This window comes from Oreochromis aureus, linkage group 3 (genome assembly GCF_013358895.1).
Source record: "Oreochromis aureus strain Israel breed Guangdong linkage group 3, ZZ_aureus, whole genome shotgun sequence".
Lineage (NCBI taxonomy): Eukaryota > Metazoa > Chordata > Actinopteri > Cichliformes > Cichlidae > Oreochromis > Oreochromis aureus.
In genome coordinates this window covers 12647166-12719254 of record NC_052944.1, presented here as the reverse complement: position 1 = coordinate 12719254, position 72089 = coordinate 12647166, and the positions used below count along the sequence as shown (strand labels likewise).

Sequence of the window (72089 nt, the reverse complement as noted above, 5' to 3'; positions counted from 1 at the left end):
CCGCAGATGCATGCATATTTAGACAAGTCAATACAGCCAATGCAAAGCTGCGAGATTCAATTACGATGGAGTGTCTTGACTGAAATCACATAGGTTTCTATATAAAGGCAGCATAGAGGCTGCCTTTATATAGCATATTCTTGCTGCAACCTATTTTTATTGTGATAGGTTTTATTTTTATCTGCTGAAAACTGACTTCCTAATTTAGAGTCCCCCTTCTCTTGCACTTCCCACAGATGGAAAAGTATTCTATTCTGCCATAAGGAAAAAAAATGACTGTTAATTAAATTAAATTAGCCTTTGGAATGAGTTGTTGAAGCTGGCTAATCAGACACACAAGTTCACTCCCTGAACATCTCATGGGTGATGTGATTGCTTCCATGCTTTCAGAGAATCCGATGGAAAAAAAACATAATCAAATTATATAAGCATAAACACAGCTGATTAAAGCACTGAAATAATAAAACAACAGGAGAAGAAAGGTTCTGCATATGTTCAACCCCGTCTGTGCAGGTCTAGCCTCGTGGACTAGACGTATGTGTTAAGCAGCTGCAGATGGAACCACGCTAAACTATTTCAAATCCCAAAGGAACCCAAATTATGATTTTCTAGATTATCGTGTCTGCAGCAGCCTGCACAAAACAGGGCCAAGGACAGCGAACACATATTAACACTGACTTCATATTCAAACACAAATCTTTTGTCTCCCAAATGAGGGTCAAACAACCTCACCACCCCCAACACACACACACAATAAGAAAAACACACTTCCAGTGAATTCATCTGAATGAAAATATGTTGTCTTGTACTTAGCTGAACGAGGAAAAGCCCAGCCAGCAGATCAGCTGATCTCAGTTCTGATGGCTCAGCTGATACCCTTCCACACATCCAATTATTTATTTCACACAGCTGCTTTAGCCTAACGCCAGCTGCTGTACAACTGCAAGCTGCTTTGCAACCCACCTCCACCTGACTTCCTGCTGTATCTAAAACCGGCTTTGTTTTGTGCCTTGGGGCCTCTCTGCTGCTTTGCTCCCAGAACAATCCTACCAACTACATATAACAGCAAATAGAAATGCCAGTCCTCTTTTGGCAAAAGTGTATTCAGTGTAAATTTCTTCTTTTTCTTGCTACTCTCTTTAGGGGTCACCACAGTGGATCATTTGCCATCTCACCCTAGCATCCTCCTCTGTCACACCAACCCTCTGCATGTCCTCCTTCATGCTGTCTCAGAGTAAAACTGCTATATAGAAAGAGTATTTTCAATATTTCAGCGCACTTAAAATATATGTTTTCTAAATAAGGTTGTAATAAATTAGATGAGTTGTTTGTAGCTGTAATGTCAGGATTGCATTTACTTGTAATGTTTAGTTTTTAACAGTTGAAAATAAAGTGTTACTATGCAGTGATTTGTAGGGTTTTATTTATCAAGACATAATAAAACTAATCTGGTGTTTAGCAGGTCTTAAAATCAGGTAAATACTTCCAGAGATGAACTGCAGAACATGACAGATTCCACTGTGTCATTATTTATTTAACAAAAACTGCACCAAAAAGCAGAAGCAGTGTGTGAAAAACTAAAGGCAGATTTAATAGCTTGTAAAAACCACCTTTAGCAGCAATAACTTGAAATAATCATTTTGTGACTTTCTCATGACAGCCGCTCATGACCCGGGACAATTTATGCACAGCTCTCACCTTGGCATCTCAGCCTGAGGTCTGGGTCACTGTAGCTCCTTGATCCTTGTGATAAATTTGCAGGGACGTCTACTTGTGGGAAGATTGAGAACTGAATGTTTTCTACTGTGAATAATCTTTCTCGCTTATGAACGATGGGCTTCAGATTGTTATGGCTCTATAACCCTCCCCAGGTTGATGGACAGCTACAATTGCGCCTCTAAGATCATTGCTGATACCTCTCCTCCTTGGCTTTGTGTTAACAAACACCTGAATGCTCCAGAACAACAAACTGCTAAAACCTCTGCTTTTTTTAGAGGCCCGCCCACTCGCTCATGATCAGTTAATCAAGTGCATTTGATTAGCAGCACCTGGCTGCTAGTTAGCATCTTAATTCCTTCAGAAGCGGTAAGATTTTCACACCATGCATCTAGATTTTGTTAAATAAACAATGCCACGGTGTAACACCTCATGCCTTCGTCTTGTATTAAACAAATACGGAGCGGATCATTTTTATTATGTCCTGATTTAAACTGGTTTGTCCTTATTACCACTTCAACAAGCGCTACAATTACTCCGTTAAAATGTATATAATTTAATTTATAGACTTTAAAAGTACTGCGAACGTGTCACATCCTGTGACCGTTGATTATTTCCTCACTTGCGGTAAACCTGTGAGGCGTGTGAGTAAATTTCCTTCCAGGAGTGGAATCGCTGGATGAAATTGCTGAGGTTTTGCTTGCTGGGGATCACATAGCCCTTAAAGATCTTGTCCAGGGAGATGCTTTGGAAGCACAGGCGAATGATCTCATTACTCATCTGCAACATAGCAGAAAACAAACACTGTCTCACACACTTGTCACAAATAATGAGCTTCGGGGGACCAAGTTACAGACACTGAGATTTACATTTATTACACGCTCAAGTGCTGAGCTATAATAACAAGTCACTGTTATACAAAACCCTGGATACGAAGTAGTCTTACAGTACAAAGTCATTAGCTGCAAAAAGGGGGACAAACAGCAAGCAAAACCAAGGTATTAGCTTATTCATTACTCGCTCCAAAGCACACACTTTGGTTTTTCTAAAGCTTTGCTGAGGAGACAGAACTATTACAGCGGTTAGACTGGACTAACTCAGTACGAATGTTAGGTCTAGCTCCATTTAGTCTCACTGTTAATTAGTAAGTGATCAGGGTTCCTACTGTTGGCAAAAATGAATAAAAGTTTCCCAAAAGTGACATCACAAAGCGACACGGCTCAAAAAAAGCTTGAAAAAGAGTTTTGAATTCTACTCGCTAATGCAACTAACAATTTGCCAAAAATAAAAAAAAATACTGATTCAAAGAAGTAAATCTAACAAATGAAAAAGCGAAATGACAAACAAACTTTGAAAATAAGTCAAAGAAATGTGCCCGGCTTTAATAGGATACATTCATTTCATTCCTCAGCCACCCTAATCATGTGTGTCTGAGAAGTGTAATAGGCTGAGAACAGCACAGTGAAAATACAAATGCAGAAATCTAAGCCGTAAGAAATAAAAGGGATCACGCTAGCTCGACAGCTCGGATCTGGTACCTCTTGACTTTCGCACTAAAGGTCACATATGGCATTGACTCAAAATGACAGACCTTAAACTTGCTTTACACTTGAGGCCTTGCCGTGTAACACTTAGCTTGAACTCAATATTTGATCGTATTCATGAGTCTCAAAGCCCAGATTGAAGCGGTTAGCTGCAAATATCCCCTGCAGGCTCGGTCGCACCGCCAGATGTGGGCTGCGCAGGGGTAGGCACATCTGTATCGATTCAATTCAGACGCTCGCAAATGCATGCTAATATCGGTGCACACACACACACTTTCAGGTGTGGCTTTAAACTACAGAGGGAAAAAGGGTAAGGCTTAAAGTGAGTATAATTCAAGCAGGCGCACATTTCATAAAAGCCCCTATTTGATGTGCCTGGTGTCAGTCAAGCGTGTTGCCTGTGTCACACACACACACACAGGTAGGAGGTTATGAGAGTGGAGGAAGCGAGGCGAAGGAAGGAGAGGGTGTAATTATTGAGGATGATGTGTATAGAGGCCTATGTGGAATGACAGCTTCCCTTTCATTTCTCTGATCACTGGTTTAATCCTGACAGAGCTGCAGCAGGCCACGGAGCTGCTCTGTCTGCCTACCTGCTCGGGCTCCAGCACGCTGCCTGTGTGTGTGTGTGTGTGTGTGTGTGCGTGCTGGTACACCTGTGAGCGTGCATGTGATAGGGTGACACAAAGCATATGTAGGCGTGCATAGCTTTGCCTTTTCTTGTGTCAAACCAAACACTGTTTTTCTGTTTATGTGTGTGTGTAGGTGTCCGGGATGCAACGGTGTGCGTGAGAGCGCTCGCCGCCCTGAAAAATGTGCTGCACAGGCTGATTGCAGCGGCAAGCAAATGCTGCTTTTAATGAGGGAGGGGCGGTGGGGGGGAGAAGAGGGAAACGCAGGAAATTAAATTGATATGTAAATGATAGAAATTCTCATTTGAGCTGAAGGTTGAGAGTGCTACAGCATTAACCAGCTTATGAGTTAATAATGATTTCTTTTCCTCCCCCCCTTCTCCTTTCCTTCTTGGTCTGACTCCCTCTATCTCTCTCTCTTTCTCAGGAAAAAAATAAAGTATGTGTAGGAAGAAGAGGAGGGACAAGATGAAGACAACATATGTCCCTGAGTCGTAACTCTCCAGGGATTTTCCCCCTAAGCTCTTGTATAATCTGTTTCCTCAGAATCTGCACCTCTTCAGAAAGACATTACAACAGCCGAGTCTTGAATTTCACAAAAAAAAAGTACATATCCACTGGACCTTTAGTTCATCCTCCTCTTCAAACCAGACATCACTCCTTTTTGGTTTTTCTCTGCAGAAACAGATGGTGTTGAATACATCTCAGACGGACATGAAGGAGATGAAGGATGTCAGGCAGCTTGTAAAAGTAGCGTCGCTCCGAGTAGATGGGCGTCGCAAAAGAAAGACAACATCAGCCGCAGCTACAGAGTGTACCAGAGGCAAATGAGTATAGAATGATCGCCGCTGCTATTATCAACCAGTAGGGTTATTATTTTCTCTCGCCTCTCTTTGGTATTAGCTGGAACGAAACAGTCCAGTCAAAAGTCCTTGCCCTGCAGCCTTTGGTGATTGGAAAATGATATTAAACCAGACATTGTGTTCCCCCAGTGCAAAGAGAGGAGAAGGGGAAAAAAGAGAAGAAACACAAAGCTGCAACAAATGAAGAAAATGGTTGAGGGCCTGAAGGGGAGAGAGGGGCAGTGGCAAGTCACACACACACACAAATCTTGGGATACAATGCCGACTCGCACAGTTACAGACCTGAAAAAGAAAGGAAAAAACCCACACACAGAACACACATAGTGAAAGCATTACACACTTAAAAAGAGGCAGACATAGACATGCTATCAGGGCAGAAATGACCAACCTTGATTAGAAAGAATTAGCCAAAATACATACATACATGTATATCAGACACAAATGAAAACCACATCAGCAATCTGGTTCTTCTTCAGAAAACATGAAGAGGGCCCGATGCCGTGGAATGGAAATAATCCATTTCAATCACACAATTGGAGGGAAGAGAAAGCCTCCCGTCCACGTGAGGAGATGGAAAACATAAAGTAAGCAATGCTGCAGGAGAGGCTGTCGCTATTTTAGCTGCGAGCCACACAGGTTTCCATTCCCAGCATTACAAATAATCGCATGCGTCAGTGCAGAGGGAGCCGCCTGGCAAAAATACACATGTGGTTGTACTTCAAGATCTGCGGGTTTTGTTTTTTTTAACCTGCATACTTCAATATGCAACATGCATAGTTTGGGGTCAGCGGTCGGGAGTAAATACTGCGACCCTGCAGGGCGACTTTATTGCATTTAAGCACAGTCTCTGCAAGGCATCTAAGTGGCTGTAAATTTCCTCCTCTTCAGATATCAACAACCGTACGTGAGTTTAAGGACTCGGAGGGCTCAGTAATGCCTTTTGTGGCATCACTGAAGAGCTATAGAAAATGTCAAAACATTATGTCAGATGATGAAAATCTAAACGGATGCAATGCTCTCAAGGCTGTGATTCTGATAGACTAGGTTAGAAAGCCATCACGCCAAATGTGCTTATTCTCGGCCTTCTCCTTTTGAGTAAAACAATCCAACTGCGAGCCATTTAACTCCTGTGGTTAGTCCAAGGTGGCAGAATCGGCAAAGTGCTCTGCCCTGATGTACTTTAAAGGTGCGTATCCCTTGGTTTGAAAGGTTTGAAGTCTGGCCCTGTCAGATCAATGAAGCCACATCCACACTTAGAAAATAATTACACCAAATGTTTTGTTTGAGCCGGCAAGTCCTGATGTATTATCAAAGGAATAAGAGAGAGAGAGGGGGGGGGGGGCAGAAAAGAAGATGATGAGGATGATGCCAAAATGAAGGCACACATAAAAGACTTCAAGAAAAAAAGGAAAAAAGTCATGCAACAGGCCAGCAAATGATTGTAACAATGAGGGTTCAGGACATAATTATTTGAGGTTAAACATTTTTCCCCTGGACTGCGGAGCTGTCAATTGAAATGAAAAGAGCTGGGGTAATGAAAGTTGTGATGGGGCCTTTTATTCGGTGCACTCAGTCGCAGGGTATTGTATCTCTGCTGTCTGAACACCCAGGATGAGCGGGAGGGAGCATCAGTGGTGGTGTTGCTTTATCAGAACAAGACAAAACCCTAATCCAAATGGAGAGCTGATCAGCTGGGGAAAGGACATTCTGACAGCGAAAGGTTATCTGCTAATATTGCACCGCCGACTTATCTGCCGAACACAGGGTTGCTCGAGTAAAGAACTTTGAAGTATCACATCTCCAAATTTTCTACAACAAAGATGTTTGAAATATTCATGGGGGGATTGTTGGACAAGCCTATGTATATGCAAAGAAGTCTTGCCGTAAGTGCACGTATGGTCCCAGTGCAATAGGATGGTTAAATGGACAAGGAAGCTTAAAAGCTGTGTTATTTTTCCATTTTATAAGATGTGCTGCTGTCACTGTTTTTTCCATGTTTATTCTTTTGGCTTTTATGTTGCAACCAAGTTTTGCAAATGGAAACTTAAAAAAGAACTTTAACTAGAGGTAAGACTTCCTGCTAACGTCATTATTTAGTAGATAATGAGGTGTTTCTATGTCATGTAAAGGCATATTGTGTTTATATGCATTTATATGATGAAATGTTTAACTGTTATATCATCAATAAACATTTATTATCACATAACAATGCATTTATTAACATTATTAACGCCTTTTTTTTTTTTAAATGTTTGCAGCTACTGGATGAAAAGCAGAAACAATGCGAGGAATCCTATTTAATACACATTCCAGATCATCTTAAGAAAACATTGTTCTCAGTTCAGATTTGGTGGCTGTAAAAAGCTTAATTAAATGTTACTTAATGCATTGTTAACTGGTAATAAGGAAGGCACATAGTGGTCAGGGCTGAGCTGGACATGCTTTACTGGAGGGCTGCAACAGTATAAACAAGGACGTGTTTGACTGAACCAGCATAAGACAGTCCTGGCCATCCCATTAACACACTCACACACACACACACACACACACACACACACACAAAATCCCTCAAAGGTGAGTACACAGAGTGTTGACCTACCCACTCGCTGCACTGGACGGTAAAGTCAACAGCAAAGAGTAAGATTTATTCATCCCCATCCGTCGCTCTTTTCTGTAAACTCGTTCCTATATAAAGTTCCTGTATATACAATAATCTACAGGTTTTCTGTCTGAGAAATGCCAAATGTCAAGTTCTGCGTTACACTTCACATAAAAGCGACCACACTGATAGAGTCTAGGGTGCTTCTGCTTCTTCTATGTACTCATCCTGAGACTTTACCTGGCATCTTTGTACTGATGCACACTAAACGTTCAAAAAGTAAGGAATACACTGGTATTCTGTAGACACCGAGCCATGTGTATGTGATTTGACCATGAGCCAGTGTCATCAGTCATGCAGTGCCTAAATTCAACATCCAAGCAGGTGCTGTTGGGCAGAGTTGGCCCTACAGTGTTAAATGGACTGTTTAGCTGGCTAAGCCAACCCAGAGCTGTAAAGCGCGGCGGATAAAGCCTCAATATTCTCAGTTTGCCCATAATTCATCATACTGTGCTTCTGTGGTGGCTTTACACCAGCCAATATGCTTTGCTGGCCGAAGCCATGTGTTGTGCCACACTGCCCCGAGCTGAAAGCCACACTCTGCATGCACTTTGGTAGCTGTCTAAAGCAGCCTATCACTGAAATGTGATAGCTTACCTACAAGTTAAAATGAAGGCAGCTTCAACTCAGCTAAAGCTGCATATCATTTGCAAAACTAAGGATGATGGGAGGTGTTTTCTGCAACTTACAAACTGACTTTCCTTTTGCATTTCCTGTCTAATATTGTGTTGTTCCTCCTTTTGCTGCTGAAACAGCCCTGACCCACTGAGGCATGGACTGTAGTAGACTCCTGAAGGTGTGCTGTGGTATCTGCACCAAGATGTTAGCAATAGACCCTTTAAGTGCTGTAAGTTGTGAGTTGCTCAATGGATTGGACCTGTTTGTTCATGAGGCTTGGTTGGATTGAGATCTGGGGAATTTGGAGGTTGTTGTTGTGCTCCTCATATCATTCCTGAACCATTTTAGCTTTGTGGCAGGGTTACATTTTTTGGCAATTTCAGCTACAGTAGCTACACACAGGAACACACGGGCTAGTCTTCATTTCCCACAATGAACCTTGCCTGCCCATGACCCTGTCACTGGTTCACCAGCGTTCCTTCCTTGGACAACCTTTGATAGATAATGACCACTGCAGAGTGGGAACACCCCTGCAGTTTTGGAGATGTTCTGACCCAGTCATCTTGCCATCACACTCTGGCCCTTGTCAGACTCGCACGAAGACTCACAATTGCCCATTTTTCCTGCTTCTAACGCTTCAACTTTAAGGACAAAATGTTCACTTTTTCCCTGATATATCCCATCCACTAACAGGTGCTATGATGAAGAGATAATCAGTGTTATTCACTTCACCTGCTAGTGGTCATAATGGTATGCCAGATCGGTGTGTACTAAATATGTTTTACACCCTTTGCTGCACCGTTCATGGAGCTCTTCGGAGAATTTTGATACGGCATCAAACTGGCAGTGTACTCGACCTCTGGCTACACTTTACCTCTTGCTCCCGCAGCTGCTCATCCAACAGACTGGCACAGCAGAAGGCCGCTTCTTGCACAAAAACAGATGTGTCCGTCATCCTCATCAATTTCTGGCCATTAAGCGTATTTCTTTGGAATGTGAAAATAGGGAAACGTAAGAAGTCGAGACAAAGGCAGTAAAGAAGAAGGCCGGAGTGACGTTGGAAATGGCACACAATGGAAGGTTAAAATAAAAGCACGGACTGAAAAAGATTGTTTAGAAACGGAATTGAAGAGATGATGGAGGCACATAGAGAGGGAGAGAAGAAAAAGAAAAGGAAGAATGTGGATAGTTGAAGGTGAGAGGTGGCGAGCCCAGTGCCTCATTAAATAAAAACTCTCAAGAGTCAGAGTCAGGAAGCAGATGCTAGAGCTTCAATGGTGTTTTGAACAGAGAATCACAGATCAAAAGATAAAGTCTGTGTGACCTTTCAGACAACGTCCCCAGGGAGGCGAACGGAAAGACAAAGGCACCCACACACACATTCTCTGAACTGGCTTCTTATCCTCTGTGGCGTCCTCAGGGCTGTGCTGTAGGCCTTCCATTGGGATATACATCGCTACGTTGCCCACCTACTTGCACACACAATATCTGTTCAAAAATAACATACAAGACATTCCACATCACAGAGCCGCATCGAGGCTTTCACTGGATTACGCTTAGGCGTGACATAACGCAGATCATGCAGAAAAAAGGATTTCCTTTCAAAACACAGCAGATGCTGTAAAATCATATATCTCATCTCGAGAGAGAACTGCTCTCTGATGTTTGTGTACCTACAAAGTGCAAGAATGGGAACGGCAAGAAAAAGTGAGAGAGTGGCACTCATAGGTTCTCTGTGTCTATAAAGCTCATGGAAAACAGCTGTTAAGTCACTTGGAATAAAATGTATAACCCGCTCTTTGCACTGAGATTAAATACATTTCAATCTGCATCCCTAAGCGGGACAAGTGTGTGTATGTTCGGTATGTGCCGCTTGGGATCTGAAAAAGAGGTGTGCAAGGTGAGAAATAACTTCATGTAGGAAAAGGTATAAAGCGACCGGTCATAAATCAAGAGCAAGTAGGTGGTTGAAAGCAGAGGGGAACGGTGTAGGAGCTCATAATGGATAATGAGGGACTTTAAAGGCCAGCGTACTGGTGAGACAACAGCTTCACGGTTCACTTCAAATTTATCAGTTCTAACAGCAGGAACAGTCAGGCTCAGCACAGAGCAGGTAGCTGGCCATCATCAAAACACTCTTTCATACCCAGTGGCAGCAACATGCAGCCCTCCATTAGCCTTTAAACAGAGAAGATAAACAAGACAAGGACAGAAAACGATGGAGGAAAACAGTAAAATAATGAGCCGTTTCAGAGCACTGAAGGTTAAGTGTGCGGCAAAGAAACCTGCGTGTTATTCTTCAAACCTTGTGGCGCTGTTTTCGTCTCAAACCTGATCGTGCTGTACGCGAAACGATTTTAGCGCGCGCTTCAATGCGCATGCTTTCGTGGGTCAGCTGACCTTTTTAGGAACCTCAAATGAGGGGATGTAAGCAGCGTTTGAGGCTCAGCCCTGCTCAGAGCAAAAGTGCTTTGCATGATTGTTACCACTCACTCTGGCATGGGAGTGAAATCTGTATGCCCAGGAGCTATAATATAACTTGTGTTCTCTACTTACATCCATATTTATGCTCTAACTCTCCTTTTCCACAGTCACAGAGAGTAAATTATTGTGACTTCATTGTTAGTCAATCTGGAAAGTTAAGAATACAGCTTTAAAAAAAAATGTTTACCCCCACAGGCCAGACTTGACAGTCTAGGAATTTTAAATCCTTGAAATGCATTTGATTGTTGGTGTATTGACTGAAAATGATATTGCAAAATGAGAATTTGCAGGGGGCTGAGGGAATGAAAAGGATTTCTGTCAGGATTATCCAATCTTTGTCTGATTATCCAGGAAACATGGAGCGGTGTCAGGTAGAGGAGGTTGTAATTGGGGGTGTGCAGTTTCTGTTTCTGTATGAACATGCATTTGTGCTTCGAGTGTGTGTTTTTTCTTTGAAAAGCAGTGGCATTTTTGCACACTGATTGAAATAATTAGCATGAGAATTGAACCATCACAAAGCAACAGTACGCTGTATGATTACTTCTGCGTGTGTTTCAATTCAAGTTGTCTGTTAGCGTTTACCTTTCGAGCTTTGCGAACAACACAGAGCGTTTCTTTGGCTGCGATGTAAAGAAAAAGTCTAAATAGGCATTTCGCATGAGGCAGATCAACTGTTGGCTGTCAATGTGACACTTTGTCAGAGAGGATTTCACCATATCCATTATTGTGATGTTCTGTCTTCTTCTAGAGGAAATGTTTTGCACGAATGAGCGGGTAATTTTTAGGTAGCTGTAGTGAAACTGATTAAAAGTGACGTTGTTAAAGTTACAGTATGTTCACCACTAGGTGTCAGCAGATTGCACATTGCAGTGAACTGAGTTCCTGTTTTCTTATCTTCCCAGTTCCAGTGCATACTTCCTAGCTATGGTGGCTGTAGGTCAAACAAGTTTTAGTCAGCCAAAAGAGATCAAAAACAATCCATTTAGACTGCATAACAGATCCACCTTGGCGAATTTGCATATCTGTGCATACTGTCCACTGTTTACCTCAGCTGTCAATGCAGAGTGCGAAGCATCAACCTTTTATTTACTCGGCAAGAGGCTGTAAAAGGAGTCTATGAGTCAGTGAATCTCACTTGTGTTTTCAGGGTGTCCTGAACTTTTCTGTTGGCTCTGCTGTTAGTGTCACTGTTAGTGTCGCTGTTAGTGTCACTGTTAGCCTCTGCTAGGGTGACCAACTGTCCTCTTTTCCCCGGACATGTCCACTTTTCACATTCTGTCAGGGGGGAATTTCGAGATTGATGAAAATCTCCGGGTTTTCCGACAGAGGACCCATGTGTGTGACGTCATCCCCGAACTGCTGCTTTGTGAGCACTTGTTCTGCGCTCACAGACGGGACCTAATGATGTTTAAAAGATCCTAAAGCACAGGTGCATCTTTTCAGACGAACTGCAAAAGAAGTTTCCCTCGTACCGACCCAGTACTGGTAATTTTTGTTATGCAGATGAGGCATTATTTTTGTACCATTATTTAATTCCAGAGGCTTTGAAGTTATTTTTTTTGCGCTTGCTGACTTGTAAAACCCTATATGACTTTTTTTTATTTCACAATTCATTAACCGCACAGAGAAGGCATCGTTTAAATATGTTAAATATGTTTCTTTAAGCAAGTTCTTCATGACCGAGCCAAGTGTCCTCTGTTTTGGAAATCAAAATATGGTCACCCTAGCCTCTGCTAGCTACTGTTAGCTACTGTTAGCTGGTATTAGTAAACCTTTCTTTGAAGTGGATCTACAGTTCAGCTCTGATGCTTAGTGAATAAACTCTCATGCAATATAAAAAATGTAATCTAACTGTTTATCAAAGGCAAAGTGTGATTTTAAGGACATTTGAGCCTGACATTAGCTGGCGTAAGCTTATAATCAGCTGTTGTTGTTTTTGTTTAGCCAGCTTTTGTCAGCTGTCTGGAAAATGGATGGCTGCAAGTCCAAACTGCTGACAATAAGCAACAATATATGAAATAAATAAGCATGTTTGCACTTTTTCATGTGCTACAGCCCTGATTTGAGTTCAGGATATTAACCTTTATTCCACCTTTATTTACTCTGGGAGTATTTGGGAGTTGTGTACTGTATTTATTCTTATTTTATTTTATTCTAATTTTTGCTTCATAACTTTTGCACTGTCCACTTCCTGCTGTGACAAAACAAATTTCCCACGTGTGGGACTAATAAAGGTTATCTTATCTTATCTTATTTTTTTTATCTGATGCTGCTAACTGGCTAGGTCTCACGTGTATGTCTTGCTTTTCCCTTTTTGTTAGTTATGACCAGGCTGCTATTTTGGTGATAGTTATTGCTAAATTAAACAGTCTGTTGGCAGGGTGTAGCCTTTACTTGGATGCAGATGGGAGAGGTGGAGCTGGATGTTTTAGGGGGCAGCATCATGTCAGATGGGTGGCACACCTGTTGTGCATTGGCTAATCACTCTTTTGCCCTATTTCAGTAGCTCGTCGGAGGAGAAATGCATTACAAGTCAGTCTGTAGAAACCAGGTAAGAAGGCTTGAAAGTGTACTCTGAGCCGAGCTGAACAGCAGGGCATCTTCGTTAACACGCTGCATGTGTGTGCATAAAGAAAAAAGTGTGAGAACTGCACAACCTGTGTTGGCATTCAGTGCTGGAGAGCCCACAAGTGACTAAGTATCATGTCACATACAACTCCTTATTTATTTCCTTTATCTCAGAGTCATTGCACTTTTGCACAATTAACAAAAGCAATGAACCACAGAACCAATATCTTCTCCTGCATGGTTGGCACAATGATAAAAGAGAAAGCTGATTATTTGGTTATAATAATTTCACCATGCATGTGTAAACACTAAAGTCAAATGGCAGTAATGTTTACGTAGTTACACCCCAATACAAGTATCTCCCGCCTATAACAATGCATATCATAATTGTAGAAGGCAATTAACTTACTAGTGGACAATTTCCCCACTCTTATTTTTAACATTCAGTTGCTTCCAACTAACTAGACCAGCTGTGAGTGACTGTCTTACTTTTCCCAGTGTTAGGCTGACCAGGCTGCTATTGTGGTGATCCCCAAAGAACCTCTAATTCAGCAGTTGGATGGACTCCAACTTCTCCATCATGGCCTGCAGCCAGCGACAGTAGTTCTTGTCCTGCTCTGAAAATGCGCTGCAAGCTTCAAGCACTCTTAAAAACAAACTACAGCAGGTAGAGAACTGGTTCAAGTGTCGCTACATCAAACTCACTGAGACTGTAGTGCGGAACAATAACTACCATCACAAAATAAGGGTAGAGTTAGAGTCTATTCACAGTGATGAATTTACTCGAGAGACAGCCGTTATGTATTGGAACAAACTGTATATTGTAATATTTTTTAGTCTATTTTGTCAAGAATAATCAGACCAAGAGGAGTTGACCCGAAGTGCATTAGAGTTGATTGCAGCGTATTAACATCTTACATTACAAAATTTGTTGTCTTTCACCCTTCTCAAAGCAATTTTCATTCACTACCTGAGGGTGTGTTGATTTCTTTTGTAGGCACAAAGTTTGGTTTCAGTTGTTGCTTATAAGCAGAATTCGTGAGCTCTTCTGGTCGAAACATCAAACGCAGCGGTAGAACAAAGCAGGGGGTCTTTTGGAAGTCTGTCTATGTCTACATGTATTTTCTCACTCTTGTCTCATCTTCTTATCACCAGCAAAGCTTTGAAGACTAATATCACTTCCCCTTTTTCATTTTAAGTCAAAATTACAATTACAGTGAAATTACAATGCAAAGTAGTGTGGTGTAGTTTTTCTGTATGCATTATGTATTCACTCCGGGCCATTAGAAGCAGCAAGTTACAATAGCTTTGGAATACAACAATGAAGTATGAGCTATATATAGTCCAAAAATGCTCCCTGTCAAATTTTGACAGCCGTCAGCTGCCAGTTTGTCCCATTTCAGCCCCAGCCCATCCAAGGAATCGGCCTCCGTGATTGAACCACTTCCTGTTGTAATACTTTTCATTCAGAGCATTGCTGCCAGCTCCTGCATCATCTCAAACTTGTCCTACATATACAGATGAGTAACTGAGGTGTGTCATGGTCATCACAGGTGTCGTCGAGAGCCAAGGAGAAAAAGCCAAAATTCTCCATTTTACTTTTTAACTGAAACTCCAGATTTACAACAATGTGCTCGGTCCATCTTGTTACTGAGGGATGCATTCTCAAATAATTCCACCAGACACTCTTTGATAAACTCCCCATCAGAGACTGTTCTTTGTGATTTTATGGGAAATCGCAAAGCTAGACTGCTCCGTCCCTGGATGTGCAAAGCTCGGTAAATAAAAAAGTCCTCGTTCCTTTTGGAGCTTTGCTAGCAAACGTTCAGATATCCATTCCTGCTCTGCTTCAGTCAAGTTCTTGTATTTCTCCGTGTGCTCAGTCTCTAGTGATTTAAATTGTAAAGACAGCAAACTAAGAACACAGCTTTACCTTGAACTTTAGTAAATAAATAGCAAGACGCCCGCGATCTAACGTTGGTGATAAACTTCAGATGCAAAACATTTACAGTGAACTTGATTTCACACAAAATCAGAAAGAACAGTAAGCCAGCAAGGAAGCTGAAAGAGGGCAAACTGCATGATGTCAGGGACAAAAGAAGGACCTGATGTGGCCTGTTGGCTGTACAAAGCCCGGGTCTGCCTTAAATAAAAACTAAAAATCTGCACTTTGAGAATGCAATTGTAGTTTGGTTTCAAATCCTCTGTGGTGGTGTATAAAGGAAAAATTACAAGCAGTATGCAGATCTCCAAATACTGGATCTATTCCGAGCTGTCTAGATTTTCTGAATCGTTAAACAACCATATGATTATTTCATATAAACCATATGACTAAATTCTCAGTACTTTGCTATTATAGACTGAAAAAGCAGATTCTGAAGTAACTGAACCATCTGCCCACACAGCCTTTCAGAGAAGCATCTTGAAAGATTCAGTCTGTCCAATACAAAAACTTTTTGTTGTATTTGTGCTGTTTCCAATTAATGCAGGGTTTAAGTGACCTACAAATTTTCTTCTTTCATTTTACACAGCTGCCAACCTTTTGTAGATCTGCCGCCTCGTGTCATTTGACAGCCAACCGTCTCCCCCTCTTCCACTGAGGAGCCCACCTGCGAGGCCGTTGAGGTGTGAGGTGAGCCGTCCTTGATGCTCTTTTCCCAGTCGGTGCTTGGGGCAACCGAGGGGCTATCCAAACAGGTCATCTTGCTCAGCTCTGGGTGGGGTCACCCTGCACTGTGCCAAATTGCACAGCGGCGTCAAACATCTCCTCTGTGATTACTGTCTCTGACACATGGCCATAGTAGGCCAGCTGCTCTGCCACCTGCCCATGTAAAAAAGTGAAGCAGAGGAGGAATGAATCAGAACGCTGGTGAAGAGAGGCGGCAATATAAAAGAGAACACAAGGGTACGAAAAAAGGAGGGGGGCAGGCAAGACAGAAAGGACAGTGGATGAGAGCTGAATGAGAAATTTGAAATAAGAAAAAAAAAGAGGAAAAGAAATGGAAATGAGCGCTGAGAGAAAGTAAAAGAAAAATGAAAGCGTGACGTAGAATAGGGTAGATGGGGAAAGACAAAGAGCGGGACCAGAATGGGGATGCAGAATTTCCAAAAAGGAGCAATACATCCAGAGACACCCTGAAATACATAATTAAATTGTGGCATTCAGTGATTTTCTTTTGTGATCTCTCAAAAGCAGGAAACCACTGCGGCCATGAAATTGGAGACATTTTTATTAATTCCTGTGGGTCTCTTTAGATGCAGCTCACTTGGTATTCAGGGACATCATTACTAAAATCTACAAAAGCTCTTATCAGTTATAATACCGCATAGCACTCTGACTGTGTGCGTGAGGGTGTGCGTGCGTCTTTGACGAGGCTTGGCAGCAATCTCGGCTTCACATCTTTTGGCTTCTGAGGAGAATGGGCAGTCCAGCTTTTCTACAGTGTTTTTGACATTTCCATTAGTCAGGATAAAAGCTAAACAGGTATCAGACAAGCTGGACAAGGCTGCATAAAGAGCCGGAACAAAAGTGTTGGAACACCTTTCTCTGATGGGGCCACGTAGATACATGCATACCAAACTAACTACACAATGCCAATTTTTTAAAGCATCATTTAGTCACTGTTTTCTCTATGAAAGTGTGTTTAGCTGCTTGAACCTACTCCCAGGAATTAAGCTGCTCCTCCTGGGATTTTCAATGTCAGAACATTCATTATAGGGCTCAATGGGGCACAACTCTTTCATTAAGAGCTCCATAACACATCTCACAGGGCTTGAGTCGTTATCTGTTGTTTCCATACTCCGCTGCAGCCACATTTAGATAGGAGGGGGATGGGAGGTCAGTGAAAGCTGTGAGGGCAAAGAGGTTCTTCCAGTTGCTGTTTTGTTATGGCGACCTCCTCTCTGAAGTTACAGAAACGGTTCGGCAAAGAACAAAAGCAGCTAAGTTATGCCATTTCTGCAAGAAATTGAGGGTTAGGGTTAGTTTGAGCTCTAGCTTGTTTCTAGCACAGCTAAAAAGTTGGAGGTAAAGATGTTGGGTAAGAAAGCTGAAGGGAGATGGCTCATAAACACTGGACAGCTACTTTAACAGGCCACAAGAGTGCTGTACCTGAGATAGAAGCTAATGTGCTACCACTCGGAATTGATCCAAGTGGTCGTAATCACTTCTGTCATACAAGTTTTTCCACAGTTCAGGGACATTTAACCTGTTATAGTAAAGCTGTTCCTCTGCAGTATGGAATAATTTGGTACACGGGAAAATGTTTACAGTACAAAAACTAAATCATGAAAGTACATGATATACTTGAACTCACGACAGTATGTAAGTGAGAAGTGAGCAAGTGGTAATACTGCCACTGGGCCACTACGGCTACGTTCACACTGCAGGTCTTAACGCTCAATTCAGATTGTTTGATCAAATCCGATTTTTTTTGTCTGGTTGTTCACACTACAGTTAAAATGTGACAGCAAACGCGCTCTAGTGTGAACGGTTCGCGGCCCTCAAAGCGGCCCGCATGCGCAAAAGAAGACGTCACACACAACGCGCTCTGTTTACGGAAGTAAAAATGGCGGCTACACAGCTAGTAGGTGTTGTTGCAGCAGTCTATCAATTTCTGCACAGTCGTAACCGACAGGATTTTGACAAATTAGTTAGAGAAAGAAGGACACTGAGAAAAAAGAGAGCCGGTGCTTTAACAATGGCCGCCATGCTTTCTCGTTTGTCTTCTCCGGCGCTGATAATTGGCGTCTGTGTTGTGTCAGTGACGTAAAAGACGGGTTTAATGCGACATGACCATTCAAACAACAGGCACTTTCTAAAACATCAGATATGTATCGGATTCAGTACCACATACGAAAGTGACCCAGGTCGGCTATGAAAATATCGGATTTGTGCTGTTCAGACTGTCATACCATGATCGGATATGGGTCGCATAGGGTCAAAAAAGTTGGATTTGATGCGCTTTCGCCTGCAGTGTGAACGTAGCCTAAGAGTGAGGTGAGAGACAACTGGCTCTCCAGTCAAAGTCAATGGGACTTTATGGGCAGAAAAAGTGGACTATTTCAGAAACTGTACAAATTTAGAAAATCTGAATGCACGATGGAGCCGAGTGAACGAGTGAGAGAGCTGCTTATTCAGTTTATGATGTCACCACATAAGGGCAAACACTGCAGTCAAATGGCAAAAAAGGATTTGCACAATTACACCCAAAGACACGCATCCCCAATTATAACGATGTATATCATAATTGGAGAAGGTTGCATTCTAGCTCCGTGAAGCCCCACACCCCTGTTCCCACCTGGCCTCCATTTTTCACCAGCAATTTCAGCACAGAAGCAGGTGGTGCCTAAGCTAGCTGCAATATTATCCAAATGATATCACTATGCAAATTACACAGGGAGCTGTCTTGTCGAATAATGCTAACAGGCAGGTACAGCAAAATGTGCGTGCGCCATTGTGTGACTGTAGGTATGTGTGTGTGTGATCACTGTCCATGCTTAGCAGCTGTTCTTTTCAAGGGTAAGGTGCATGAACACACACAAACGCATAAACACTGCAGAGAAGGGATTATGGGTCACCGCATGTAAATGCCAGCAGAGTGTTCCCAGGCAGAGAGTCATAATTAATTCTGTTAATTCAACTGATGAGAGAACAGTGACTGTGCAGGTTCACTGAGCACATGCCTGCAATCTCAACCTGGCCACCATATTCTCCGAATCTGGCATTTTTTTCTCTGCCTCTTTCTCTTCACTGAAATTGCTTGCATAATTTATGCTAGGTTAAAAAAATAAAGGACCAACGCTGTAAACGGACAAATATGAGTGAAATTAGGAAAATTAGAAGATGTCAGAGTGTTTTCTTAACTCTGTAAAGCCTAAACTATCAAATAATTGACAGAATTTTTTTTCTGGCAAAATTAGTTTTTTTTAACATTTTTTTTTTTACCTTCTGGCAAAATAATAATAATAATAATAAAAATAAATTTGCATACAGAACTTTAAATTTGCATCTTTTTGCTTCATCTGGCATTTCTGTGCAAGTTGTTGCTTAAAAAATAGATGTGCAATTTATTCTGGTTTTTCAGAAAAAGAAAATCACACGGAGGATGTGGAGTCAAACACTCACATAGTCTCATGTGTTAAGTATGATACAGTTACACTAGTCTTCTTGCATGGAGCACATTTAGAACAAAAACCCAATTATCTGACCATGTCTATTATTAACCTACACTTATATGTAGCCTAAATAGGAACAGAGCTATGCATATCAGCCTTGCTGGCATTAGCTTCGCTTAGCTCGGAAAAACAGTGACATCTTTACTTGTGGTGTCACAGAAAGGGTATTGGTTCCACCAAGGAAGTTTGGTAGTGTGTGTGTGTGTGTGTGTGTGTCATCATTCTACTATAATAGCTCAAAAATCTTTGAATTAATTCTGATAAAACTTTATAAGACTGTAGAGCGGGCTCATGATCGTGAGGCTTACATCCACCAAGGTCTTCAAGGTCAACTTAATGATTTATTGCTAGAAAACTAAAATCCTTTAGAAACTATGATTCTTACAAGTGTGCTGTGTATTGTCAGCATATAGAAAATTATCATGCCACATTTGACCTCTGATCTCACTTTTATGTTTTACATCTGCGTAAAATGTGTTACATTTTAAAGAAAGTATTGTGAAAAAAGAGAGAATGAATCCAAATAAAAAAGAATAATTATACTCAAAATTATATTTAAAAGTATAAAATGGATTTCAAACAGGGCAAATAAGAAAAGCCTGTACGATGCACATGTTTCCATTGCACTACAAACTTCTTAAAGTACATTTAAAAAGAGTGGAGAAAACAAAATGACCAGATAGAAAATACTATACTATTCCCTCCCTATTTGCATCCTTCTTGTGTTAAATGTTAGCGAGGGTTGTCAGAGCATAGGTCGGGGTCGGCACTCGGGCTAGGTATGATATTTGTTGCAGAGGAAATTTTCTGTGTTAATATTTAAATGTTGTTGTTTTTTGTCATGCTAAGGTGATGCCTGTACCTTGATTTACTACTTCTGCATAAGGACATTAGTGCAATCTTTGATGAATTGGGTACTAAACACTTTTTGCCTGTTTTCCCTTCATCTCCAAAAACAAACAAAAAAAAGAAAGAAAAAAACAGAAGTATATACTGTGCGCACTGTCTTGACCCAATGAGCTGCTGGTATACTGCAAATCAGGACAAAGCTACAATAAATCTCTATTTTTTATTCTGTAGTGAGATTGAACACGTTTTGTTCCTATGCAACAGAAATATTGCATTTGTATTACTGACAGGTTGGGCGATGATGTGGAAGAAGTAGTTATTGTATATACTGTATACAATATTACAATATTGCATATACTCAGTGCATCAGAGAAAGGGAAAAAGGAAAAATTAATCGTTTTTACATATTGGAACAAAGTTTGGTTGAACACCGGTATTGTCTCTATTCAAAAATCGCCTTTGGCTTTAATAGAAAACATAAAGCAAACATCTGCCGGCTCACAAAATCTGATTTCCACTCACTGGTTATGAAGCACCGCTGAGGCAGCGAGTCTGCTCGACGCAGCAGGTAAGTCCTGGAAGTTTGTTATTTCTGGCTTTGGATGACAGCTGTTCATGTTCACAAACACTGGCTGGATTGAGGTAGAGCACATACGGTATGTCGTGATTTGAGCGATATCCCAGTCTAATGTTCATCTGCAATCTGAATAATGTTGTTCTAATCCTGCAGAGAGAGTCACTGTGGGTGGCTGGGAAGCCATGACCATCAATTCTTCACCGCTGACAAGGTTTCCATTTCCAGGTTGATGGCTTTACCAACCCAGTGTGAACATTCTGCACTTTCAATTTGTCTGAGGTTTACAGCATGTGAGTGGAAACGCACGCACTGAATATGCAATGACAGATGCAGCAAAAAGATTACAGTCGCGCTGTCAAAACAGTCACAGCAGTCCGAACTTTTCAAACTGAGCTGCGAGCTACTTTTGTACAAATGAACATTTTGACTCCTAAAATATGAACTATAAGAAATGCATTTCTTCCCAACATTATCGCAGAGTTCCATATTTATGCATTTTTTATGAGTGATCCTTGTTTAAAGATTTGCTGGGGAACACATCAGAAGCAAATTATTGGTGACTGCGGTCATGCTGTTAAGTCCTGGAGCACCTGAAATGACAAAATAAAAACAAATAAATCACTCAGAAAATATACAATTAAATGCACCAAAATTAATAGTACATGTAAATTTACATGAAGACTAAATAAGATGTGACAAATTCTTGCATTTGTTCAAATTTGCTTCTGTATTCTTTAACCCTTTCATTTTTAATTGTGCAAATAGACCTCTCTGCATTGAATCATACTTGTTATTAATCTCTGGCTCTCTTCCACAGCTTTTCTTCTATCCTGTCTTCCTTCTCTCACCCCAACCGGTCGCAGCAGATGGCCCCGCCCCTCCCTGAGCCTGGTTCTTCCTGTTAAGAGGGAGTTTTTCCTTCCCACTGTCGCCAAAGTGCTTGTTTATAGGGGGTCATATGATTGTTGGGTTTTTCTCTTAAGGTATTATTGTAGGGTCTACCTTACAATATAAAGAGCCTTGAGGTGACTGTTGTTGTGGTTTGGTGCTATATAAATAAAATTGAATTGAATTGAAGTCTCTTATCCATATATTTATTCATTTTGCGTTTCTCTTTGATTGTGCCTTTAGAGTTTGTCTGAAACGTAACTTTTCCCTCAACAGGTTAAAAAAAACAGTAAAAAGTAGTCTTGTCTAACTTCAGAGTGTAGCTGAAATGATTATGTGGTATAATAGCTTTTATAGTTTTATCAAGCTCTTTCTGGGTATGCGTGCACCTGAGCTCGTGACAAACTTCCAGCTCCCATCTTCCCTACAAACCCCTAATCCTGGGATTGACAGCTAAGGCCTGTGGGAAGTGCGATGAATAATTTGTGGGCAGAAAGAGCTGCAGGCGGGCGGAAAATTCGTAGACAAAAGTAATAAAATGGTGGAGTCAACAGCTTCATGAACTATTTATCTTTCTGGAACCGATATGTCCTTCTTCAGTCTCTTTCTGTACTCCTCCACTCCATCCACCTTACTTGTCAAAGCCTGCAGCAGTCCAGGCTTTATTGAAACTTTGATTCAGTTTCCCAAGTTGTCACTTTCTAAGGACTGTGTGCAATAAAGTAGACAGGTTATTGGGGAGAAGAACAGAGAAGGGGACTAATGAAAAAAGAAGCTTTTACTGGAAAGAAAAAAGCAAAGAAACTGCACGCCACAGTGTGATCTGAGGTTGGAAGAAACACAAGAGCTGACAATGATCAATAACATTAATATTGGCTGCCGCAGACAGCCTGCTTCGGGCAGATTAACTATCTCCTGGTGAGAAAGACAACAGACAACAGTGACAGAGTAAAGCTATTGTTTTATATTTCGCCTTGAAAATACTTTTATAGGCTTGTGATTTGAAAGGGAGAATCCACTTTTCAATATTTAAACTTGACATATTTTTATATGAAACCATCTAGTTCACATATTGACACACAGAAAAGCTCGACTTGACTTACAGCTTCCTCTTGGAATACTGCAGGGAGAGTGCAGTGACTGTTCTGGTTAGCTTAGCCCCATTGGTCAGTAAAACTCCAACCTGCCTGTCAGGGCATATTAGTGTGTTTTAGCCCCAATGGCACAGGTGTAAAAATCAAGCTCCAAGCCATGCAGCCTGTCTTCACAAACAGTTGAGAAAGAATGGGCTGTTCTATAGAGCTCTCTGACTTCAAATGTAAAAACCACAATTGCAACAAGGCAGTTCGTGTCATTTTTCCCTGCTAGATATTCCACAGTCAACTGTAAGTGGTAATTTTGGAAAGTGGAAGTGTTTAGCAACCTCAACAGCTCAGCTCAAGCCGCCTAAAGTCACAGAGGGTTGACTAAAGACTTCCAAACCTCTTCTTGAGTTAAAATCAGCACAGTAAATGTTTACAGGAAGCTTCCCTCCATGGGTTTCTTGTCAGATCTACTTATCTGTCTCTCTCAAGCTAATCCGTTTGACCTGGAATCCTTCCCTGTAAAGCAGACTGCATCAGCTCACCTGCCTACTCACCCTTTGTGGATCTGATATTCCTTTGCTGGTGTTGTTCTTGGATCATCATAATTGGTGTTTGGGTTGGAGTACGTTGGGTGGGTTGGGCTTTTGAATGAGATCAGAGACAGCCATTTGAATCTGTAAATATCCAGTCTGTTAAGCAAGGAGCAGCTTATGGCCATACCTCCTGGAGCATGCGCTATTTCATCTGATGTCAGAAACTAAGCTGGATAGGGCCTGGTTAGTGCTTTGATGGATGACCAAAAACAGTTGTTCTAATTGTTTCTTTTTGTTTTAGAAAGTCATACATGTCTTGCTCCTACAGTTTAGTTTTGGGTACAGGGCTAATTATTAGTCAGAGCAAAGAAACCTCTGACCCATGGTGTAAGGGACAGGGTTAGCGTTAGGTTAAGCCTACAGCTAGGGTTATGGTCAGGTTTACAGAGACAGCCACTTTCACTATCTGAATTCATTAATTGCCTGTTTGTACCCTAAAGAGCTGCTTAATAGCAGGAAGCACTGACCATGTCTGATGACTTGAGAGCTTAAAAGCTAAGCTGGGTGGGGCCTGGTTAGTACTTGGATGGGAGACCCCATCGGATTGTCAGGTGTCCTTTTTTTTAATATATATGAAGAAAGTCATACATGTCTTGTTTTTAAAGTTCAGTGTTGCCTTTAGAGTTAACTCTTTATTCACAGCAGAGGATCCTCTGACCCATGAGGTTACAGCTAGGGTTAAGGTTGGAGCACATTGGGAGGGTTGAGTTTCTGAGTGAGAGCAGAGACGGCCCGGTGTACCATTTGAGTCAATAACATGCCAGTCTTTGCTCGACAGAGCAGCTTATGGCCAGATTACCCTCACCACCAAGTTAAGCAGGGTAAGCTCTGGTCATTTTGGATGTGAAAATTGGAATACCAGATGCCATAAGCTCCTTTGTTTTTATCTGAAAGTCATACATAACTTGTTCTTAAAGTTCCGTGCTAGTTTAGAGTTAATTCTTTAATCAGAGCAGAGAAACCTCTAACCCATGGGGTTAGGGCTAAGGAAGCTAATGAAATTTTGAAGGCAACCTTCAGTCCAACCCAGTGCTAGCAAAGTGTAACAAAGTAAACTTTTATTAAAACACAATCACTTATTCCATCAGTTCCCTTTAAATCCCCACGTGAATAATCTATAAATGGTGTGAAGTTGACCACCTGTGTGTCTTTTCAGAATGTCAGAAAGCCATCCTTCCAGCTCACCACATAAACCTCTTTCCATGTAGCACATGCCTGCCTCTTACTGATGACCCATCTCAAGCTTTTAACAAGAGCGAGGCGATACATTGGTATCAGAAAGTTGACCCACAGTTATAAAGAGTCACTTCTATGATTTTCTCTAAAGGGTAAGTACTGCACCATAACTGGCATGGCTCTACTGTGAGTGCTCTTTTGCTCTAAACGCTCTCTTCTCTACCACTTGGACTGTCCGACGGTTGAACCCATCGCGCAGGCCAGTGGAGGAGACAGGAAGTTCGTGCCGCTCTTGCACATTATATTTTATTTAAAAACAGGCGATTAAACATTAAATGTTCTCAAAACCTTTTTCTGTCACGTGACGGTGGAATGGTTGAAAGGAGACTACCATCGGCAATGGTGTCAAGCTATCAAGTAGTGCTCATAAAGCAGTTAGCCTCGACTTCCTGTCCAAAATATCGCTGCTCTGTATTGCCAGAGTGCTCCCAGAGACACTACTTTGAGGCAACTGAACATTTCTTTCAGGTGCTTTTAACTTGAACTAGTTATGATGAACTGTTGCTTTAAAACATTGGAAAATTTTTTTGAGAAAAATAATAATTGGGCACCAGAAAAATAAAACGAGTCAGAAATGGGGCACAGAATGAATTCAGACAGCATTAACTCCATCTTGCCAGCCCTCACCAGGTGATGGTTTAGATAGCACACTTCTACATATCCATTTGGCCACTGTGTATGAGCATATGTGCTATTTAAGCTGATTTTACCTGCCCACAGTTCTTGCACCTTTACAAGTCGCTGCAGCCCACCTTCACCTGAGCTCCTTCTTTCGTCCCATGTATGAATTAATCAGTGTCACATGTTGTACAATATATTGTCACTGATGCCGGATCACTTCTATGATCGGGGTCTTTATGCCTCCCACTTTCCATGTCCCTGCCTACTGCATTTCACACACAGGAGTGAGTCAAAATAGAGCCATACCACCAAATTTACATTAAATGAGATGTAAATATCAGGTCCTAACTACACTAAATAAATGGAAAATCCTAAAACATCTTTATAAAGGGAGGATAAATATTATTAGTTGGCAGAACTCCCTTTAAATCACGAATTACTACATTGATTTATGCTAGGTTGAATGCTACTGCTCCACATCATCGAGTAGCTGCTTTCTTACCCTTTTCTTTAAAAATCTGATTATGTCTGGCTACCTGTGAGCAGATGTGGAACATGCATGCGGTTGTAGGTGCTCTGAATGAAATGTGAAGGTGAGCCAGCAGGGAGCCGGTGTTAGAATAAGCAGGATTGATGAGCTCACAGCAGACGACCACTGATCCATCATCGGCTTGTCTGAATCGAGTCCACGGGTTATTCAGTATGAAGTATACCCGCTATATAGTGCCCTTTAGAAATCTGTGCTGCACAGACGGCCACTGCAGAGAGGATATTGTTATAGGTGCACGGCTTCACAGGAACAGTACACATGCACGCCGCGCACTGTTGCCGAGCAGACCTGTACAGGTGGCTAATTTAGGAACAAGGATGGAATAGCACAGTGGTCCTGAGAGGGATTTTGTTGAACGCTGTGAATCAGACAGTCCAGCTGTGTGCCTCTAGACCACTGCAACAAGACAGATGCATCTCACATTTACATTTTCGGTGTTTGACGCTAGGCTTTTAACACATCTGGGATAAAACCATCACACATCAAGTATTTTGTTTGTGCAGACAGATGGGCGGCCGGTGCAACGCAAGAGTCTCCTAAAATGTTCGTGTGCTTTAAATAAAACACTTCAAACACCGAAGACACCAAAACACGAACAATGTTTTAAGAGGAACGGCAAGCAGGGACCTTCTTTTTCTTTTATTCAACCATAGATTTGATTTCTCAATTATTTATCGGTGGAAATGGAAGAAACACATTTTACCTGAGGTTGTTGGGGAGCATTCTGTGACTGTGTTGACAAAGTCGCTGCTACACTTTCAGTGCACTGCAAGTCTATCATGTGTTGCCACTAAAATTCAGTAAGTGATTCAGTTTGGGGCTTTAAATCTACTTTCATAGACCCTGGCGGCGCATGAAAGGCCTTTCAGTTCAGGGTGGAAGTTGAGAAAAAAATACCTGTAACAGACATCTGACATATCAACAGGACACTTTTTGTTTTGAATCAGTGATCAGATAAGTGAGACTGACAATAAAGAATTAAAAAAATCCCCCAAAACAGCCCTTTATTCAACATTGTTCTAAATTTTCAAAAATATATTCAACATGGAGACGTCATTGAGTTGTTGTAATCTTTCTAAATATAAACTTGGGAAGGCAAGTAGTCGCTCAAAGTTAGTGTTTTTGGTGTATCCGTCAACTTTAGTAATGTCTCATACAGTATTTTTGTTCTATATGCCATGTTGGTGATACTGTGCGTGTGTGACTCTGTCGAGTATGGCGGTGTCGGTGTCAGTGTCAGTCAGTGTGACACTACGCGGTGTCAGAGTCTGACAGCCAGACGTAGTCTGATGTGATTGTGTGCAACAGTGAATGACAATGTCTCCACTCAGAAACCAGTGTGCAGTCTTTGAGAGGGGGATGCGAAAAGAAAAGAAACACCGAAGATGAGAAAAGAAGGATAACGCGACAGGAGGGTGCTACAGTTCATCGTGTAAGGGCTCTCCCTCCGCGTGGTCCAGAGCTCCCATCAGCAGCAGGGCTCCCGTGGCGCTGTCTCTGACGAAGAGAATGAAGGGGTGATCGGCGTAGAACAATTTAGGCCGATCAATGTGCTCCTCCTGTAGGTCAGCGTCTTCTTTCCCTGTCTGAGCAGCCAGCTCCAGGGTAGCCCAGTGGAGGACGCCACCAAGGTGAAGCTTTCCTTTGCTCTTGGCTGACACCCCAGAGAAGTCAGCCAACTTCTGGTCCCAGGCATCGGTCAAACCCAGAGTAACCAACTGTTTCTGCAATTGGAGGGAAAAAAAGATGATAAGACTTTACAGGCTGCCTTGAGTAAGTTCTCAAACAAGTTCTCAAAGCTCGGTGCCATCGCAGATAAACACGCTCTGCAAGTGCAGCTGCCAGGACGCTAATCAATTATGCACGCGAGGGGACCAAACAAGGAGTGGGAGGGAAAGCAGATTTTAAAATTTCATGATGCTGACATTCAGAAGTTTGGGACGAGCGGCGCCCTAACCAAACCCTGCAATATGATTAACTTACACATAAACATGCGCTTAAAAACACTCAATGAGTAACTTTTCACAAGCAGCATTTTCTTTACTTACCATAATATTTATTTACTTTGTATACCCAAAAATTTGAGATAGAAAAGAGGCTGACAGTTGCCCTTGTTGTGAGCTGGCAGAACAAAGTGGGCGACAGGCAGAGAGGAGACGGAAGGAGGAAGCAGAGGATGAATAATTTAAGAGTGATGCCCCGTGACCTCGGCACCTCCTTTGTTTTGCCTCTGATATGAATTCCACAGAAAGTCGTCGTCATGACAGGTAGTTTATCCTCCCATGGCAGAGGGCCACTCACAGTGACAGGCTTCTGCAAGGGCCAGATGAGAGCATGTGTGGGTGTGGACGTGCGGCTGCGCGGACTCGTGTGTGCGGATACGTGCGAGGCCACGGCTACAGAATATTTGCAGGGGAAGATGGGTGGGTGACGGTACTGTTTTCCAGCATTCTTTAAACTTTCGCGGACTAAACTCCTTACTGGAAACGTCTTTTACTAGCAGACAACAACTCTAAGATCTTCTGGCTGGTCTGTGGGTGCTCCCTCGCTGAACCAAAACCACACTGTTTTTGCTCACGTCTTAAAACCACAGACTAATAGAAAACTGCAATAAACCATGTAGAACATCTGCTTTTCCGTTTAAAAGCTAAGATGTGCATGCTCGAAAGAAAAAATCATCAACGATCATCACAGGTTAAACTTAAACACAAAACAAGTGCATGTATATACAGTTGTAGGCATCTGTCACTCCCATTCCAGTGTTTTCATGCGTTCATGTCCACAGAGACGAGCACCACCTCCTTCTCTAATGCACTTCTATTGTCCTCATCCATTATTCCTCTACTCTTCTCTCACCCCCACCCACCCCACACGGTTCCACTACATCACTGTCTTCCTCTGCAGCTCTGCCACTCGCCCAGCGTCCCCATACCTCATCTGGCCCACGTGCCTCCATGTTATCCCATTCTTTTTCTAACTTGATCCTTCTCCTTTTTCTTGGGCAGGCCTGCTCACCCCGCTTTACAATGTTCTTGCAAACTGTCATTCTTCATTGGAGATCATTTCAATTTTTTTCCTACCCTAACTTACTTAACAAGAAACTAGCTGGCATCTCTCTCTGTCACTCATGACACATTCTTTCCACCTATGTGCACAATTCTGGCCTAAAGGTTTTATGATGAGCCATATAAATAGTAAAGACGAGCCCTGCATGATCTAGCCTTCTTCTCTGACTCTAAAACTTTGCTAGTCAATAGTCACATATCTCTATATCTATATATATATACATATGTATACACATACGTACGTACGTATATGTATATACATATGTATACACATACCTACGTACATATATTTATATATACATATGTATATATATATACGTACGTACATATATATATACATATGTATACACATACCACGTGCGTATATATATACATATGTATACACACACACGCGTGCACGTATATGTATATACATATGTATACACATACCCACGTACATATATTTATATATACATATATATATATATATACGCATACATATATATACATATGTATATACATACCTACGCACGATATGTATATACATATACACGCACGCACGCATATATATACATACATATGTATACACACGCACGTGCGTGCGTGCGTGCGCACGTATATATATATATATATATATATACACACATATGTATACACATACATGCATGCGCACGCATGTGTGTGTGTATACATATATGTATATACATACCACGCATGCGTATATGTATATACATATACGCACGCACGATATATACACACATATGTATACACACGCACGCACGCACGCACGCATGTATATATATATATATATATATATATATATGTACACACATATATACACATACATGCGCATGCGCGCGCGTGTGTATACATGTATATACATATACGCGTGCGCATATATATACACACATATGTATACACACACATGCACGCACGCACGTGCGTGCGTATATATATATATATATATATATATACACACATATGTATACACATACATGCGTACGTACGTATGTGTATACATATGTATATACATACCTACGTACGTATATGCATATACATATGTATATACATATACGTACGTACGTATATATACATACATATATATATATATATACATACGTACGTACGTATTTATATATATACACATATATATATATATATATATATACACATATGTATGTACATACGTACGTATGTATATATATCAGGGGTCGGCAACCCTCGTCACGCGTGCCACAGCTGGCAGGCGAAGGGTTAACTGATGGCACGACCAATGCTGGACTGGCCATCAGGCATTTGCTCGGTGGCCCGGTGACTTTTTTTTCCCTTTGTAACGGTATAAACAATGAAAGGTGGTGGTTTGTCCAGATGTTGGTCGGTGTATAAAAATAACTCAGTTGTGTGGTGGTGGCTATGGCGGCGCTTCCTCAGATTCAGTAAAATTAACAAGTGGTGGAGGCCAGCAGGTGGATGAGAGAAAAGGGAGGCAGGAGGAGGAGAGACCCGAGGCGGCCGAGTGTCAGGTGAACTGAACTTCAGGTAAGAAGTTATGACCTGCAGTCTATCTGGGTCAGATATAAACCAAGTTTAGGTGGAGTTTATTTTCGTTGTGCTGACTTTTTACAGTCAGTTACAATAACTCGTACTGCGTACTAGCTAGCATGATGGAGTTTCTATACAGCTGGGTGGGTGCTGTGATGTTACTGATACCATAGTGAACTGTATTTTATTCATAAGGTTAGTTAGTAGAGTTGCCTGTAAAAAGACAGAATCATCCCTCATTCAGAGAAAATATTACGCGTTTCGTATTAAGCTGAAAAGGAACACAGTTTGTCCCGTACTTTAGCTAAAATGAAAAAAGACAACGCTGGATTTATTCTGTCGTTATATATATACATATGTATATACATATGTATGTATGTATGTACATTATATATATATATATATATATATATATATATATATATATATATATATATATATATATATATATATATATATATATATATATATATACATATATAAGAAGCAGGCATGTCAGCGGAGCCCACTGAGGCCTTGTGCTCTGCAGAGGTGTGGCACTGCATTATACGAGGAGAAAAACCTCTGGGAGGTGCTCTTTGGCTGCCCTTTCTCTCGGACGCACCGCATGAATCTTAGATGGAACAGCACTGGGTGGACTGCTGATGCCTCGCACACAACATCAACGAGCTATTTGTCTGCGAGTGGGACCCACAGGCATTGTCACCTGGAGATTTCATCTAAGAGTGTATGTGTGGCCAGGGCTACCTTTACCTACGGCAGTGCAGTCTAACCAGGCCCGAGGTAGCATGGCCCTGAGGCATGCAATACTCAGCATCACATTATTTCACCTCGGTGGTCGGGCCCACTAAGAAGCTTGTCGGGTGTACCTGTGGGGGGTTTTAAGGTTGTGGCGGACACAGATGCGGACACTTTACAGCTCCATCAGCAAGCAGTTGTTCTGGATGCTTTTAAAAAAGCAGAGCAGCTTTAATAATGATGATGTTAAAGAGAAAAAAGATGAGAGAGAAAAAAAGCAAAGATCAAAAGAGAGGCCGCTGCTAGGCAGCACTCCTTTCAGCTGTTGTATGCAAATGATGCGATTTGAACTTGGGGAAAAGACCAAATCTATGAAGACCTCACACCACACAAAGACTATTTCCACCAACACAGAGATGTTTTCCCTCGACAGTTAAAATGGAAAAGAAAAACAAAAAACAAGTGGTTTGTTTGTAGTGCTGAATGTGTTCACTACAAATTCTTATTTTCTTGTGACCTTTTATGTCTGCAAACTGCATACTGTATCTAATATTTCGGAAACTAAATAGTGAAGCCAATGTTTCTCTTTTAATCCTGCAAAATATGATTTTTTAGTTGACAATTAGAGAAGAAAAGCAGGTAAAATGGGAAAAAACACTTCATTTGGATCACACAGCAGGTAAGGAAGAGGGACTACAGAAAGCTAAGGGTAGGCGAGAGTGAGGCCGATCTGTGCCTCTGGACAAAAGATAACACACTGGATAATAAAATGATTCTCACTGTGCAATCTAATTTACTTTGTACTAAACTAACAACTTTCACTTTTAGAGTCTTTGGTCTAAAACTGTTAGAACACAGAGAAATAATGAGCTTCACTATTTAAAGTTATTTTTCCAAACTACTACTAGAACAACAACAACAGTAGAAAAGTGCTGGGACGACAAAGAAAACCTGACAAATGAGGAGCTGGCACAAAGGATTGTTTGGCATTTTTCCACCATAATCACCGAAATAATTCATCAGTTATCAAAACACTTGCATTAATTTCTGTCAGTCAACTATGCATTAGCGTGTTATTTCATTTCTATTTTAATGCTCCTCATTATCTTTTTGCATTGCCTTTTACACTTTCTCCCACACTATGGCAATGGTTCCACTTTCCCATACATTTCAAGTGAGTGGAATTGTTAAAAGCACATGCTACATGAACACTGTCAGCTGGAGTGCTTTTTTTTTTTGCACATCATCCTCCTCACTCTGCTTTTATTTTCCTCTTGGCTCAGCTCTATATATAGCTCTATAATAAAAGGCGACAAAGTGAATAAATAAATAAAAACTAAAAGAATTTCTAATTTACAATACAGTGGCTCCATGTGGTTAACGCTTTTGCCATACACTCGAAACGTCTGTGGTTGCACACCAGGAGGGCACACAGACTCACAAGCTAGTAAACTACTAGTTGTTCCTGTCCCAAACCATAAAAATTAAGCTTGTGTTAGGAAGGGCAATAGGCATAAAATCTGTGCCAAATCAAAACATGCTGTGTAATAATATTCGAATATTATTACACAGGAAAAAAAAACAACTACATTGCTGTCAATACATTTTTCAAAAAAATGCCTCTCTGTGCAAAATGGTTTCAAAAACAAAAACAGCTGTGGGATACTGTTAGTCCGTGATTTGAACCGGGGGGAACAAATTACGGCAGGATCAGCCTGATATTATTTGTATCCCACTGTAACTTTACTGTATAAAGAGCTAACATGTCCAAAATGTCAGGAGTAGTTATTACAAGAAGTGTTTGTGAACTACAAATCAAGAATGTTGGATACTGTTTGTCCGTGATTTTGAGAGCCCAGCGCTGCTCCCGACGCAGGGAAAACTAATTTTGCAGGGGAGACCTACCTTGGCACTTGTGCAGGTGAAGCCAAAGGGAAGATGTGCATCACCATATTTTCTAGTCTTTGGCTTGGAAGGAAATTGGTTTGGAAACATATTTGGCGATGCTTCATCTCCTGCTTTGCGTTTGTGTGGGAGCCCCGTCAAAAACCTGTCCATTATGCTAGCAGTGTCCAAGATTTCTTTTTTTTTCTTTTTCTTTTCATACCACGCCCCCCCTGCAATGGCTCTGCGCCCCCCCTAGGGGGCGGGCCCCACACTTTGGGAACCTCTGTACTATGGCAACCCCTTACGAAATAAAGGACCAGTCAAAAGCATCTTCTTTATGGGTAAAGTTTCAATTAATCAGGTTAGTAGAGGTGGGAATCGCCAAACGACGGTGGCCCTGAAAGGCCAAACGGACTGCAACGTAAGAAAACACCAGCAATAAGAAAAACACTGCAAAAGCACACAAAACACAACAGAAATAGGAAAAAAGAAAACAGAAACAGGAAAAAAATGATTTCCAAAAGCACAAGGGAAGTGTTTCTGGGGAGACAATAACCGGACGGACCAGTTGCAGGAACCCAAAACATGCTAGGTGTGTTTTATCATGATTCATATAATACTGATGACGGATTTTTAGGCTAATAGTGTGTAATTTTAGCAAAATTTTAATTTAATTTTAATTTAATTTTAGTAAAAGTTTTATTTAGTAAAAGTTTTAAGTTTAATTTTAGTAAAAGTGTGTAATTTTAGCAAATAGTGTGTTAGCCTAATGGCTAACACACTTACCTCTCATCTTTTCTTCCTTACAAAACCAATAGATCCTCCACTTCTTTTAAGTGTCTCCCAGTGCAATTCTTAGCATATTTTGGTTCCTGCAACTGGTCCGTCGGGTTTTTGTCTCCCCAGAAACACTTCCCTTGTGCTTTTGGAATTCTGTTTTTTTTTTTTCCTATTTCCGTTGTTTTGTGTGCTTTTGCAGCGTTTTTCTTATTGCTGGTGTTTTCTTAAGTTGCAGTCCGTTTGGCCTCTCAGGGCCACCGTACCAAACACCTACAAGAGCTGCTTGGCCATGAAAATCAACACCACGAAGCTCCCGGTGCACAGTTCTTGTGCTGATGTTAATGCCAGAAGAGGTTTTGAACTTTGCACACTGTGCGCCTCAACACCAAAACGCTTCTGCTTTTCCTGTGGCAATGTGACTGCTCCAAAAGCAAAGTAGATAAACATGAATAAAAGTCCAGTTATAAAAGTAAGGAGCTTGAAAGAAGCCTAATAGATCCCCTTTATATCTGAGAACACCTCCTCACACACTGTGTGACTGACACTTTGGCCTGAGTCGGGTCTATCCTAGTCCAATCACTCATGTTGCCCACAACATGACCACAATCAGCCCCATCGCCATTACAAAGTCTGGCTTAAAAAGTGCCCACGATTTACACTTCAGGCTCTCTCTGGCTCACCAACACTTGACAAACGATTGGTTAAAGATTCTGCCACCTTAAGCAACTCCAAACATGTTCTTTCTAATTCAGCGCTGCCCTAAACATCCCCACGTGGGTGGTTTGAAGCGTGCAGCGTGCGGCACTGGCATCATCGCAGCCCCATTTCATGGACACATTTGATGCAGGCTTTAAAGAAAGCCTTTTCTTTTTCACACATTATCAGCTCTCGAGGCTTCAAAGCCTCACCATCGCTTTATTAAGGTCTCATCAGCATCACTCCTACTGGTATCTTATTTACATGGGCTTTTACCTCTTCTACACAGTCAATACGCTCTGTGTCTCATTCACACAGACACATGAGTAGCGCTTTATTCTATGAGACCATTTTACTGGAGAAGAGAAAAAGAAAAAAGGAAAAAAAAAGGGAAAATGAAGCCTTAGCTTTCAGCGAGATGTTTAACTAATGGCCATGAAACACATCTGATTAATTCATATGATGCAGGGCTATGGTAGCTGTGCTAAAACAGCTGCCCCTCGACACTGTATACTGCGGAGTGCGCTCTTGTAAATATTTGATGGCCTTTTGACCTCATTATCCATGACTGAGTGAGCTCTCTGGTGAACACTCATATGTCTTAGTCACCAATCGGAGATATAGCCACCGAGGAGCTGAAGTTTGGCCATTAGTGAGTGTGTGTGCATGTGTGTGGCCTGGTCAGCAGTGGATCAGAGAGAAAAGGAATGAGGGTGGTTTATTCTGTGACCTCTGGGCAAGGCTTGTTAAGAGGGTTCTCCGTCTCTGGCTGCAGACCCCGTCACACTCCTATTCTTCACCGGAGAAAAACGCCCCCACCAACGAGACAGAAAGGAAGCGAAATGCCACACTTTGCTGCTCTGTACGGGTCTTCGTGTGCTTCCCACCTCGTCCCCAAGCAATCATTGACCCCTCTCATTCTCTCCCACCTCTCCTGCTCACTTTCCCGGCCAGAGTCACTCCCATTTAGGTCAGCGGAGCCAAGGTTCAGTCGCTTAGCAATGGTTTACAAGAGGCACATGTTTGACCTACAAAAAGGATTTAGATCCCTGTGACCGATACAACGGGGAGGACTGGGGTGAAGGAGCGAACGATGCCTTTGGATGTGGCAAATCCGCTCAACATGAGTCAGAGGTGCGCGATTTTGTTTGTGCTCATTTGCTACGCACACAAGATGAAAGTCTTAGACACACACACACTGCTAAGATGGTCGTTTTTTCCGAATGCCCTCTAATCTAAGGATTCCATGGCCATCCGTGGCACTGACAGACAAAGTGGTAAACAGCATTAACGCGCGGTGATGAGCAATTATTTGTCTGACCCAATTGGAAAAATGATTGTCAGTGAAGACACGGCACTGTCACTGGCCAGAGGGTTTGGGAAGACAGACGCAATGAGATCGGAGTGGGTAGAGGTTTTGTTTGGAGCTTGAGTCCTTTCGTAATGATTTCTCAAATGCGCTTGTTTTTCTTGAGAGAGCAAATGGAGGAAGACAACTCGTCACGAGTCAAACGGGGCCAAAACGTGCTCACTCATAATTAGGTTGCATAATGAGAACACTGTACAGCTACTTTTAGTTATTTACGAGAGTCAAAGTTTTTTGTTTTCTGCTTTTTCTGTCCATAAAACTGCCTGAGAGACAAAGGAGGGTCTGTGCAACAGGATGCTTTCTGCTCCTTCTCTGGCAAAGTCATAGGCGTGTCAGAAGGAGTCATTTCAAGCCTTAGTTCTAGATTACATCCTCCTCCCCAGAGTCTCCTGACAATGTTAATGTCAAAAGCTTGTTCTTCGGGGCACAGCTAGCGGAATAACACGGTAGCACAGCTCTACAGAGATGTTTGCTAAAGTAGAACGAGGGCAAAGTGGATTTCATCAGTCCATGATGAGGTTACAGCATACATATGGATAGGACGTCGTAAAAGGTTGCAGTCGGTGTCCACTGCCCTGGGGAAATGGGTTTTACTGGGATGCTTCTGCTTCTTTCAGGTTAAACTAACCTCCCCCCGTTACTACTTCTCTCTAGCTCTTCCACAACTGTTGTGTTATCAACTGGGTCTGGGTGTAGTCAGATTGAAGACTAAGCAATTTTTCAAAGTAGAGCAGGTCATCGAAAAGATGCAAGAGGAATGAAGAAAAAAATAATTCAAGTAATAAAAGTTTGATATGGTGAAAAAAAGCAACCTCCAGAAAAAATGGTGCCAGAAGCTGCAGTTCCTCTAATGGCCACTTGAGATCAGGTCCAGGAGAGTAAACCCCATAAACTGATGTTAAAATGCTTTAACCATGAAAATAATACACGTACAGCCTGGTACAGTATTTGTAGTTTCTGAAACCAGTTTTCCAACTCATACCAACAGCACTGGGACTAAACATTTTTCCTTATAGTCTTATAACAAGGGGTGTGGCTGCTTTGATCCACAGGCTTTTCCTCACTCAGTGGACATCACAGAACTGGACCTGTCAACGGTGTTTCTTCTGCTGGTGTCTTTTGGAGTATTTTTAGATTATCTCACCAATAATATGACTTGCTCTGCAGTATGCACACTTTCAAAATACAACACATTGTGTTTTCGCTAAATTCTTTGCTTCTGACATAGCTCAAGTTAGAGTTCGGAAAAAAATCCAGGCTGAAGACAAGTCTTAACAGATCCAGGCCCAACAATCAGACCCCATGAAAGTCCAAGTCAGCTTTCAATTTTATGAAGATAATATGAGGTAAAAATTAAACACATCTAAATCTTATTGGTGGAAAAGAGTGAGTACTAGAAATCTACTATTGAGCTAAATCTAGGAATATTTTGATGGCTATCGAGGATCTCATATGCCATTCCTTTCTTTACTCTCCTTATTCATGCTTTGCTACATGCATGCCTGCATAGATCTCTGTTAGGAAATTCCTTTATCCTACATCTCTTGCTAAGGTGCAAAAGATTCTTGTAGCAGCCTGTCATTCTGAGCCAGCGCTCAGCATAGCTGTTCTAGTTTCAATGGCAATCTTCTTCCTTGAAAGGCTCCATCAGTTGTCAATAATAATAATAATAATAATAATAATGCAGTAAAAGTAATAACAAATCACAATTAAACTGGCTGTTTGTCACAGGCTTCTTCCTGTGCTTTGCTCAAGATACTTGGAATTAGCAATCTCAACCATGTTCCTCTATTTGTTTTTTAAACGAACCAAACAGTTTACTTGGAGCCATAAAGGAAAATCTGAGTTTGATTTTCTATAATTACAAGATGCCAAATTTAAAATCTTTGTTGGAACATCACATGGAAGAACAGTATTTCACAAAGAAAAGTAAAAAGCATTAAAGTTAACCTATGGAACTGTGACTCCAACTAATGTCAATTCCATAAACCTGACCACAAAACTTTCTTTCCACTTTCACCCCCTCAGCAGGATGTTCCTGAAGGTGGAAGGCCCGTGTGATTCTAGCAGCTTGTATGTTTCTGTGTCCCTGTTAGACACCTCTCGGCCTGGTCAAATACGTGCTCTTCCACCAGCCCGACAACTCTTGAGCCTCCCAGTCAGCAGCCAGCACAGCCTCCAGTTTGGCCTGGATGAACCTTAACAACCCTAATGCGTTCACATTAGCATCAGCTGCCACTAAGCTGCTTCCTGTCCGCTTGGCTGTCCTATTCACTTCTCAGTACCTCAGACCAGCTACCTGCTGGCCCTGGGAGTAGCAGGAGCAGGGATCCACATTACCAGCTGGGCTGTGGCATAACCTTTGTGCTCTTGCAAAATAAGGCCTGTGGGGAGGCACCGGGACCCCACAGAGGAGGTACAGGTCATGGTCATCCTCAGGCCCCTCTTAGCCCCCGAGCAGGAAGGTTTGATTCACTGCTGAAGGCTGTTAGGGCCTGGTGCTACGTGTACACCTGGGCACCCTTCCCCTCAAGAGGGAGAAGAGAATAGTGGAAAGGACTGACATTTGAACTCACCTACTAAAAAAGAAAAAACAAAAGCAGTCGAAGAAGGAGGCAGAAAACTAAGTAAGACACAGTGGTCACGTTCAGAATGGAAGGAGAAAGAAAAAGAAGGAAAATAGAGGCGAGAAACACGAAACAGCATAGAGGAAGAGCAGGAAGACCAAAGGATGGGGTGGGAGGGGGTGCCAATATGTGTGAGAAAAGGGTAGACAGAAAGGAAGAGTGCAAGACAGGAAAAGCAGCCGGCCAAAACAGAGGCAGGGAATAATGAAGAGATGCGGAAAATCCAGAGGAGAAGGATAAAGCAGGCAAAGAAACAATGAGAATGATGACTGCATTGCTGGGTGAAATGAGAAAGCGTATCAGGTGGAGTGAAAAATGATGCAGTGCGCAGATACAGGAAATGAATGGAAGAAGAAACTAGAATTGAAGCTGCACGCAGGGATCCACTCTGTCAAATTCAACTAGGGTTTGAAACAGCTGCACAGCTCCCACTCCACCGCACTTTAAACTTACTTAAAAAACAACTCGGTCTACTGGTCTGGGTATAAATGCAAAAGAACAAGAAAGAAAAAAGAAAGAAAGAAAAAAAAGGAAAACAGCATCGTGACCGTAGAAGCTAGAGGAGATTGTGACCCAAGAAATTTGGGCAAAGTTACACCTAAAGACAGGGCTGCCTCCAGAATTACTTTTAATAGGGGTGGCCGTATTGGGGGCCACTTAAAATACTGGGGCGGCACATCAAAAACAGAATTTCCACTTTCATTATGCTCTTGTCAAATATAGGTAACTTAAAAAAAAGTTCAGGAGGTAGAGCAGGTCATCTACTGATCGGAAGGTTAGTGGTTCAATCCCTGACTCCCACTACATGCCAAGTATCCTTGGGCAAGACACTAAGGTTGCTCTCTGATGCATCCATTGGAGTATGAATGTGTTTAAATGTTGATTAGGAAGCACTGAAAAGCAAAGAAGAACGTACTTGTGTAAATGGGTGAATATGGCATGTTGTCCATCCATAATAATCTGATTTGATTGATTGATTGAATGGAAATCACAACCATCGCTTTAATGATTCTCAGCAGAGCTGAGCAGAAGCAGCTTAAGACTCATTCTCTCAGTTTTCCAGAACTTGTTGACGAAAGAAAAAATAAGTGTTAGATTGTGTAAGAGTGTGAACTGTTGGCCCAGAGATGCACCAGTGATCTATCCAGGGATTGGCACCAGCTTTACCTTCACCTTTTTTAATTATTACCAACGTAGGACAGGCTTGCCCACTAGGGGGCCAGCAAATTTTGGTGGGTGGCCAGCGCCCCCCCGGCCCCTCCTTGGTGGCGCCCCTGTCTAAAGAGTGTAACACTTGAAAATGCCAGTTGGCTAATCATCATCAGCACATCTTCTTCATTCACCCCCTCAATGCATTAGTGTCCATTACAGCAGGGCCACAGATTCCTTCAGCAACAATCTATGGACGGAGCTTGGAGGGTTTCAGCTCCTAGTTTTGTAACCAGTTAACATTAGCAAAACTACCAGACCTAAAAATGACAAATATTAGCAGCGGCAGCATCAGCAGCCTTCTTTTCTTGTAGGTTAACATCAACATGATTGTATAGAATGTGGTTATACACAGCTCCAGTCAGCGTCTTCTGACTCAGCTGTTCATTTTCTAGATCTAAACACTGCCAGGCAGTGACACAGGATGTCATTCTTCCTACTCCAAGCCTTGCTACCTTGGTAGCCAACAGTAATTAACAATGCATAGCAACGGTAATATCACTCAACAATAGATTTATTTATTAGGTTTTTTAAATAATGAAAAATAAACAAAACAAGTAATGCATAAAAATACAGCAACTTGTGAAATATTAGGAAAATAAGGGGAAAAAAAAAACTATCCAAGCCTACAGATGTCCCTTTAACACATAGAATCAGTACAATGTGTAACCAGGACTCTTAAATGCGTTTCCAAGAAGTAAGATTAACTCAATCTTCTATTTAAGCACTTCAGAGCACACAGAAAGGGTGCATTATGCCATACTGCATTAGCATGACCCGTTTGAGACTCATATGACAATGAAAGGCAGTATGAGCTGAATATAAAGGACATGACTCGATCTCCCTGCAAGAATCTTTTTATGTCACCGTACCAAAACAAAGTTTGCTGAACTAACCTGCAGACTGAGCGTGCTAGTGATGTTTGCCTTGGGCAGAGAGATGGCCACACTGGTTACACTGGCCTTCTCCAGCCACTTGGACAGCAGCTCCAGGGTCAGCAGCTTTTCCAACCTAGCCAGATTTTCGACATGAAAGGGCAGCAGGAGCACGACGCTGGCCCTGCCTCCCCACAGAGGCGCCTCTAGAACTTGCACCATGTTGTCAGTGTCTTCATGGAAGCGGTACAAACCTGTAGCGGGGGGACAGCAGGGGGGCAGGCAAAGAGTTGAGCAAAGATCAGAGAGTCAAGGAGAGAAGCAGTGCTGTGAAGTAACGTTTTCTTTTTTAGCAGTAGTTTAATGCAGAAGTTCTCTTGGAAGTTGGTTCAGAGCTGCACTTTCAGCCGTGTCACTGCAGTCGTTCTCTCACCGAGTGAACTCACAGAGGGAATGCTGGGGTTAGTTTCGCTTCATACATAAAGGAAATGCAAGCTGCGACAGGACGACAACAAGCCAGCCGTAACACAAGTCTCACTCACGAGTTGAAAGTGACATTATATATAAGAAATATACATCCGTTCTACATCTCTTAACTGTTATCCTAGAAGAAACTCACCCTGCCTTGTTGCTGTTTTAAGACAATGCATAAAATATGGAAAATGTGCTAAATAAATCATTAGGGACACACTGATAAATTAGAGGGAGGCATATTGGACCTCACAAATATTCACGTCCCTTTTAGAGCTGGATTCCTTTTCGCTGCATTTATTCCCTGGCAGGAATAGAGCAGTGACAGACTGCGTATAGCTTTTTATTATTTTTTTTACCTGCTCTGTGCATCATCACCACTTTGGTGTATTTCTTTCCCAGGAAGGTACGACGATCTGTGCTTTCCTCGCTGAACTCTCTCTCCCACAGCCCTGAGCAAAGAAAAGGAAAATGCAGTTTTAAATACAGCATGCTTTATATAGATGGACTGCATGGGGGGGGATAAAAAAAAAAAAAAATCAATGAAACAGGAGAAAAAGTGAACAATAGGTTAAACAATGCCATGTTCATAAAATACATATACAGCGACACTGGCTGGCACTGCTCATGAATCATCTATGTGCACTGCCCATTAAAAAATGTATACCCTCCTGAAAGCTGCTGAGGCAGAGTGCTGTACTGCGGCAGTTATGAAGACCTTAAGGCTACTGACCCCTATTCAATGTTCAACACATCCCCACTTGGCCCTGCTAACCTCCTGACAGCTGTCAATTTAAGAGGAGCTAAGAGTGGAGGAATTACCGTTGTAATAACCTCACAACACACTCTCAAAGCTGCTGGTCCATTCAATAGAGCCGGGGACATTGGATGGGGCGTAGAGGTCGGCAGATTATGACTTGTACCCATCGCGCTCTTTGTGAATGACACCTGAGGCCGGCTAGGGCTATAACTAATGATGATTCTCATTATCGATAAATCATTTGAAAAGGTCAGCGCTCTCGTCACACAAAGCTAAGGTTCAAGGAGGCCAAAAACTATGAAATGCCTCAATTGTCAATGTGAAAGCCTGCAGACTGATTGCTTGGTTTTTATTATTAAGCACCTCTATTAAGAACTGTGCGCAGACTCGTCTTTTGTCCGCGCTGTTTTTAATTCTTCTAAACTTCAGAAAAGAAAAACAGACCAAGTTCTCAGAGCACAAGGTGACACCTACAAGCACAGGAACTTTAAAGAGAGATAAATACAAGACAAAGTGCCCCATAATTTACCTTAAGACAAAAAGATATACCTCACACGCCATAAGCCGTGAAGACAGATGCCAGGGGAAAAGAAATCCTGCTCAGCCTGATTTAGTCAAAACACTCCTACACACTGCTCAGATAAATATACACTGTACTGGGTTTCACTAACAAAACAAGACACAATGCAACTGCTTCTGCTCAATGAAACGGAGTCCAATTTTGTGCAATTTTGTTCTCATTTTCCCAAGAAACTTGCAGATATGTGTATTTTACACAAACACACTACAGTTACATGTGACTAACACACCCAACCAAGAAGCCTGCACTCTGGTTTCTGATCATACAGTCTGTGGATACACCTTTGCCAGTTAAGCTTAGCTGGTTGGTATCCTGACACGTCACCGTCACATCAACTCCAGCTGCCTGACACGGTGGCGGCTGAAACAGGTAGTGCTATCCCACAATTCATAGGGACGCCAGTCTGCCCACTAAAATGACCAGATGTACATATTTATCAGTGCATTTTACATGATATGGTCTCAGCAGTCTGGAACAGGCTGTGTTACAGCTACACGTCAACCATCAACATCTGTCTGCTGTATTAAAGCATTTGAATTTAGAACATGGATTTAGATACACGTATATAATCAAAAATAAGAAATCACAGACATCATCATCATTTGGGTAAAAGAGTTTTAAAAAAACCACCTAAGAATAAATTGGAGTATTTCAGCATCTGCTGCCCATTTTTGGAGAAATGACCAGTGTTGGTTGGTGGCTCCACCACTTTTTCCTTACAGAAATATCAACACCGTCAACAATTATCTTCTATTCTAAAGACTTTTGTGAGCCTCTCACCTTTTCACCAGCAGCAGGTCAAAATAACAGTGCTGTTTGGTACTAATGTGTAGCAGAAAAGCTAACAAATAAACCAAGATGAAACCAGATAAGCAATATAGCATCGTCACTGTGTTACTCACTCATATATACAAGACAGATTCAGCCATCATCTATTCATCCACTGGTTTAAAGTCCGTTATCTGCAAATCTCTTTCTCTAATCACAAGAAAACAAAACAAAAACAACAAAACACTCACTTCATTACCAAAGTGTTACAAAGAAACACCGACTCACTTATGTATTAGGGATCACAGGATTGGTTGAAACTTATTCTGGATAAGTAAAATTAACAAATAATCATAAAAGCAACAAACACCATTATGGTGAACCTCAAAGATGTTTGGCTCCATTTATCTTCAGACTAGAAAGTTACAGAGACGAGGAAAACTGTTTTCACACTCTTACTGTTAGGCCTCATTACTACACTTTGTCTACAATTGGGGTTTCTTTAAACTGTTTAACTTATTATTAAATTCCACACTTATTCTTTTTTTTTTAATTGATAGCTGCCTGACTAATTGTTTCAACACTATGGGTGGCATCTCCAAAAGCCAACCAGACTCGAATGGATCGCAGCCAAACACAAATCGCAGCAGTAAAGACGTGTGATTCTCCCTCCCGGGCATGCTAGCACACATCACAGGCATTCAGTCCGCTTCCTGGGAAACACGATCGCTTTGGTATTCCAAAGCGGCCGGCTGAAGGTTACCTGAAGCGGCAACCGTGTTGTTGAAATGATGTCACAATGATGAACAATTTTCTCCACAGTATACACGTGTAAAAACAAGCACGGGAGGGTTAATGACCTGCTGACCTCCAAACAGACCTGCACAGCAGCAGCAGAGCGACGGCTTTAAATCTGAACCTTTTTATAACTGTCAGCAACAAACAGCGAGACAACTGCGCTCACGCAGCTACCGAGTCGTCCTGTTAACTTAAAGCATAACCCAGTGGAGAATCGATGCGAGCTCGCGGCTCGGTCTCTTCCCTCATCAACTCGTGATTGCGTGCAGTCGTGCTATTTCAGAAGCTGTTATTAGAGTTTAAATAAGCTGGGGCTTCATGTGCTGCCTCTCCTTTTTCAGTCCCCCAGTGCTGTCGCATTATCTTGTATAAGTTTCACTCCACTGTGTTTTTTTCCAGTATTATTTTCCTCTGCTGTCACTGGTGTTTGTCTAAAGCAAAACAAAGCATGAATTAATTAACCAGAGTGGACTGGAACTCCCAAAGGCAGACCCTTTTACAATCCCCTCCACCATGACAGTCCATCTCTTTCACTCTCAGCAGGCCACCCTCTCCCTCTTTACTTTTCTCAGTTTCCTCCAATCACTCCCATCTCTTTGCTTTTCTTCTGCCCCTTTCCACCCAGAAATCTCCCCTTTTTATTCATTTAATTTTACCCTTTCTTTCTCTCCCTCTCTCTCTCTCTGGCCCTCTTTGCTTTTCGCATCTCTCCACTATAAACATGTTCCGCTACTAATTGGCCCTGACCTTCCTTTTCTTTGAAAGCTCCATACAGACCGAGGGAGGAGGGACAGCAAAGAGCTTTTTTCCTTTTTTTTAATTCTTCCTTCAATAATTAACTGAAGGGAGGGAGAAGGGAAACAAACAAAAGCAGGGAGGAGGGGACGGACGGATGGAGATGCCTGCTCAGTGCCAAACTAAAATAAAATAACACCCGAGACCTCCGAAAACATCCCATTAATAACACATCATCAACTGCTTTAAGTCCTTGGAATCCCAAACATAACGAAAAAAACAAAAGTTGGAACAAAAGCAGGAGCTGCTAGTTTGAGAAAGGAGCAAACTATCGACCACGCTGAAAATTATAAATCAAAACTAAAGGAATCCAATTTTCCATAATCTAATTTGCAGCTGCAATCTGCTGCATAATCTAATTTGTATATTTGCTCCACGAAATTAATGAACCAACCAATGAGGGTGGGCTCGCAGAAAAAAACAAAAAACAAAACTAATTTTGTAATGAAGTCAAAAACATCAAACAAAGAGAATTAATTAAATTGCTTATCAATGTATAGTCTGTCAGGGAATGTTATTTCTGAAGGGTTGTCTATCTTTGCCGGAACCCTGTTTTCACTTCAGGAGCCTTGCCTTCTGTTTTTTTCTTCTTTTTGCACCTAATAAAAAATAAAAAAAGCACTACCTGCAGGAGGAAGGAGAAGGAACAGAGGCAGATAGACACCGATAAGGAGGATGTGAACAGGAGACATGTGGGAAGGAGAGGGAGAGGAGACAGGGGTAGATTAGACATGCGATAGAGTGACAAAAGCACAAAAACAGAGACCAACGCTGCAAAAAAAAGGAACAAGCGAGACAGAAGGATATATTTAACACATCATCATCATCTTTTGTGGAGACCGCAAACAAAAAAAATGAGAATCTACGTCAGCGGGCATTCAAAATGTTGGCTGTGCTCTGAGAGACGAAGGAGGAGATGGTAGATTAAATTCCACAATCACACAAAAAAAGGAAAAAAATAAGGAAAAGGAAAATAAGCCATTTCCTTGACTCATGATATGTGCGATGAACAAATATTGCCGACCCTCGAAAATAAAATGCGATATTTATTGGCACATTTAGCGTGCCATAATGAACCTCAGATAAGGATTTAGATGGATATGTTTTTGGGATGCAACTGTTAAATCACAGATGGAGCTTCTAACCGACTGCGTCCGTGCAGAAATATTGACTGCTTTCCACCACTGCAGCCTGTCACAAAGAGCAGAGCCGAGCCAAGCTGTGCCGCCGCAGACTTGGAGCGCTCCGAGCACAGATGTTAGGCATGACATCGAGGGAGAGAGAGTCTGGACACTTGTTACTCAATTATTTAAGATGACACATCACCCCCCAATGGAAGATGAATAAGCTCTCAGTGATAGACCCCAGAATCATCCTTTATCTGCTGTGTCCACCAGCTGGAGTCCAGCGCATGCACGCGCACACACACCCATGGAGATGCGGGGTGCACACAGGTGGGATTGCTGGCACACGCCACGGAGCCAGCAAAGACTTGTGCAGACTGTCTGTGCTGTGTGATCACTAAAAATGGTGCACGCCATACTCTCATCTAAAGCGGGAAAACACATCAAGCTTTTTCGGCATCGCTCCCACAGTTTTAAAAGCAAAATTGGATGCTCACAGTTATTAAATATTTCAGTAACCCTGCACTAATTTAATTTACAATAATGTCGTTTCTACACACCTTTTAAACGCACTGCATTCGCCAGGATCAAAGCTCCAGCCCTGGCCTTGATTTCGGCCTCCAAAGGAGCGCCTTCCAGTCCACTAAGGCTGGCCTTGGCCCAGTCCTGAAGCTGCTTCAGGTCAGCCTTGGAGTCTCCTTTCCCCAGAGTCTGATGCTTCACTCTGAACCTAGTCTGACTCTGCTTCACAAAGGCCTGGTCGACTGGAGGGACCTGCTTGGAAAACACAGCTGAGGATGCGTGCAGGTGAAAGCTGGTTCCGTTGGCTTCACTGAAGCTCTTCAACGCCTCGGCGAGACGTTCGGGAACCTGCGTGTCAACCTTGACGGGGGACGGTGGGTTGAGGAGACCTTGAACCTGGTTGGAGGTGTTACCGCCTGAACCTTCCCCCAGTGCTCCGAGAGAGGAGGCCACCAGCAGAGGAGAGAAGAGGACATTTACGGAGGTCGAGTCGGAGCGGAGGGCCTGGTACAGCCGCAGACCTAGGGTCCAGCTCGGGTCACCCTGGGGGGGAGGAGGCAGCGGCGGCGGGCGAGATACTGGACCGGCCGGGGCATCGGCGCTCTTCTTGGATGAATTAGTGGTGCTCCCTTGCACCAGGAGAACTGGCAGAGAAATTAGGAGACAGAAAGGGAGCCTGGGCAGCATGGCAGTTCTGGAACAGAGAGCACGGGAAGGAGAGTCAGTATGAGGATTTGCTCGCACGAGATAATCTGTCTGTGTATACATAACAGCAAGAGGAATGAGGAGAATGCAGCCCTCTCATTCACAAGGCAAGCAAAGCCCCCCCTCCACAACTATTCATTGCGCATATTTTGACCTGATTTTTAATAGTGTAATAGCTCATACTGCAACACTCATAGTTGAGATAAAGCAATATAAACACAGCCTGAGGGCTCCTTTTTTTTTTTTTTTTTTTTTGCTGTAAAAGTGTCATTTGTGTAAACTGCTCCTACAGAGCCACAGCAGTGAGAACTTGATTTTCTAAATTCCTCCCCACTTGGATCCACGGTTATTATCTCACCCGCTGCGCGAAAGAAGCAACGTGCGACAATTAACGCTGATGAAGTTTTCAGGCTGGGACTGAACAAACGAATGAGAGGGGGAAATGTGCGTTTTCAATCTTTCCTTTCAAAAAAAAAAAGAAAAAGGAAAAAAACTTCGACTCCTTACTTTTGCCGAAATTCAACAGAAGTGACGGCAAACATCTGTCGTCTAATTCTGCTTATATTCTCTCAAAAATAACCAGAAATGTAAAAAGTGTCGAAGACAGGGAAAGAGAGAAAAATGTCGTGTTCGATTCATTAATTTACCGTTAATTAATTCACGTGTGTCCCTGTCCTTTTTCCGCCGCGGTCCTCGCTGTGAGCTCCGGAGGAAGTGCTGCTTTTGCTGGAGCTCAGACGTGGCAGAGGAAGTTTACCGTCCCCCCGCTAACTTCAGCTCCCGGTTACCTTTCTGCTCTTCCCGAAACTTCCAGGCTTCCATGAGGAGCTGCCACCGTGAGCAAATTTAGCTTTGGGCTGTTTAGGTGCGGGCTCCATGTTAAGCCGAGTTAAACAAGCATTTAAAAAAGGGAAAATTTAGTTAAAAACCTAAAATAGGGCACACTTAGCACACAGTGTGAAAAAGAACTATAAAGCTGAATGACATGTAATCCAGTCTGAACTCAGTTTCACTATATATGACATGTAAACACGCAGCTACTGGTATAAAAACGTTTTAAACCCATTAAACCCTGCCACTTTGTGTCAGTCCTGCTATTCAACTCGTGTTTTTTTTCCCGGCATGACACATTTATACTTTACAAAACCATAATTAAATATGGCTAAGTCATTGTTGGGATGGGATACCTTACAGCGGTTCCCTATGGCCTTTTCAGGGATTATGTGGGTGCAGTGTTGGTCTTGGTACAGGTTTTCAAAATGAACAAAAATCCACCGGTTGCAGCAAATGAGGCGTTTCTCCATTCAAAAGAAACCCTTGTGGGTTTGCCGGGATAATAAACTCTCTTGTTCTGGGCTCAGTGGGGGTTGTAGTTCCCAAAGGCACTCAAGCGGGGTCGCTAATGGTCTTCTCATCGCTCCAGCTCAGTGACCCCGTGAGAAGCTGCCTCATGTGGTCCAGGGCCTCCCAAACTTGACACCCAGGCCTCCCATTGCGCAGGACATAGACCACAGCGCTGGCAGTCAGATTTTTTTTATTTGGTCAATTTAAAGATGTTTTTTCTTTTTTAAAACTTGTGATTATGTCCTAAATCTGACTTTATCTTGGCATGCTAATTATGGAGAGCATTTTATTTTCTTTATAAGTTCAAATGCTTTAAATTGAGTTTCCAGGGAAGCCCCCTACACACACACACACACACACATCTCACTTTTCAGTAGCCTACTATGAAGGAAAACTAGGGCACACTATGAAAGGCTGTATTACAGCTGACCCTTCCGAATGTCCTCATTCTGTAGTCTCCTCATTTCGCCTCCTTAAATTGTACCTGCCCTCCATCTACAATACTACAAGGAGTGGAGAGCACATAACTTGTAAACAGTGCTTTGGCACAGGGATTATTGCCCAAAGTTAAGGATGGAGAATGACCATATAGGGTCCTAATCAATAAATATAGAGATAGACTAAGGAGGCTAGAGGAGGATCAAAGAGGGATATGGAGGAAGATAACTGCTTGAGACCACCAATGCTTAGCAATCAGGCCGAACATGACAGCTTGTAGACCCAACCAATTATTTACCCCAGCCAAATCAATAGAGCTCTCTCCGAAAGATAGCCATCAGCACCACTATCTGGAACACATTCGCAGCAGAAAGTACAAGCACACACTGAGCACTCTGCTCGCTGCCACTCTCGCTCTCTGTCTCTTTTGAAAACGCACACACGCACTTCCCTCAGAGACACTTAGTTATCAGGCTTCCTTAGAAATAAGACACCAATCATCTAATTATTGAGCATCCTCAGTGAAAAGAGAAAGAGAAAAACAGCAACATATCAAACTACATCTGCAGCTAACAAGAAGGAGCATTGGAGGTGCAATGTATGTGCATTTGCACAAACATCCAGTGAAGCTCCCTCGACGGCCTGGGGATGCACGGTGGTGGTGATGAGTCGACCGGTGCAACCACAAAGGTCGTAACCCTGCCAGTGGCGTCACCACTCATCCCTTGAGACCTCCCAGGATCGCACCGCAGTCAGTCTTTGCAGTAATGAGCAGCGACCTGCGTTACGGTGCAAGTGATTCATAGAAACCAGGGCTTGCACCTTCAGTTAAACGAGTCCCCGGGGAAAATGCTTTGGAATGCGATAAGCTGCTCAGTCAGGACATTAACTGCGATGTGGCTGAACACCTTCCCCTTTACCCGCCTCCAAAAGGCCCACCTCCATGCTGCCCTGCTTGCCCTCACCTATCCGCACCTTGTCCAAGTCCTGAGCCCCGATTCAGTTTCCCAGCTTCAGATGTCAGCGTCTCTAGTAGAAAATGTAGCAATATGCTTAACACATTATCCATTTGTGCTGCTGTTAGACCTGGCTCAAGGGCTCAGCTACAGAAGCAGCACCTTGCAATGAAAGCACTTACGGTCACTGCCAACTGGCCTCGAGCTATCCACTCACCCCACGCACAGTTCTTGCTCTCATTTTTTTCTTGTGTTTCTCCTCAGCCCCCCCTTTGCAGTTTCACACATATTGTAACATTTATATTATTTTACTACTGATGATATATAAAAAAAAAAAGTCCATTAAAAATTGACAGCATAGAATAGTATTAAATGGAAAGGACATAAATTATTGATCAAAAAGGTTGAGTCAGAATATTTGCCCTGATCCCTGCTTTTATAAACATACCTTTTCATAACATACCAAACAACTCTAAATGCACTATTTTCTGCTTTGGTTGTTATCAGTGCAGGACTGGATTGTAATGGTTTGAGGCATGTCATTTATGATTTCTCTGAGCTGACTTGTGTTGCACATAAGTTTTTAAAAATATTGGTATAGCATTCGTTCGCCCATACTTTCACACAGTATGGAACTATTAAAGAACAACACGTTATACAAAATGAATTTAAACCTAGGTCGGCCTATATTTAATTTTTATAGAGTATTACAATACGCTTTGTTTTTATATTGCTTATATTTCATCAACATAATGTCTCAGAGGTGTTTTCTTGGATTTAGGTCTGGCGAGTGTGGGAGGTCAGTCAGTGTTATCAGTTACTTCATCCTACAGGAACTCCTTGCATACTCTCACCACATGTGGCTGTGCTTTGTTGTTAGAACCCAGGACCCACTGCACCAGCGTAGGGTCCAAGGATTTCATCCTGATACCTAATGGCAGTCAGGATGCTGTTGCCTAGCCTGTAAAGGTCTGTGGATCTCTCCATGGATATGCCATCCCACATCATCAGTGACCAACCATGAAACTGGTCATGCTGAGCAATGTAACCTGCTCTCATCTGTGAAAACCCAGGGCACCAGTGGTGGACCTGCCAATTCTGGTATTCTATGGCAAATGCCAATCAGGCTACATATTGCCAGGCAGTGAGGACAGGGCCCAATACAGCTTCTGATTGGTCAGAGACACTCACACCACTGGCTTGCTGGAGGTCATTATGTAGCTTTGGCAGTGCTTATCCTGTTCCTTCTTGCACAAAGGAGCAGATATTGGTCCTGTTGATGGGTTAAGGATGTCCAGCTCTAATAGAGTAACTACCTGTCTCCTGGAATCTCCTGCATGCTCTGAAAATTTTGCTGGGAGATCCAGCAAACCTTCTGGCAAAGGCACTTATTGATGTACCATCCTGGATGTGTTGGATCTTAGCAAGCTCTGCAGGGTCCAGATATGGCCTCATGCTGCCAGTGGTGACACTGACACTAGCCAAATGCAACACTAGTGAAAAAAAACAGTCAAGATGAGAAGGGGAAAATGTCAGCGACCTCCACCTGTAAAACCATTCCTGTTTTGGGGGTTGTCTCATTGTTGCCTCTCTAGTGCGCCTGAGGTTAATTTCATCTCAACAGCAAAGCAGCTGAAACTGATTAACAACCTCCTCTGCTGCTTAACTGACCAGATCAATATCCCAGAGGTTTAACTGACTTGATGCTAAACTGATTAAAAAGTGTTCCTTTCATTTTTTTTGAGGAAGTGTATTCTGCATCGATTCCACGTTACGTTTCACCTGCTCAGCTTCCTTGCACTACGTTTTGACTTCATATTGTGCTTTTTGCTTTACCTCCAATGAGGGTTGGATTTGAGACGAGCACATCAACACATAAAGAAAACTGCAACCCTTTACTATTTCGCCAAAACTCAAACTCTTTCCTTATGAATATGTGAAAATGTCCTCCCACCTCCACCTTCCCTGCAACATTTGCCACCTCCTCTTACTCAGTGTCAACCCATTTCCTCTCCGCTTCTCACCTCCTCTCATTTCATTCACTCCTACTCAATTCCCATCTCTCCTCTCCTCCGTCTGAATATCACCCCATGCCTCCATGTCTCACATATTTTGGAGTCTGTACAGAACAAACAGCATGTAACATGTGAGCCCCAGTTTGTCAGCTCCGGCCTGCCTGTCTGTCATCAGGTCTGGCCTGTTTCAACCAATGGAGAGTTGGTTCAGACCCCGTCTGGACAGACCCATGGGATCCTGTTGGTTTCCATCAAGTTCCATTGTGGTCTTTTTAAAATTAGGGGCTCTTTCTTAATGTCTGGCTGAGCTGCTAAGCTGCAATTATGACTTGTACTGAAGCACTGCTTTAACCCCAGATTCATCCTGGTTTGGGAATCTGGTGCCAAACCTTCTCTGTGAATTAAAGGGAAACACATAACGAGCATATTTAAAAGTCACCAGGATGTTGGCTTTTGCATTTTTTAGTATGAGTGGCTTCTAATCTTTGGGATTGCTCATTACTCGGTGTAATAGGTCGTAAACAGCCAAGGAGGAGATGGAAGAAACACAAGCAAATACACAAAAATGAAGCTGTAACTTCTGAAAAGATGTTTAGGTTTGCCTCACTGAGTATCTAAAAATACACATTTTAGATGGGGTTTGGGGAGTGGGATATGTCTGTGTCCCCCCCGACTGGGATGTTCTCCCTCCCCGTTATGGATCTAGGTCAAAACTTTATAAGGCAACAGGAGGTGTGGGCGGGCAGATGGAAAGAGAAATATGTGTATTTAATCAATGGAGGGGAACGAGAGGGGCCAGCGGAGGAAAGGTGAGGAGGGCCAGCGGTATTCGGGGTCAGGTTCAACATGTTGAAAAGTGTCAAAATTACAGACGCATCTGGTGTTCATCTTAAAGGTTTTCAATAAACCTTAAAGGTTTTCTGCAACCATGTGAACGCCTGCTAATGCAGAATGGGAGGTTTGATGTTTGACTTTTTTGGGGGGGTTTGTGAGAAAACAGCTCATCTTTTTTTTTTCTTCATTACAAATTCATATAAAATACTAGGGCTGTGCGATATGACCAAAATCTCATATCCCGATATAAGACATTTATCGTCCCGACAACGATATATATCACAAAAATTTTACATTTTCTGTAAATTCTGTGAATTTCGGGCAGCTCGACTGTTTTCACTTGGGGCTCATGTAACTGTTAGTGTGTTACATATGTTGAAACGGCCGCAATTTTCTTTGTAAGTATTTATTACACGGTGTGCTGCGGGGAAAAGCCTGTTCTAATGTTTATTTTTTAGCACCTGGCGGCTATTTTTAGCTTCTTGTCCGTAAACACTCTGCATACTATTTCATGTAATTCAGTTTATTTTGAAAAATCTCAACAGGATCTTCAGCTTTATTGTGAAAGGTTTATGTGGAAAATAAACAAGCGGACGGCGGAGCCACGGGATGGTTGTACCGTCATTGTTGCTAACGACAACGCATAAAAACGTCGCGAAAGTGAGAACTTTAAGAAATTCTACAGTGACCATCAAAACGATAAAATATATAGCCGTAAACAGTTTATTTTGCGACACTGCGAAACATATCATATAATATGAAACGATAGACGTTTTCATATCATCATCCGATATATATCGTTATATCGAACAGTCCTATAAAATACTAAAACTTTGGTGAAATGCTGAGAAGTACAAAAGCAAGAGCGAGCACATCATCTCCGCTGGCACACAGCTACACGGCAACAAAGGCAAATAAGTGGCTTTTAATGTGCTCAGTGAGTCAGACAAGAGAAGCAAATGCCAAGCACCCACAAGAGTACACAGCTGCTTCAAGCAAGTGTTGACAACTATCTTTATTGGAATTAAATATTACTCTGAGCCCCACCCCAAAGTAACCGGCACACCTGTGACTCAGATCACTCAGACTCAGACTCCGTGACACCAAATCAACACGTCCGCTTTTCTTTTTTTTCCACACTTAAGACACCCAAACCTAATCTGCCACACAAACACAACCCCAAGCCTGTCAGAAGTGTGGACGCACACCCTAAAAAGACAGATATGTTGACACCCCCACCCAACCAGCCCCCACCACACACACACAAACTCATAAACACACATACACACACACACACACATGCTGCTTATATCCTCTGGCTGTGAGTTTGCCAGGAGCCAGCTGGTACTGTCATGTCTGATAGGCTGGAACAGAGACAGAGACGGAGACGAGGCCGGTAGAGAAAAGAAGGAAGGAGGGAGGCAAGCTGGGAAAAACGTCTACAGCAGAATGTATTAGTAAGACCCTGTCTGTCTGGATGAGTGTGTTGCTGATTTGAGGAAGACTGTATCAAAGCCTGGCAACTCATTACACTGTCTCATTTGGGTCCGTGGGGAGTATCTCCTATCCCTCCATCCCAGTCGTCAGCGGAACATTTGTCTCATTCTCCTCCTTTCTTAAATGACCTGCACTTTGTGTGCCCCCCTCCTTCCCTCCACCCAGTCTTTATTTTACATAATTCTCTAATTTTTGTGCAAATAAATATTAGCGCGACGGCGATGAATGGTGCGCTGACAACCAGCATTAGTGAGAGAAAGTGTTTTTGTAGCAGTTCATGTAAGAAATGTTGTTTTTAATAAAAGGGAAGCGAGTCTGATTTTCGCTGCCCTGCAAGACAAAACATAATTAAAATGTTGTTGATCAAGACGAATCACTCAATTATTCTGCAGTGTTCATTCTGGTTCAGAAAAAAAAGGGGAAAAAAGCTCATAGTTGTAATAGACAACAAAGCTGAGAAGACAAAACCCTACCTCAGTATTTATCTATGTCTGCATTTGCGTCTGGATCGGGCTGTTCTTGCATTTAATCTAAAAATGTGGAGTTATGTTTGGGAGAGTTAATGGCCACATTCACCGAAGCCAGGAAAGGTCATAGACTTCTTAATGTAAAACCAATTGTCCATTAAAGACAAATCGCCCTTTAGATCCAACAGCCAGTACAACTGTCCTGCTTCAAAGTTTGCGTGTTTTCTTGAAGATCCCAGACGATGTAAGGTTCTGCAGTGATTTTGTTGTTAATATTATTATACCTAACAAGCTTATTCTTTAGCTTGGCTCTGTATAGGAAGTCAAAAAGAAACCGCTTCACCCATCATTAAGCCAAAAAATAACTCCATAACTCCTACACACAGCTAAAAACGGCACATGCTCTGCTGTGTTTTTGTAATGAAGGTCAAACAACCAAAATCTAACTGCTTCTGAAATGAATCTGGGTCCAATTTGTTCAATTTTCTCATCGTTCCCAGAATGAAAAGTTTTAGATATTTCTGTAAAAGCGTTTAATTAAATAACACCAAACGCCTCCAGCTGTGCTAGAAGCTCTGCAAACCGATGCTCAGACACAGCGGCGCTTCAATCTAAATGCTGATGTTTCGGCAGGTGCAATGTTTTCATGTTTGCCACATTCACTTAAAGCACGTGAGATTTAGAAGAGGCGCTCGGCAGCCATGTTGAAACACCGCTTGGCACATATATGAGCAGATTTCCTCTATAGGTGACGTTGTATTTGTTGAAGTTAAACTATGAGATTTGGTTCAGTTGGCTGTGCCTCGTCAGGTGGTGCAGGTCACCTACTAATCAGAGGGTTTGGGGTTCAAACCCTGGCTGCTCCAGTCTGCATGCCCAAGTGTGCGGTATCCTCAGGCGAGGTACAAAACCTGAAGTTGCATTCAGTGGAAGCACTTAGACACATGCAGGGTAGAAAAGTGCTAAACCACTCTGTTTACCATTCATCATTCATCTGGATGTAGCCGTTTCTGTGGGAGACTGTAAATGCTCCACCCACATGAACAGAATCAGCTTTCAGGGATTTCCTTACCTGGATGATTGAGCATGCATCAAGACGAAAATAACAGTTGAAGAAAAAAAAAAAAAAGGATACCTGAAATTGACTTGATGATAAAAGTATGCATATCCCCAGAGCACTTATAGTTCACCTTGAGAAAAATATGTCTGTAACAGCTGCCTCAGCATCCAGGAGTCCAGACAATCACTCAGCACAAACAGCAAACCCATCTGCTTGGCGACTCATTGAAAGCTGAGACAAAGTTAACTAATTCGTGGGCCAACCTGCTGCTTTAGGTCTCCCAAATCAAACGCAGCACCACTGACTGTAAAAAACGATCCAAATTCTTTCAAATCCAATAAGATTGTCTCTGATTTTCTAGGTATTACTATCAGCCAGCAGCAGCTATAAAAAGAGGTTTTAAGAATGGTAAAAGTTAAAAGTTAGTAAGTAAGTTGGTTATGGGACACCTAAAGACACTACACCCTGTCCTGGCTGATGCAATTATTAGTTTAGTATCATCCTGAGAACCAGCCTATTTATTTATGTCTTCTGTAACGGACATTTGTTTTTGGTCTATACTCTTTTGCTTTATTTAAGCTACCCTACTAAGTCCTGTTTTACTAAATAGATGACATCCTTTCTATTGATATGCCAGTGGAACAATCTAGTTCGATGGGAAGATTCCTTTTTTCTTGGTTCTCAGGAGAATATAAGGCAGAGAAGTACAGGTATCTTCTAAAAAAAGGAAAAAAAAGGTTCAGGATTAATTTGTTCCTAATAACTGAAGGTCAGCGTGTAGGTACAGCACCTATGTGAACACAGCTGTCAATTGCCCTGATACAACAGGAAGGAGACACTGAAAATTGAGAAAACTGCAGACAGAAATTTGTGAGATGACAACATCCACAACAAAAGGTTAGTGACTAGCACATCGCTGCATGAGTTGATCATTTTACGATAAAAAAGCCATGACCCCCAACCTTCCTCGCTGTCATCAAAATGAAATTTTAAGCCTGGCAGTGACTGTTTCCTGAAGCATTAAAACTGCTGTCTGAGACACACTAAGCTGTAGTATGTCGTCAGGTTTTAAAAGCTAAGCTTAAAGCCGTGCTCCACATCAACATTGCTATAAAAAGCTGTAGAAGGATAGAATGACAGCTGAAGTGTCTTCTGGGGCTCGTGTCAACTCAAGAAACAAGGGACAAAAACACACTGCAACCCAAAACATGAAAGCCTTCGCCTACGTGAACGAGTTTGGACCTGGAAACAAAAATGAAGCTGAAAAAGTTAGGAAACACCAAAGTCTTTAACATATATTATCAGGAGAGCAGCAAAAGCTTCGAGTGGTACGTCTACAGAAAGTCCATGCTGACATGCATTATTGTGCAAAAGTCTTGAGCCACCCCTTATATCTTTATATTTTACTTATGAGGAGCCAGACGTTACCTGGTTTTGAGTTCTCTGGGATTTCTGAAGGGCTTTCAAATTTTTTCTTTGAGCACTTTTTGATTGCTAAGCCACTTAACACTGACCTATGAATCATTCAGGCATGAAAAAGGCACGTAACTCAGGTGATGAACTCATGTTGTGTCTCCCATGTAACGGGCAACTTAGCAATGAGCAAAATATAAATTATATCTTTATGCCCTTAAAGTCTGTTGGAAAAGATCCATCATTTGTAGCCATAGTTCGCCTTAAATCGATCAGGAGTGAGGTACAACAGTGAGTGTCTACAGCTCTCTGTAAAAAATGGTTTGGGGATGCATTTCAGCCAGTGGTGTTAGAATTATGAATGCAGAATGTAAAGTCGGATTTTGATTCACAACGCAATAACGTTTGATTGGCAAAAGCTTCATTTTTCAGCATGCCATCCACCCCAAAACACATTACCAATGCAGTAAATGCAGATCTGGTTAGAGAAACACACAGTGGATCACAATCAGTCATGTACTGGCCTCCACAGAGCCTCGATATCAACATTACTGAAACAGTGTGGGATCATTTTGACACAGAACACAACAAAAGACAACTAACATCCAAAAAGAAGAGATTTGAATGTCCTTCAAGAAGCCTGGAGAACTATTCCTGAAAACTACTTTAAGAAATTACATGAAAGCTTATCTGAGAGACTGTTTTGAAGAATAAAGGTGGTCAAGCTAAATATTAAACTCTAAGCTCACTGGAAATACACAAACTCTGTCAAAATTGGCAGAAACATGAATATAGCAACATATTTAGGTTTGGACATATTTCTTTAAATTGCTGAAGCAAAACATACAAATGGGCGTGGCTTAAGACCTTCGCACAGTACCTATTTCACAAGCAGAGCAATCATTTGGGCCTGTTTGGAAGACTAGGAAGAGCCTAGAAAACACCAAACTGATCTAAATCCACTAAGGGTGCCCAAACCAACTTTTATGGTCAGCCAGGTCAGATGGCTGCTGACATACTTCAGTCTGGGCCAAAGTTATGAACCATCTAACAGAATTGGTAATTAGGGCCAACACTTTTTAATTTCCTCCATCGACAACTCGTTCTTTCAAAACTAAAAACTAGAAAAGTATAATATCAATATAGATGTATCCCAGATATGATAATCAGGCTTTTCATAACTGGGAGAACATCTTATCTAGGTCATTATAAGCAGGTTATGATGTTTACATGCATCAAGTAAAAAAATATGTCTATCAAAATGAGTTATCCATGCAGAATTACAAGTACCTGAGCTGCAAATAAAAGTCCTCAGAGTTTTATTTTATGTCAGAACTTTTTTTTCTGCCATATTAAAACTTCTTGTGGTGACTGTTTAAATAATATCCCTGATATTCCTTATACGCCCAGCGTGTGCATATGTTCAACAGCCATTGTTACTGTAATGTAAAATCTTATCATAAAGGACAGTCAAAGAGCACATATTCACTTTAACATAACCCACACAAGGCGGTGACATTTGAACAAGATATTGTGAAGTCTTCACAATCACAGGCAGGTAACAGCCTCAGAGATTAACATCCATAAAGAGTACCATAGGCTGTTCCATGTTTTATTCACAACCCCTCTCTGTGCATTACCATACATATTTATAGATATAACTACATTTACATGTACACAGACATCCCTGGCCATATGTGTGCACACGCACACACACATAAAAAGACATGCATAGAGGTTCAGCATATCCCCGAGGGTTAAAGCTGTCATTTAAGTCCTTCACAGTGATTATGTGTGTATTCCATGGTGCACACACCATTGTGTGTGTGTGTCTGTGAGATTCAGATTGACTGATAGATGATGGCTGCAGGGCAGGTGGGCATTGAGTCATTTGCGGGTGTTGGGAGGTGCATGGTTGGAGGGGAAATCGGTGGAAAATTTCAGAGGAGGGAGGGCTGGAAGAGACGAAGTTAGGTAGAGGTAGACTGTCGGTCAGGCTGCCACTCATGCCTCATGGGAAACTGGTTCCACCGCTGCTTAAGGGCACAGTGATCAAGGGTGGAAACCAAAATAATGTGGGAAAGGAAAAGATCCAAGGCTGAAGGGGAAAGGGTAAAAGGTCGAATGTCGCGGCACAGAAAAGAAATAAGAAACTGGGCATTGCTTTATTATGGGAAAGGTAGAGGTTGTGATAGATGAGCGGAAATCAAAGACGCACATTAAGATGCAATCTCAAAATGGGGGAATTCTGTTAAACAGCGAGCAAAGTGAGAAGCAGATGAGTAATGTCACAGGAATGATGAGGTGAGTGGCATGTACGGGCAGGAGATAAAAGGCATATAAAACAAGGGGGCAAAAAGAAGTGTTATATATCACAGAGGCTCTGCAATCAAATCAACAGGTGATGTCATGTGGTTGAGTGAAACCCAATCGCGCTGGGTTTAGGGTGACAAGGTTGAGATTGGTAGAGGGAATGTAACCGCAGCCTTATAAAAGAGAAAAAAATCTGTTCTCTCCATTCTCATTATCCTATCATCTCCCCCTCTCTCCACTTTCTATCAAAGCTCCTCTGTCTGTCTCCCTGCCACTCTCCCGCGCCTCCTAAGCTGCTCTGCTATTCGCTCCGGCGAGGCTTAAGATGGAGGGATTTTGCCCTCTTCTCCCACATGTCAGTTCATTTCCAGCACAGAGCGCTATATGCAGAGCCTGCATCTATCAGCAAGGAGATATAAGCTGCTATGAAGGTCAAGGGTCAACTTGTGATATTACTATGCTGTTAATGGCCCACCATGTTACAGGGCTTCTAATACCCCTGAAAATGACTGCTCAGACAGCCGAGTGTGAGAGAGCGTGTGTGTGTGTCACATCAGCAGGACAATGAGACCACCATGCACAGTCACATGACATCAACTAATGACGATGCTTTGGCTCAAAATCACACTTTCAGACTGAAAAAGAAAAAACTTTTTGGGGAGTTCATCTACATCCAGCAAATACACACCCACACTCTACCCCCCAGACACACACACACACTTTTGATCATTCATTTGCACATCAACCAGCCCTGGAATGATTTTGACCTTTAGTTTATAGCTCCACTTTGGCCCCTTTCTGCAAATACAGTCAGGTTTTTTAAATAGAGGGGGCATTTTATAGCCTTTATTCAAGGTGTGATCATGTGTTTGGGTAAAAACACAAACATGGCAATTCAGTGAGCAATCACCAAACTTACATCAGTTTTAGTTTTGCCCAGCGTGAAGTCAAAGACGTACACCGAGAGGCTTGTAACTCTAAAGTGTCCGCAGGTGCAGGCCTCATGCATTTATTTAAAGCGCATTTGAATTTTTAAACTGTTGAATTACACAGTGTTGTGATGGAGATGTGCGCATCCCGCTCATGTCTCTTCCCTCCTGATGCAATGAGCAATAAAAAGACTCACGGGACCTCAGAATGGGACGCCATCCTCCTTCCGCGGTACATTCAACACACTGCAGGTTTAACTTAAACGTGCATGTTCTCTTTTCCTCGAGAATGATGGTCCCAAAATTACTGGTTCCATGTGGACATTTAAACATCAATAATTCAGTGTCACGCTCATTTTGAGACATAAAAGCCATTACCATAAACAATAAAGACCACAGCTGAGTGGAACAACAGCCTTTATTGGCCTCTGTGCACCATAATACGCTTTCTATGCAACACTATGTGCTAAAGTGGAGGCGGGGGCAAGATGGATGGTACCAATCATCTCTGCTTTTGTCTCAGCTGATTGAAGTATTTATCAAATGTGAACGTTAATTGATGCTCTGATGTGGTAAACGTTAAGATTTCTGGATGCAGCGGTTTAAGATCTTTCTCGAGTGCAGTAATTTATGGGCGCATACTTTTTATTTTATAGTTTCAGGATGACATTGTTCAACCAAGCTGTAGCAGTTGTCACAAGGTCTATCTGATTGGGTGTGACTCATTTCTATTCCCTGAAGTGTCCTTGCATTGTCCTCCTTTCAATTGTAACTTCACAAGTTATGTTTTTCCTTCTATTGAAACTTAATGGAAAAAACAGAGGTCAAAAAAACAAAACTATTCAGATTGTTCAAATGTGAGTCCACCATTTAAAATAGTTCTTAAGTAAAAGGAAAAAAATGTATTAGCAAGTTAATTATAGTTTGCTTGCTTTTTAAAGAAGGCTCATGTCACAGCATTAAGTTACTGCTGAACAAAAATCTGAGTAACATTTTAATTTTGCCAATCAAGCTGGAATCAGTCCTACATATAAGGATTGTTCATCTCACTAACAGCTGTCCAGCAAACATGAGTAGAAATAAGTAGGTTGCACAAATTAAAAAGCCCTTTGCAGAATGCGTGTTACCACCTCAGTGGTTGAAAAGAGTGTTGTTGTCAACATTCTCTATTTCAACCACTCGGCTGCTGTTTGAGACTCAGCCACGTGCTGATTGGCTTTGTTAAAAAAATTGGGTTCATTCATAGATAGGACCTGTTAGCTGTATCCACCAATTATTTGCTACTATTTCCGGTAGCCCTTTGAATCGCAAATGACATCAGCCATACCAACTTTGAGCCAAGAAGCTTTTTTTTTTGTCTCTTTCTTTTTTGGTGGAGATGCATAAAGCTAAATTTGGCACCACCATTGGCACCACATTGGTGGTTTACATTAATCAAATGGCTAAAACCATGTAATCATGAGAAAGGGAAAAAATTCATTGTTCTCTTTATGCGAAAAATGTGTTCTATAGTTTCTTCTGAAAACTAAAAGTTACATGAACTGGGTAATTCAGACCACTGCATTAATACAAAACCATTTTTATATGTGAACTCTATCTGCAAATTGTCTGGATTGTCTGTGTCAGCTGCATTCTCATTATTAGAAGTACTCTAGTTGAGATGAAAGGTGGAGTAGACATTCAGCAGACATAACACACTCAGTCACTAAATTATCCAGGCAAATGCCTGCAAGATGTACTAGGAAGCTGGGAGAGCAAAGCACATTTAATGTCTGGTCCTGACTGAAATTTGATTCCTGATTCCGATAATGATCAAACCACTGGTGGCTTGGGAGGTGGACCGGGTTGTTTACCAAATGGAAGGTTGGTGGTTTGATACCTGGTTCATCCAGTTCAAATGTCAAAATGTCCTTGGGCAAGATATTGAGCTCCTGATGCATCCATTGGATTGCAAGTGTGTGCATGATATGTACAGGATGAAGTGTTGTGTAAATATGGCGTGTGATTAAAAAAACTCTTTAACTTATAGTAGTAATGCTATAAGCACCAGGCTTTATGTATCTCTGCACCAGAGAGCAACACAATTTATATCAGAGACCTCTGGCGGCTTGGTTGAGAAGGATGCTGAAAATCTAACTTGTTTTTGAAAGACATGTACATTTTAACTGAAACTGGTTCCGAAAGTACTTTCGGTGGCTAAACCAACCAAACAGGATATAAAAGAACACCAGAGGCAAAGTGTGATGTCATATGCACTATTGACACCTTCCCTCAGGTGCCTTCAATAGCTCACACCATGGGGTGGAGCAAGGTCTCGCAGTGGTTTCATCCTTAACCCCCGATGATGGTAAGGGCCCACACCGCTTTTTACACATTGGAGTCTTTGATGACTCAGATGATCAGTAGCAGGTCAACAACCCTCAGGACTTCAAATGGGAAAACCCCAACTAGGAGTTAACCGGATTCGCTACCTTTTGTTTTTAGAACTGAAGAAGCCTAATGGACGAGAGTTGAAACGTGCTCACAAGCCTAAAGAAGTCCAGTTGCCGTTTGTTCAGCAGACTCTCAAGAGTCTGCTGAACAATGACCTCACCACCCTTCCGGCATCCGAATCTGGAATTGTACTAACCTGAAACACATTGCCTTGTACTTCCTTTCACCAGGCCTCAACTGCATACATCGAATGAGGTGATAACTATCTACTGGAAGGAGGCCTCCTACTGTAAACGGCTAACAGCATGTAAAAGGGTTATGGATTTGGTCCCCCATCTCTTGAGTGGCAGGATTTATAATAGGCACTGTGGAGAAAAGGGATTATTAAAAGCTTTCACGATCCTCGAGGTAACCTCTATCTTAGATCAAGGGTGGTCTCAACCTCCTTTAGGTTTCTAAGGTTATCTGCTCTGTCATTGCCATTGACCTTGGCTGTCAGTCAGTCCATTTTGTGAGCAGGCTTTGACTGGTTTTAAACAGATAGCTGATGTTATCTGATTTTGGTGTTCATTCTGTTCTGTCTCTGAGTTCTCCCCAAATCACTATTTCCATCATCTGCTTCGAATATTGCTTTAAACCTCTTCTGCTTTCTGCTCTGGGGGGTGTGGAGGGTTGCTTTCTTTAGGATGCTTTCAATAAACTAAGTTCCGGACTTGGCCGTTCTTATATATGCAAAGATATAAAATGCAGTCTAACATGTTCCTGTTTTGTTACAAGCCTAACAATAATTTGCACTGCAGATACACTTATCTTTCTGAGTAGTACATAAGCAAATCTCGACATCACCTACCAGGAAATCACGCAACTCTCCACAAAAAAAAAATAAAGCAAATCCTTCAGAAAATGAGACCAATTGTAGTTTTTCTTCACCTTTAATAACCCTCATCCTCTTGCACTACCTGGTTTGATTTACAGTCGCCAAGGTAACCACTCCATTATAGGCCTAATAGCTTGCGCAGAACAATGCACATCATAATTTTGACAAATTTCTGTATGGCTTGCTGGAAAATCATTGTCATCGTAATTGCGATTACATGTGTGTACCACAGCATGAACACATACCTGGGCACCTGGTGTATATTTTTTAAATGGTCTGGCTCTGACAGCACAGACAAAGAGGGTAGAATAAGCACCATGCTGAAATCTGTTCTATGCAGCTTTTTTCTCAGACTCCCACTGTTTGGTGTTTTCTTTTTGAAGGCGCTTTAATTTTTTTTTTCCCCCCCCTTAACAATTTCTTATTCAGACAGCAGGAGGCCGACACAGAGGCACAGGAGAAACATTCTGCACGGTCGGGACTCTACGAGCTAGCATGATACAGACCACTAAAATTCAAAAGGAGCAGCTACTTTGCAGCAGGATCATATTCCCGCTTTGTAGACGCGATGAGAGCAGCACATGGACACGGAAACAAACCGGGAGGCTGCAGTCTTAGCTGAGCAGCGGCCTTTTGAATAATGAACGGTGTAATTTTCTATTTCTGTACTGCATTGTATCGGGCGTTCTAACAGATGAGAGCTCAGGTGGACAGAAGGCAGTAAAGAGCAGAAAGGCTGTTGCCGGGTTTAGTGTGCTGTGGCCTCAGCTGTAATGAAGCAGGTGGATACAGAGGTAGAGGAGGGAGCTGTAATCTGAAAGGCTGTCTCCGTTATTACCCTACTGTCTTGTCATGAGGACACCACATACCGGGAAAAAGAGACAGAAAAAGGGCAGAGAAAGAGAGAGAACAAATCTGAATGTGTGAAGTAGAAAACCAGAGGGGGAGGAAGGGGAAGTAATCAGCCGCCTGGTCCCAATCATATTCTTCTCCTTTTCTTTTTAGCTGAAGCCCTGCTCCCAGCTCCGCATTTGGACACATTAAGTCGCCTAAATTATTTCATAAGCATCTCGGCCCTTACCACAAGCGAAGGAAGAATGCAAGGGAATGATGTACAAGGCACTGATTAGACCTAATTATGAATCCTGATTAAGGCTTTTAATTAGTCAAGCCAGCACTTCAGCTGGAGAGGGCGGCAGAGATGGAGAAGACGGCGAGAGAGAGAGAAGGGTGGAGGATGGGAGGGTTAGGGATTTTATGGAAAGCGGAGAAGCCTGCGAAGGGTACTGAGGTGAGGTGCGAAGTGAGAAAAACGCAATAAAGCAAATGAGCTAGATGGAATATTGGCTTATTAATGTGACATTGAAAATGCTGAATATTAATTTGACATTTAACATTAAAAAGAAGAGAGTAGGCGACACACAGGGGGAAGAATTTGAGATAGGAAGAACAAGAGTTTGACTTGGCTTGATCTAATCTGGGCACAAATATTTCAGGATAAGCCAGAACTTATTAGACACATAGTGGATTTTTGCGAGTGCATATTTTAAAATAGTTGACACTGACTTATGAAAAATACTGATACAAATCTTTTTCAATAATACTCTGCAAGTAATTACTGGACAAAGATGTGCAAGAGGTGACTCAGTTCTATGTCAGCCCAAAGTAGGGCTAAATATACTGTCATGGTACGCCTAATTGAAACATGTTTGGAAATTATAAATTCATATTTGCTAAAAACCAAGCTTCACAAAAAGGAAAGACCACTTTTTTTGTTAGATTTTACATAAAAGGAGCCAGACGTTCTTTTTAAAAGAGACAATAGTTCTCCAGGCTTTCTGCATGGGGTTCAAAGTTTTCTTTGGACATACATTGCTTTGTCGAAGCAATGTTTTGTTAGTCAAGCCACTTAACACCAGCAGTTATTCAAACCTGTTTTGTCTATGCATAACAGACAAAATTGTACTTTCTTGCTAACAGGCAGTTTCCATTTCTGTGGTTGAATCGGTTGAAACTCTGGCGGATATCAGGAAATAATAACGCCGAGTGTCTAGAGCGGTCTTTGGGCGATCGTGGCTCAAGATTTGGCAGTTTGTCTTGTAATTGGAAGGTTGCCGGTTCGAGCCCCGGCTCCGACAGTCTCGGTCGTTGTGTCCTTGGGCAAGACACTTCACCCGTTGCCTACTGGTGGTGGTCAGAGGGCCCGGTGGCGCCAGTGTCCGGCAGCCTCGCCTCTGTCAGTGCGCCCCAGGGCAGCTGTGGCTACAATGTAGCTTGCCATCACCAGTGTATGAATGGGCCATTTACCATTTACCATCTTTAAAACACGGTGGCGGCTCTGTCACGGTCAGCCAGTCCTGTTGTCAATCTTGTCGAAAATGGATGGAAATATGAACACAGAAAAGTACCGTCAGATTTTTATTCATCATGCAACACCATCTGATTGTCAACAGCTTCATTTTTCAGCCAACTCTAAACAATGCAGTAAAGCATACCTGGATAGAAAAATACACAGCAGAACGGCATCAGTCATGGACTGGCCTCCCACAGAGCCTGGACCTAAACATTACTGAGGCAGTGTGGGATCATAAAGAAAGCTTACCTAAGAGAGTTCGGGCTCTGTCAAAGAATAAAGGTGGTCATAACAAATATTGACTTTCAAACTGCACCTATTTACAATTTTCCTTTCACAATATAAAACTAAATGACGGGTGGCTCGAAACTTTTGCACAGCACTCCAGTTTATTTATCGGACAAAGAAGAAAAAAACAAATCATTTTACAGCAGCAGTTTCAAACCATATACTCCAGATAAAGCTGATGGTTCACTCCTGATTTCTTGAAATCAGCACTTACCAGCTTTCAGCTGTGCCCTGTGGTCTTCATCAGTGGATTGTGTTGATGCAGTTGTTATGAAAGAAGTAATGTTTTCAAGCCAGTCTTTTCACCGTTACCATCATAGCTTTTTGAAACCAGAAATCACAAATGAAGGGCAGATCTGGCTGTGAAACAAAGTTATGTATCGTAGAGAATAACTTTTTCTTCCATTTCTGTAGTTCGAACTGTGAAAAATGCCAATGATAACAGTTTAACAGACATAAAATAATGTCTTGTCAGTCACATTATAGACACATCCTAAAGCACGGCCTGTTTTTCATCCTTCTCACCCCTAACAGAGACCATAATTTGCAAAATAAAAACCACGTTTTAAGGCTCGGAACTAAAGATGAAATCCATAAACCTGAGATCTTTTTGCAACTACACCATTCACCTACTTGCCATTATAAAGAATTAGAGACCCTTTGCTTTTCAGAAACTCTATCCTTTTTTATATACAGTCTACTGGCCACAAGTGGCCCCTAAAGTCATGACACACCTGACAACTGACCCAAATGAGGTGGCTGAGTTGAGGTGGCCAGACTTGCACTGAGTCAACTCTGTCTGTCAAAGAAAACTGTGCACATTAAGAGCAGATACAGACCTCAAACATTAAGTGCCATCTGAGTACATAGTGTCTACACAAAAGGTGTAGTGTGTGCAGCAAGTTAGTAGAGCAGCAGCAGCAGGTGCTCCTTCTGTAGATGGGCTTTATCACTTAGCACAATGAGAATTCATTACAAATACGATATTCTGGTACAGTAGTTTAAATTTCAAGTAAAAGCCAGCATGGAGCAGAAGTCTGAAAAGCACTAAGCATAATGGAACATTTCAACTTCTGCTGTTCTGTGACAACTGAGCAAACTGCTTCTGCTGATAAAAACTATATGACTGATGCCAACCTACAGAGTGGAGTGAGTGAAGCTTGACTTTTATTACTCTGTACTCTAAATCGTGTTCATTAAAAATACATGCTGTGATTTTCATTTCTAAAAATGTGCGATTTTATAATTCTCCCTGTACAAATAAGTTGACCAACCACAATATGGGAGCTCGATAGTACATGAGGATAGAACACTTAGTCAGGTTCCTCCAATCTGGGGGAAGGTAACCAGCTCAGGGCTAAAATAAGACTGAATGGGTGCAGTGTCGGCCACGCTGATGCCCCAAAGGCATTTATGTCATTTATCTTTTATGTTTGTTTTAAAATAATTCATTTATATGTAAGTTATAAAGAGCCGTAAAAAGGTTAAAAATGTTAAATGAGAAGATTTTATTTTGAAGGTGAACTTGCTAATAACCTCACTTCCTGTTGGATTACCTGTCCTGGTCGCTCTGAGAGGGAGAGTGACATGCACTCAAGCTCTGAGGCTTATCCGCAGCTATCCACTTGGAAACATTGTGTAAGTTGCAAACCAGTTTTGGGCCCGTTGGAGCCGAGAATACGTACCATCTTTAAAACAAAGACAAAAATGGACAGTACCACGCAGAAACCTTCAAGTTGGGGATCTGGTTCTCCTCAGGGGCAAGCAAACTGTCCGCAACTACTGGCCCATGGCCATAGTCTCGGCAATTTTTCCTGGGAAGAATTGACATGTGAGAAAGGCTGAGACATAAACGACCAACCAAGGTGATACAAGAACCTTCCTAAGGCCAGCTGCAGAAGTAGTTCTTCTCCTGCCTAAGGACTGATTTAAGGACTGTTGTTTTGGACTCCTTCAAGTTTGTAGGCCAGACAGGAAGTGTGATACCTCAAAGGCATTTATGTCATTTATCTTTTATGTTTGCTTTACAATAATCCATTTATATGTAAGTTATAAAGAACAATACAAAATGTTAAATGAGAAGGTTTTCTTTTGAAGGTGAACTTGCTAATAACCCCACTTCCTGCTGGATTACCTGTATTGGCTCATTTTCTGTTTACTGACTCTTCCTGGTTCCTCTGAGAGGGAGAGTGACATGCTGTCATGCTCTGAGGCTTATCCACAGTGTAGGGTTAGATAAATAATTTTACTGTTATTGTCCATATTACTATTGCATTAATAATTAATATTGATATTGCATTCAGATGTTCAAACATACTGGTGTCATATCAGCCGTTATTACAGGTGCAGTTATAACCACTTTAAACTGTTGAGCTGAATTTATAATCTTAAATGTTTATATGCAGACTGCATTGTGAAAGAGTAACTCTGTGCCAAAATAAGACAGGAAGTTACATGTTTTTGAAGTTCCATGCTTTGCAGGAAGTGAAACCGAAACCAGAGTCTGAGTGCGAGTTATTCTGAGGAGCTAGTCGGCGAGGTGAAATGGGGTGCGATTGTGGTTAGCACATAGACACACACGTAACCACACACATACATACACATAGTAGTAGGCTCATTTTGTGGTAAGGAGTTCAGACTTAATTCTGCTATAACTGCAAGAGTGCCTGCGTACGTGACAGTTTGTTCCAGACGATAAGCGAGCGTCCGGCAGTGACAGGAAGCACCTGGCTTCGAGGCGAAGAGAATGATCTTTTTAAACTGTGTTAAAAGTCATTGTGGTTTTGATTTGACGTATCCATGTAATTTACGCAAGAGGGGGCATTCTAATACCCCGATGTATAAAACTGTGTTCTGAAGTTTTGAAGATAGAGATCAATGCTGTCTGCGTACAGAACTCATCTCTCCACATGGGTTATTAAATCATTCGTTGACTCCAACTGACTGGGTCAGTGTGTTATTCCGATCTCCCACATCTCTCTCCTCTAAAATGAACCTTAACAACAGCCATCCACTTTTAAACACTGTTCAGGCAGCGCCATACGTCTATATATTCCATGACAAAGGTTTAGCTTGGTGTTTAATCAGAGTTTGCTACACTGCAACAGAACACTATAACCCATTTGAGAATGCTTCATCAACTATAGTCAAGCTGCTGCAATGGTCACAAGAATTCTTCTCAATAAATATACATTTGAATAATACTGTAGTATAGTACTGTGCAAAAGTCCCAAGCTATTTTCTCATTTCTACATATGCGAAATAGTTGCAGTATATAGGACAAAATGAGTTTGGATATTTCTGACAAGTCTTCAGGAATAGTTCCTCAGACTTCTTGACGCTTCTTAAAAACTCTTCTTTGTTTTCTGAATTTGATTCTGCTTTCTGTAAAGATGACCACACACTGCTTCAGTGTTGAGGAGACCATGTATGATTTACTGCATTGGTGTTTGGGAAAATTGTGATGCTGAAAAATGAAGATGTTTCCAATCAAATGTAACCTAGTGGGTCTTAGATGGCGGATCAAAGTGTGATTTTCCAGTTTTGCGTTGATATTTCCATTCATCTTGACGAGTCATTCTTCATTCCATAAGTTACCATTGGTTTTCAGTCCAGTTGTTGAGTAATACTTCAGCCTTTTCTCCCTGTTTTCCCTTATTTAAGAATTGTTTCTTGACAGCCACCCCTTAACTCAGTCCATTTCTCAGGAGGCGTTGAAGAACAGTAAATGGATCAGATGAAAGGCCAGCTGTGTCCCTCAGGTACCGTGTCAGGTATTTGCTGGATGTTTTCCTTTTTCTCAGGAACATGACTTTCAGAGCCTGTTTATCTGCTGTAGATCATTTTTAGACCTGCCACTTCTTCTTTTCTCCTCCACTTGTCCAGTTTGTCAAGGACACACTGCACGCCATGCTCAGATATGCCAAGTTTTCAGCTGATGGCTCTTTGGTAATCATCTGGTTGGTGCAAAAAAATACTATTTTCTGCCCGTCAAACTGTGTTATCGTTGGCATTTCTCATTCAACTAAAGAAATGGTACCAAATGATATGTTTTTGCAACAAGCTGCTAGTAACAAAGTGCCTCAAATTGGTTCTTTGCTAAGTAATCTGTTATGTAGACAGAATATTGGCTGAGTTAGGTGCCTTCTTTATCCTTGAATGTTTCATAGGTCAACGTCAAGTGGCTTAACCAACAAAAAGTGCTCTTAAAAAGCAGCCAATGCCCAAAGAAAACTGTATTTCAGAAAGCCTGGAGAACGATTGTTCAAGACTACTTATAAAAATTATAAGTCTGGCTGCTTGGAAGCGAAATATAAAGAAATGAGGGCTGGCTAAAGAGTTTTGCATGATACTCTATGTATCATGTAAAAAAAACATGTCCTTTTTCTTTTTTTTTCTTTTTTTTATAAAGCAGTTTGTAATGTAATACAATAGCGATGCCATTTCTACTGTTAATCTTGGTTTTCCGAGATTCTAATTGTATTTTTCCTGTACGAGTGGTAGAGCTGCTGGGGCTGTGTAAATTAATAAACAGCTTCAATAGTTAAACCAGCACATGCTCCTGGAAATTGCTTCTAAGCTACACACAACCCTACTAATCATCCAAGCAGGGAATAGAAATGTATTTCCATAAAAGACAATCACATGTCAGTCCTCCTTCTTAGTCTTTGACCTGACTCGACCACGTCCATTGCGCGTGATATTCCCTGAGGATTTTCTCTGTGGAGTACAGGGACATATGTTAAGTGTGAGAACCACATCTGTGCCTTGCACCAGAGAATAGCAGGCGATGCTGATAGTATCCTTTGACTTCGCCACCAGTGTTTGCATCCTTCCTTCTGATCTTCCTCTGTAGTAGAGCCCTGATTTGCCTGCGCGCTGTTGATCTCCATGTTCTGACAGATCCTCGTTACAAACATAACCTCTCAGTTGTTACATTCTTCGCCTCTCATCTTCCTCCTTTCCTCATTTTCTTGTGCTTTTCCTTTGTTCTACTTCCCATCTGGCTTTTTTTTCCTCAAAGTACTTTATACGCTCTCCCTCTCTCTCTCTTTCCCCTCTCTACTGTAGACCATTTGGCACAAACCTCATCTCTCCTCCTCTCATCCCTCGCTCTCACCTCAATTTTCGGTTGTTGCATAATTAATTAGCAGCACTGTTCACTATCAATGCAATTACTCCAGAGAATGGGGAAAGAGAGAAAGGGAGAGAGCGAGAGGGGAGGGAGACGGGGAAATAAAATGGGAGAACAGGGCCAAAATGGAAATGCCATGAAAAACATGGAATAAAAAGGAGGAGAGACAGAAAGGGAGGGTAATTTCAGCCCTTAAAGGGATGAAGTCAATATGGGCTAAAATCAAAGTGGTAATTTTGACAATGCAAAATCCATTTGCAGGCTCTGGGATCCAGATGGAGACAACACGGGTTTGGTTTAAAAGGGAATATTATACAAATCCTAATATTTTAAAAAAAAGACTTGATTTTTGAGCATTTCAGACATCATCCATATATGTACTCTCCTCATTGCATTTGAGATGCTTGATTAGTAAAATCACAAACTTTGTCATCTTTAAAAAGCTGCATAGTTTCCGGACCTACAGAAAGATCTGCATACACAAAAGCTGACGGCTTCATGGCAGATTTATACGCCTGAGTCATTATGAAAGTGTTTGCATGTGTGCGAGCCTAACGCCCATTGCCAAAATAATTCATAAATTCATGTCAACACTCTGCTGTTTAATCTTGTTTGGACAAAACCCAGGCTCATTCCAAGTCCGGATACGGCAGATGTGTTATGCACAACCATAGGCATCGATACACTGTGTACTGTGACCCATAGCAGCCCGCTAATCAGAACAATAGCGCATTATGAAGGTGGGTCACATTTATGATTTTTCTCGCTTCCGAGATGCTGCATAACGA

At 41.9% G+C, this 72089-nt stretch overlaps 1 protein-coding gene across 4 annotated transcripts; it reads right to left on the bottom strand.

Annotated features, from left to right (window-relative positions):
• Window positions 1–26647: 26647 nt before the first annotated feature.
• On the bottom strand, window positions 26648–48437 carry serpinh2 (serine (or cysteine) peptidase inhibitor, clade H, member 2). 4 transcript variants are annotated; one of them, XM_039606147.1, is made up of 6 exons: window positions 48138–48431; window positions 47598–47822; window positions 46284–46939; window positions 41258–41350; window positions 40449–40681; window positions 26648–27384 (listed from the first exon to the last, which is right to left on the bottom strand). In XM_039606147.1, the coding sequence occupies exons 3-6, from the start codon at window positions 46930–46932 to the stop codon at window positions 27079–27081; spliced, it is 1281 nt and encodes a 426-aa protein (XP_039462081.1). In that variant the 5' UTR covers window positions 46933–46939; window positions 47598–47822; window positions 48138–48431; the 3' UTR covers window positions 26648–27078. The 4 variants fall into 4 exon arrangements, with proteins under 4 accessions (XP_039462081.1, XP_039462086.1, XP_031607923.1 ...); XM_039606152.1 differs by lacking the exon at window positions 47598–47822 and having other exon boundaries at window positions 48138–48437; XM_031752063.2 differs by lacking the exon at window positions 48138–48431 and having other exon boundaries at window positions 47598–48077.
• Between the last annotated feature and the right edge of the window lie 23652 nt (window positions 48438–72089).

Coding starts and splice junctions, on each gene's coding strand:
- serpinh2 (XM_039606140.1), bottom strand. CDS start 47,492: ATGTTTGCCGTCACTTCTGTTGAATTTCGGCAAAA. Junction 46,940..47,457: donor TCTGTTGAATTTCGGCAAAA/GTAAGGAGTCGA, acceptor TCTCTGTTCCAG/AACTGCCATGCTGCCCAGGC. Junction 27,385..40,448: donor CTAGCACGCTCAGTCTGCAG/GTTAGTTCAGCA, acceptor CTCCAATTGCAG/AAACAGTTGGTTACTCTGGG.